The sequence below is a fragment of the Oryx dammah genome, unplaced genomic scaffold (assembly GCF_014754425.2).
Source record: "Oryx dammah isolate SB20612 unplaced genomic scaffold, SCBI_Odam_1.1 HiC_scaffold_5, whole genome shotgun sequence".
Classification (NCBI taxonomy): domain Eukaryota; kingdom Metazoa; phylum Chordata; class Mammalia; order Artiodactyla; family Bovidae; genus Oryx; species Oryx dammah.
This window is the reverse complement of record NW_024070189.1, coordinates 4,910,972-4,983,060: the sequence shown is the minus strand read 5'-3', so window position 1 is coordinate 4,983,060 and position 72,089 is coordinate 4,910,972.

The window sequence follows — 72,089 nt, the reverse complement described above, 5'->3', positions numbered from 1 at the left end:
TAACAGAAGCAGAAGATATTAAGAGGAGGTGGCAAAAATACACAGAAGAACTATGCAAAAAAGATCTTCAAGACCAAGATAATCACGATGGTGTGATCACTCACCTAGAGCCAAACTTCCTTCATAGAAGTGCTTTTACTATTCCCCATAAGATTTTTATCACTGTGTTTTCATTTTCACTTGTCTCCAAGTATTTTTTGACTTCCTTGATTTCTTGAGTAATCCATTAGTTGTTTAGCCCACATGCATTTGTGTTTTCTGAATTTTTTTTTTCCTTGTAGTTGATTTGTAGCCTCCTAGCAGAGTGCCTGTGAAAGATGTTTGATGTGCTTTCCAGTTACTTAGACTTGCTTTGCAGCCCAGCCTCTGCTCTATCCTGAAGACTGTTCCATGTATACCTAAAAAGAATATGTATTCTCTTGCTTTCAGATGGAATGCTCTCTATAGATCAGGTGAGGTCATTTGGTGTAATATGTATACAGTTATGTTTCCTTGCTGATTTTCTGTCTGGATGCTCGATCCACTGATGTCCCCCACTAATACTGTCAAGTTCTATCAATTCTCCTTTATGCCTTTGTCTTAGACATTGAGATGCTTCTGTGTTGTTACATATATTTACAGTTATAAGCACATCTTCCTGGATTAAGCCCTGGACCATTATGTAGTATCCTTTTTTGTCTCTTTTAACAGTATTTTTAAATCTGTTTCTTTTTTTTTTCCTCATATAAGTATTGCTACCCTGGATTTCTCTTGATTTCCATTTGTATAGAATACTTTTTTCCATATCTTCACTTTCAGTCTATTTATGTCTATAGATCTGAAGTTAGTCTCTTGTAGGCAGCATATGTATCAGTCTTATTTTTGTATCTACTCAGCCACTCTATGACCTTGGGTTGGATCATTTAGTCTCTTTTACATTTAAGGTAATTATTCATATGTATGTTCATATTACCATTTTGTTAATTGTTTTGGATTGGTTTTTTTAGATCTTTATCCTCTTTTTTTTCTCTTGTTCTTTTCTGTTGTGATTTGATGACTATTTCTAGTGTTACGTTTTGTTTCCTTTTTGTCTGCATCTCTGTTATATATTTTTGGTTGGTGGTTACCATGAGGTTGAAGGCAATGGCACCCCACTCCAGCACTCTTGCCTGGAAAATCCTGCGGATGGAGGAACCTGGTGGGCTGCAGTCCATGGGGTCGCTAAGAGTCGGCCACAACTGACCGACTTCACTTTCACTTTTCACTTTCATGCATTAGAGAAGGAAATGGCAACCCATTCCAGTGTTCTTGCCTGGAGAATCCCAGGAATGAGGGAGCCTGGTAGGCTGCCGTCTATGGGGTCGCACAGAATCGGACATGACTGAAGTGACTTAGCAGCAGCAGCAGCAGCATATACATATATATATATTTAATATACATATATATTATGATTTCTTTGTGCATCCCTAAACTACTTTAAAAAAAATTGACTGTCTGGGTCGTTATTGCTTCATGGACTTTTTCTCTAGTTGTGGAGAGTGGGGGCCACTCTCTAGCTTTGGTGTGCAGGCTTCTCGTTGCCGTGGCTTCTCATGTGGAGCATGGGCTCTAAGGTGTTCAGGTTTCAGTAACTGTGGCCCTTGGGCTCAATAGGTGCAGCTCCTGGGCTCTGGAGCACAGGCTCAACTGTGGCGCACAGGCTTAGCTGATCCATGGCTTGTGCGATCCTCCCAGATCAGGGATCCGTCCTGTGTCTCCTGGTTCAGTTCAGTTCAGTTCAGTTCAGTCACTCAGTCGTATCCAACTCTTTGCGACTCCATGAATTGCAGCACGCCAGGCCTCCCTGTCCATCACCAACCCCCAGAGTACACTCAGACTCATGTCCATCAAGTCAGTGATGCCATCCAGCCATCTCATCCTCGGTCATCCCCTTCTCCTCCTGCCCCCAGTCTTTCAAAGCATCAGGGTCTTTTCCAACGAGTCAACTTTTCTCATGAGGTGGCCAAAGTACTGGAGTTTCAGCTTTAGCATCATCCCTTCCAAAGAAATCCCAGGGCTGATCTCCTTTAGGATGGACTGGTTGGATCTCCTCACAGACCAAGGGACTCTCGAGAGTCTTCTCCAACACCACAGTTCAAAAGCATCAATTCTTCAGCACTCAGCTTTCTTCACAGTCAAACTCTCACATCCATACATGACCACTGAAAAAACCATAGCCTTGACTAGATGGACCTTTGTTGGCAAAGTAATGTCTCTGCTTTTCAATATGCTATCTAGGTTGGTCATAACTTTCCTTCCAAGGAGTAAGCATCTTTTAATTTCATGGCTGCAATCACCATCTGCAGTGATTTTGGAGCCCAGAAAAATAAAGTCTGACACTGTTTCCACATCTATTTGCCATGAAGTGATGGGACCAGATGCCATGATCTTCATTTTCTAAATGTTGAGCTTTAACCCAACTTTTTCACTCTCCTCTTTCACTTTCATCAAGAGGCTTTTTAGTTCCTCTTCACTTTCTGCCATAAGGGTGGTGTCATCTGCTTATCTGAGGTTATTGATATTTCTCCTGGCAATCTTGATTCCAGCTTGTGCTTCTTCCAGCCCAGCATTTCTCATGATGTACTCTGCATAGAAGTTAAATAAGCAGGGTGACAATATACAGCCTTAACGTACTCCTTTTCCTATTTGGAACCAGTCTGTTGTTCCACGTCCAGTTCTATCTGTTGCTTCCTGACCTGCATACAGATTTCTCAAGAGGCAGGTCAGGTGCTGTGGTATTCCCATCTCTCAGAATTTTCCACAGTTTATTGTGATCCACACAGTCAAAGGCTTTGGCATAGTCAATAAAGCAGAAATAGATGTATTGGTAGGCAGATCCTTTACCACAAGCCACCACGGAGGCTGCTCCCTTGACTTCTTATTGAGGATTCGGATGATTTATTACTTTTGTCTTTTCCCCTTCCTGTTAGCTTTGAATGTGAGCTATTTCCTACCTTTATGGTGAAAGTGAAAGTAAAGTTGCTCAGTCGTGTCCGACTCTTTGCGACTCCATGGACTGTAGCCTACCAGGCTCCTCCCTCCATGGGATTATTCAGGCAAGAGTACTGGAGTGGGTTGCCATTTCTTTCTCCATCTTTATGGTATGTTTGCCTTTACCAGTGAGCTTTTCATTTTATAATTTTCTTGTTACTAGTTGTGGCTTTTTCTTTTCTACCTACAAAAGTTCATTAGCATTTGTTGTAAAGTTGATTTGGTGGTGCTGAATTCTTTTACCTTTTTTTTCCATGTGAAACATTTGATTTCTCCATCAAATCTGAACAAGAACCTTGCTGTGTAAAATATTCTTCACTGTATGTTTTCTCTTTCATCATTTTAAGTATATCATGCTGCTCCTTTCTGGCCTGCAGAGTTTCTGCTAAAAAAAAAAAAAATCAGTTGATAGCCACTGGGAGTTCCTTTGTATGTTATTTGTTGCTTTTCATATTCTCTCTTTATCATAATTTTTACCATGATTACAGTGTGTCTTGGTGTGTTCCTCTCTGAGTTTGTTTTGTGCGGGGCTCTCTGTGCTTCCTAGAGTTTGGTGATTATTTCCTTCCTCAAGTTAAGAATGTTTGAAGCCATTATCTCTTCAGATATTTTCTCTGGCCCTTTATCTCCCTCTTATAGGGGTCTTTTGAGACCTCTATAATGTGAATATTAGTGATGCACTTGTTCTACCAGAAGTCTCTTGTTTCTTCTTTTCATTCTTTTTTTTTTTTTTTTGCTGTTCTGTATTCAATGGCAGTGATTTCCACTACTCTGCCTTCCACTTCACTGATCCAGTCTTCTGTATCATTTAGTCTAGTATTGATTCCTTCTAGTGTATTTTTCATATGTTTGGCAGATCCTTATATTTTCTAACTCTTATTAAAATAATAATTAAAAAAAACACACAACTTTGCATCTCAGTCATCTCGCTCTGTGTATCCATTCACCTCCTCAGTTCTTTGATCATCTTTTTAACCAGGACTGTGAACCCTATCTCCACTTCACTTAGTTCTTCTGGGATTTTAACTTTTTCTTTGTCTGGAACACATTCCTTTGCTACTTCATTTTATCTAAGTTGCTATTTGTATTTTTATGTATGTGATAGGTTAGCTACAATTCTAGGTTTCTCCTGCCCACCTTGTTGTGGTTCCTTCTTTATGTCTTTCATTGTTGAAGATCTTTTCTGGTTTCTTTGTCTTTTTCACCAGCTGTTGTTCTGCAGGTAGTTGTGACTTTGGTGGACTCGTGAGAGAAAGTCTGCTCAGGGTCTTTCTACTTCCCCATTTTGGCCACTCTCTAGCCTTATCTTATCAACATACAATTCATTTCATTGATTATCAGTACTATTGCATACAATTCAGTGAAACTATTCTCTGAATTGATGACTAGATCATTAGACATTAAAATGTTATTTTTTCCTTTTACATGCAATTTATTATTCTTAAATAATTTTTGCAGTTATACAAATTAAATTCTGCTACTTAAGCTTTTACGTAATTGCCTTTGATGAATACAAATTCATGTATTAGAACTGTCCCATAAAATTTAAGCATGTAATTTAATTATACTTATCACTGTTGTTGTATTTCCACTTCAAAATATATTTCCATAAAAATTCATACAGACACAGTGATCCACAGTTTCAATACTTAGAATATTTTTTAAAAATTGTTGAAAGCTCACATTAATTGAACACTTACTATGTGCAAGTTAGTTTATAGCAATTATTTAATTATCCTGCTCATAATAATATTTACACATTTTCAAAATAAATATGTTCTATAAATGTGTGTAGCTGGTAAAGGGTAAAAATGCAGTTGAATCCTAAATAGACATGCTTAAGAGCTTATGTGATTAGCCACTACCATATACAGCTTCCCACGAAATTATAAAAATATTCATTACATCATTAAGAACTTACAGTGTTTACTGATGACATATCCATTCATTTGTCTGTATGTACGTATGCATGCACCTCCATGGATACTTATATATGTATGTATGTGTGTACACATTTATCTCTATACACATGTCTGTATGTGCATAGCTATTCATACCTGAGTGCTGCTGCTGCTAAGTCACTTCAGTCGTGTCCGACTCTGTGCAACCCCATAGACGGCAGCCCACCAGGCTCCATCGTCCCTGGGATTCTCCAGGCAAGAACACTGGAGTGGGTTGCCATTTCCTTCTCCAATGCATGAAAGTGAAAAGTGAAAGTGAAGCTGCTCAGTCATGTCCAACCTTCAGCAACTCTATGGACTGCAGCCTTCGAGGCTCCTCTGTCCATAGGATTTTCCAGGCAAGAGTACTGGAGTGGGGTACCATTGTAAGTATATATAAATATAAAAATATATAAACATTTATGTATATAGTCTATAGGCCTTAGCATATATACAGCTAATAATCAGGGATAATTTTTAAAAGTCTCTTGTGAAAGTTAGTTCAAATAGCATATGTGTCAAATTTAATATCAGACAGCTGTTTCAAAGTTTTTAACTTAAAAAATGCAAAATGAAGTGTCTTTGACTCAGTGGTCTTGGTGTTACTTCACCTTCTCCAAAAAAGTTTTAAGAAGGAAAGAAAAAGCAAGACATATACACTAAAGCCTGATTGAACTTAAGTTTACACAAAGTTTTCAATTTGAGAATATAGATCAAATTTCATTTGCATAAGTAGGTTCATAGTAATCAGAGAACTAAATGCAAACAGTAGTAAGGTCTGTAGTTGGTTCTGTGATAAATAGGAGAGAAATGGTTTAATAGTAAAAGCCATAATTATCCACAGCTCTCAGTTTACAATTAGTTTTCTTTGACAGTTATAGTCATAAATGCCAGCTTTAATCATGTGTTCAGGTTGAATTAGGCTCTGCCAATGCTGGAAGAGATCTAATCCGCTTTCTTTCCTACTCATAATGAAATAATAATGCAAATTCACTACATTGATGGGACGACCCATGTGAATTTATTGTAGGCTTGGAGAAGTCTCTTGAAAGGGATAAATTCTTTCTGGGTACAGACTTGAGGTAATTCAAACCAGACAAGGAAAAAAATGGACCTGTCATCAGAGGCCAGGATATGGAATGGATTTAATTTGTATGAATAGGCTTTTTAATAAGTATAACAGGGCTAAGCTCCAGCTTTAGCTGGGGAATATTACTGCTGTCAGTTTCCAAATTTGGATGCACCAACTTTATTTGGGAAGATAAAGACCATTTCCAAAACATATAATGGCACATGTCACTGTAGCAAAAATCACTCTATGCAGCAGCCATGATGAACAGTTCTAATTGTGGGAGTTAAGTCAATAGGACAAAGCATTTTCATCAATTGACCAGTGTCAAATGCAGTTGACATTTCCAGCTTCTGTTTGAATGTACATTTGGGGCTACAAAAGACATGTAAATAAAATAGAATATAGTTTAGTGGCTTGCTTTTTATTTGAGTAAGAAGCATGTTAATTTAATACCACCTAAAAGGATAATCATTTTTGAAACAAACAGAAGAAGCATAAGTAAACCACAGTTTGAAAACAATACAAAAAACACAGACTTCCATCATATCAACACACAAGGAACCAAAGTTTGACCATTATAAATATTTTAGGCTGCTAAAAATTCATGTACAGGGCTAAGCTAATATATATATTTTTTCTATGACAAACTCAGTCTGTTTCTTCAACATTTTAAACTGTGTCAGTATCAGTGAAATAGAACAAGGGAAACATTAGACTTTTGGTTTAATATCATTGATTAGAAATATAATAAAATAATTAAGGATAGATGAGAGCACAATAGAGCAAAGCAAAACATTAAAAAAAATCTGAAAACAACAAACTTCAACATTTTAAGTCAAAGATACTCATTTTCTCAATTTATAGTTTGGATTCATTGAATAGGGCTTCCCAGGTGGTGCTGGTAGTAAAGAATTGCCTGTCAATGCAAGAGACACAAGAGACGTGGATTCGATCCCGGGGTCAAGAAGATCCCCTGGAGAAGGGACTCGCAACCCACTCCAGTGTTCTCGCTTGTAAAACCCCATGGACAGAGAAGCCTGACAGCCCACAGTCCATGGGGTTGCAAAGAAACGGACACAACTGAATGACTGAGCACACACTCACACACACACACACACACATCCACTGAATACATTATTTTGCCTTGCATTAACCTGAAGTGTGTGTGTGCTCAGTTGCTCAATCATGTCTGACTCTGCAGCCCTAGGACCTACAACCCGCCAGACTCCTCTGTCCATAGAATTTTCCCAGTAAGAAAACTAGATTGGATTGCCATTACCTCTTCCAGGGAATAGTCCAGACCTAGGTATTGAACCAGTGTTTCCTGTGTCTCCTGAATTGCAGACAAATTCTTTATTGCTGCACCACTGGGGAAGAGTATAGCTTATTAATTTTAGGAACCTAAGTATTAGACTTCAAGTCATTATTATTTCTCAGATTATTTTAATTTTTATGAATAAAATTCCAAGTGCATTTTTATCTGAAATTATTACAACATGACTCTTAAACTTATTTTACATGTGAATTGAGCAATCTTTATATAGTGAAAAGTATCATTCATTTTATAACAATGTAGGGTCCACTATTCATAAAACACTAAAAATAAGGTCACTTAATAGATTATCAGGAAATTCCCTGGTGGTTCAGTGATTGAGACTAGCCCTCCTGGTCCTGGAAGTCAGGTCGGATCCCTGGTTGGGGAACTAAGATTCTTCATACCAAATGGTGCAGTCAAAAAAAAAAAAAAAATACCCGGAGAGTAAGCTACAGATAAATTCAATTATTTCTTCAGAAACTCTTCTGAGGATTTTAGCTATATCAAAATAATTTATTTCTATTGTTTTCTGGTTAGCCCTGTTCATGTGGACTCCTTTGTTACTAGTTATCACTTAATGTTTTTTTTTTTTCATTCAACAAACCTCCAAATCATGTCTACACACATACTGTGCTAAAAGAATACATTTTACCTGGCAACAATTGCACTGTTCACATTACAGTTATAACTTTAGGACTATCAGTAATCATGGAACCCTAAGATAAAGAATGAATGCACATTATTCCAGGGGCTCTTAGAATAGCGACCTAGCCTATAAGGTATGCAGTATGTAGTGCCATGTGGGAGACTGTGGGAGAAAGAAGAAGGTGAATAAGACAGCTTTTGATTTAAAACTTTTGAGTTTGATAATAAATAGGTTAAGTACTACAGGGTGAAATTTATGGTAAATTGCATGTCTGATAGGTTAAATGTACTTGATAAAAAATCAGTAGCAATGTAAAAGTTTGATAAATTTTTCAGATAGTAAAAATTACTGAAATGTTGTTTAATGAATAATCAAATAATCAGAATAAAACAGTGAAATCAATATATATTTCCAGTGGAACTGGTGTGGATGAAAAGCTGAAATGTTTAATTTATATTGTAAAAGCAACAGCAACTGTGTTCTTCAATACATACTTCAGGAGCAGTTTGATAATCATTAGTTAATAAACAGATATCACATATTTTTAATGCTCCATGTAAATAGTTACATGAATATACCCCAATTATACTGAAATAAAGGCATATATTGTTACATTTACACAAATATTAATAAACTATCCAAAATCATTAAATTTTTATTCTGTGGATTACATGGGTATGCAGTTTAGTTTCTTAATTACTTTAAAATAAGCTCTTAATAAATATTATCTATTATTGTTCTTATTATTTTTTGTCTATTAGGGAAGTTGAATAAGGATAAGAGGCTTATGGAAGCTTCCTGATGGGAGACTCTGACTGTGGGAGAAACTGAGTCTTGTTCTGAAGGGTGAAGCCATGCTCAGTAAACCTTTAATCCTATTTTCTATTGATGGGTGGGACTGTGCAGGGAGAAATATCAATAATCTCAGATATACAGATGACACCACCCTTATAGCAGAAAGAGAAGAACTAAAGAGCCTCTTGATGAAAGTGAAAGAGGAGAGTGAAAAAGCTGGCTTAAAACTCAACATTCATAAAAGGAAGATCATGGCATCTGGTCCCATCACTTCATGGCAAATAGAAGGGGAAACAATGGAAATAAGGACAGACTATTTTCTTGGGCCCCAATATCTGCAGATGGTGACTGCAGCCATGAATTAAAAGATGCTTACTCCTTGGAAGAAAAGCTGTGACAAACCTAGACAGTGTATTAAAAGGCAGAGATATTACTTTGTCCACAAAGGTCCATCTAGTCAAAGCTATGATTTTCCAGTAGTCATGTATGGACGTGAGAGTTGAACTATAAAAAAAGCTGAGCACTGAAGAATTGATCCTTTTGAACTGTGGTGTTGGAGAAGACTCTTGAGAGTCCCTTGGACTGCAAGGAGATCTAGCCAGTCCATCCTAAAGGAAATCAGTCCTGAATATTCATTGGAAGGACTGATGCTGAAGCTGAAACTCCAATACTTTGGCAACCTGATGCGAAAAAGTGACTCATCGGAAAAGACCCTGATGCTGGGAAAGACTGAAGGTGGGAAGAGAAGGGGACGACAGAGGATGAGATGGTTGTACGGTATCACTGACTCACTGGACATGAGTTTGAGTAAATCCCGGGAGTTGGTTGTGGACAGGGAGGCCTGGCATGCTGCATTCCATGGGTCGCAAAGAGTCGGACATGACTGAGTGACTGAACTGAACTGATTAGGTAAGTAGGTTCACTTACAAAGTACCATATGTATTTGAAGGTTTGAGTTTAAAGAAGTAGTTACAGATTTTATTAAGTTTTACACAAATGGGATTTATAGAATTAATATATACCATATCAACAAAAATTTGCACTGTTCCAGGTTTTTTTCAAGAGAGATTTTCTGAGAATTACTTTGAAGAAAATGATCCATAATGTAGTCCTTGAAGTGTGAAAATGAAAACTCTTCTTGTTCCTGTATTTCATGGTACTTTCTTTACACTCATATTATTTTACTTTCACTGTACACCAAAATGCCCCAAAATACCAAAACTATGAGGGTTTCCCTGGTAACTCTGTTAGTAAAGAACCTGCTTGCGATGCAGAAGACCCCTTTCTGATTCCTGGGTGGGGAAGATCCGCTGGAGAAGGATGAGCTACCCACTCCAGTATTCTTGGGCTTCCCTGATGGCTCGGACGGTAAAGGATCCACCTGCTACGGGGAACACCTGGGTTCGGTCCCTGGATTGGGAAGACCCCCTCGCAGAGGGCATGCAACCCACCTCAGCATTCTTTCCTGGAGACTCCCCATGGACAGAGGAGCCTGGCGGGCTACAGTCAATGTGGTCACAGAGAGTCAGATTTGACTGAGCGACTAAGCAGAGCACAGCAGCACAGAAAGTATGAACTTTATTTTATGCTTAAGAAACTGACACACAAAGAGAGGTGGGGGTGCACACAAGAGTGTCTCATAAGCTAATAGAATTTTAGAGAAAATGTGATTACCTAAATTTATATACAAGAAAATGGAGGTCTGAAAATGTCAAATGACCTGTTCAAGTTTATATAAATGGGTAATTTCAATATTTGAATTAGAACCAATTTTTAAAACTAACCTGGAAGGCTATAATTCAGAGGCCACAGAAAGTCAGACAGGACAGAGCAGAGCACACAGCACGAAGTAAAATGCAAGCGATATGGAGATACCATCAAAACTCCAGCCCATGTGATACTTGAACCCCAGAGAGAGAGGAATAGAGAAAACGATAAAGAATCAGTGCTTGGATAATGACAGCAAATAATTTTAAAAATTAATGAAAATTTCTCTGTGAATTCCAGGCAGATACAAATCTTTTATTTAGTTGCATACAGGATAAATATAAAGAAAATCATATTCAATCATATGAGAGTGAAACTGTTGAAAATCAAAGATCAAGAGAAAATTTTGACAGTAGCTAGAGAAACAAAAGATGTATTGCCTTTAAAGGATCAGTAAAAATAATGGCTGACTTTTCAACAAAAACAGTCAAAGACAGTTGGCAGTTTAATGACATATTTACATGCTGGAAACATTTCCAATATTCAGTCCTACTCTCAGAAGAAATATCCTTCAAATGTAGAATACCAGCTATCAGACTTAACCCCCTACCTAAACAACAGTATATCTGGAAAAACTACATGAAGCAACTCTTTCAGATCCTGAACAACATAGGACAAGGCTATTATCTGTAAAAGAAAGGAAGTCCATTAAGTGAGCATTACATTCACCAAGATGTCTGCCTGGGGAAACTTTCTGAACCATGACAAAAGGAAGGGAATTCACCAAGAGAAAAGAGGAAGTAAGTAATTGCAATAAGGGACTCCTGAGGGAGCTGAGGAGAAGCAAAAGGCAACCTACTCCAGTATTCTTGCCTGGAGAAACCCAGGGACTGAGGAGCCGGGTGGGCTGCCGTCTATGGGGTGGCGCAGAGTCGGACACGACTGAAGCGATTTAGCAGCAGCAGCAGAGGGAGCTGAAATTTAAAAAGCAGGGTATGAGACATACAGGAAATACAAAGAGAAAGAGCCCCAGAAATCTGCATAGGAACCCGTTGATTCCTGGCTGAAGATTAATATGCACGTACAAGGACGATATTCTATGAGACCTTTCTGAGAACAGCTACTGAGGGACTGTATTCTGAATAGGAATTCTGGAGGTTTCAAACTTCTGGATACATTGCAGTTTATCCAGCCAGTATAGCGAGAATTCACTGATCACTCTGGACATTTAACTGAAGTGACAGAAAGTCCTTTCCTCAGAATTAAGACTACGCTCTTACTAGAGATAAGACTACTTTAGAACTGCTCCAGTAAATTCTAAAAACAAAATTCAACAGACATGAAAAATGTGGCTAGTATCAGAAAAAATTATAATTCTTTAAAAGAAATGAGCAGAATCCAGAGTCTGAACAATGTTAACATCCACAGGGGCCAGGTTATAATAAAAAAAAAAAAAAAAAATCTATACCTACATTAAAAAAAAGTAGGACGCTTTTATAGATGTGATCTATAGCTAAAAGGAAAAAAAATAAGTAGAGAAATGTAGCAATGTCAATGAAATTAGCAAACAGGAAAGTTAAAAGAGCTTTTATATATAAGGCCAAAGCTTCAAAGAAAAATATAGGCATCAAGAGGTCAAAGGGGGAAAATCACAACAGAAAAGTTAAAAAAATTAAAAAAAGAACTGGATGATTCTGCTTCCAACTATAATTGGGTACATGTTACTAGACTAACTCTCCTGACATTAAAAAAAAAAGAGAGAGTGTTTTTAGACACTGGACAATAGGCAGTATAAGACTGTAATCCTGATGGAAGAAAAAGAAACAACATGAATTTTATAATTACTTTTATAATTACTCCCAGATTGCTGAGGGCTGGGAAGCACTTTCTTCATTCTAGTGTAGTGATGGGGAGATAGATTCCCTCTATATAGGCACATCTCATTTTATTGCACTTAGGTTTATTGTGTTTGGAAGATATTGCCTTTCTTACAAGTTTAAGTTTTGTGGCTTGGTGCCATTTTTCCAAAAACCTTTGCTCACTTCATGTCTCTGTGTCACATTTAAGTAATTCCCATGCTATGTCAAGCGTTTTCATTTTATTTGTCATGATGGTATGTGATCAGTGATCTTTGATATTGCTACTACAATTTATTGAAGACTCAGATGACAGCATTTTTGAGCAATAAAGGATTTTTTAATAAAGGTGTGTACATTTTTTTAGACATAATACTATTTTACACTTTATAGACCACAATATAGTATAAATATAACTTTTATAAGCATTAGGAAAACAGAAATTTTGTGTGACTCTCTTTATCCCTCTATTCACTTTATTGTAGTGATCTGTAACTGACCTTGCAGTATTAACAAGATATGCCTGTATTGAGAAGATAAAGATCATAAATATTCATAGATATAGAGGCAGCTGGAATATATAGGGAGAAATACCATAAAATATATTTTTTAGGCAAAAAAAAAAAAAGTTCCAGAAATCTGCATGGCCTCCTCCTCAGTATTTAGTTATACAACCATATGAAATGAAATTCAGACTAGACAGTAAACAACTAAATTATATCTGTAAGATAAACAACAGCCAAAACTCACACAGTAAAGACATTTGAATTCAGACAAGGAAGGGTAAGAAGATGTTACTGAACACTTAGGGCTTTAAAGAGTCACCAGAAATGGTATATACACATTTTCAATAGTGATAAACTATTCCTAAAGACTACTAGACCACTATAGACATAGTCAAACAGTGAACTCGACAAGTTATCAAAGGATCAAGCTAATTCAGAAATAACTTCCTACCCCCCCAAAAAAAAAATAAAAAATAAAAACTGCTTTTAAAGAAAGGCATCAAATTACAGATACTCAAAAACATAATAGTTACAATGTCTAGCATTCAATCAAAACATACTAGTCATATAAAAGTCCAGGAAAATGTGATCCATAATCTGAGAATTATCAGTTAGGAGAAACAGGTTCAGAAATCTCAACTTATATGTTCAAGAATTTAATGAAAAGCATACGTATAATGAAAACAAAAATACTCTAAGGACAAAAAATGAAAGCTCCACTGAATAAGAATAATAGATTTTATTCAGAAGAATATATTAGTAAACTTGATGATAGAATCTTCCTCATATACAGAATAAATGTTATAGATTCAATGAAATAGTGTCAATGGTCCTTATACTGCTTTTCTTTGTGTTCTAATGCAGGATTCTGAAAGAATCCATAAATAATGGCTTGTAATTAACATGAAGTATCCTGTTAGTCACTCAGTCATGTCCAGCTCTTTGCAACCCCATGGACTGTAGTCCGCCAGCCTCCGCTGTCCATGGAATTCTCCAGGCAAGGATATTGGAGTGGGTTGCCATGCCCTCCTCCAGGGGAGCTTCCTGATCCAGGGGTTGAACCCATGTCTCCCGCATTGCAGTCAGATTGTTTACCAACTGAGCCACCAGGGAGGCCCATCATTAACATATCTTATGGCAACAATATATTATAATATTGAATAATTTACATATGTATGTATGTATAACTAAATATACTGAGTGACTGAACTGAAGTGAACTGACAGTTAAATATGTATGATGATTCTTTGTTTTATTGTGCAAATATATTTTAGAGGTGGTAAAAATGGCAATATAATTAAGTAAAATTAGTGAATGATGTGTTGAAATTAAAATATTTTGTCTTTTATGATGATAATATATAAAATTCAATTTCAAAATCCTAATTTATTTCTGAATATAAGAATTGCTTCAAGAATTTTAATAGATAACTTCACTGCAACTTCTTTGTTTTTAACAAATTAATATTAATAAAATATAAGAACTATAATGATTAAAGAAGATGTTTAATTTGGCATTACTTTCAATAGAACAAAAACTATGTAGAAGGGTTGTTTTACACCACCATATTTAATGATTTGGCTGAAATCAAGCATGCATAATTTATGAAATGATTTTATAGTGATTTGTAAGCTGTTCAATTCAATTCAGTTCAGTTCAGTTGCTCAGTCGTGTCCGACTCATTGTGACCCCATGAATCACAGCACACCAGGCCTCGCTGTCCATCACCAACTCCCGGAGTTCACTCAGACTCACGTCCATCGAGTCGTGATGCCATCCAGCCATCTCATCCTCTGTCGTCCCCTTCTCCTCCTGCCCCCAATCCCTCCCAGCATCAGAGTCTTTTCCAATGAGTCAACTCTTCATATGAGGTGGCCAAAGTACTGCAGTTTCCGCTTTAGCATCAGTCCTTCCAAAGAAATCCCAGGGTTGATCTCCTTCAGAATGGACTGGTTGGATCTCCTTGCAGTCCATGGGACTCTCAAGAGTCTTCTCCAACACCACAGTTCAAAAGCATCAATTCTTCAGCGCTCAGCTTTCTTCACAGTCCAACTCTCACATCCATACATAACTACTGGAAAAACCATAACCTTGACTAGACGGACCTTAGTTGGCAAAGTAATGTCTCTGCTTTTGAATATGCTATCTAGGTTGCTCATAACTTTTCTTCCAAGGAGTAAGCTGTGTATTTCTTTATTATTCAGTCAAACACAGTAGTATTGTTAGGAGACATTTCTCCATGAATGTCTCATATTTCTATGCATCTTGCCAGCAAAGACATTGTCATTATTTTATTTCAGACTATATTTTAAAGAATGTTTGTGTAGCAAATAAACTTGGAAGATAGAAATAGTGTAATCTTCCTGAAAAAGGGCAGGATTTTGCTGTTCAGAATAATAAAGATAATGTCTCTCTCAGATGCAGAGTTTGAACAGATTTCCCTGCAGAATCCTTAAAAGATTGAGATTTCCTATGATCAGGGTTTTAGTCCTATACTGCAAGACATTGTATGCCCAGGCATCATGTGGCTCTTGTCACCAAATGGAAATTGGTGCTCGGTAAACTTGTGTAAAGGATGTCACTCAGACTACTGTTAATATTGCTGTGAGGAAATGAACCCCCTTGTCTCCAGCCCGAGTCTCATGTCTTCTCCCACCGTCCATGAGAGTAAGGCAAAGAGTAAAATCTCCCACATTTAACAGGTCTTAATAGGGAACACCCAGAAAACTATCTGGTATAAATATAGAGATTTGTCATCTTTGGTAGAAATTTCATTTAAAACTATAATTTTTTCTGTTTTTTCATTATGAAGATGAATTTGTCAAAGGAAGTCTATAAAGTCTATTATGAATAGTATTTTATTATACTAATTGATTTGATTTTTAAAAAATGTTAATCAGATGGTGTGTCTTTGCTCAGCCCCCATGTTTTAGGGGTGGACTTACTCATATAAGACTGTTCCTAGCCTATATTCTTAACCTAAACATGGAATTACTCAGAATATGGAATTTTCAGAAGTTCTGATTTAATTTTACTTTTTATATTCTATATGCCTACTAGTGACACCATTTTGGTGAACTTGGAAAGCTGCACTTCTGTCATTAAACAACATCGCTTATTCTCTGCTGCTTAACCTGACCATGTGGATTTCCTACTATATCTTTAAAATATGTAAACCAAAATTGCCTTGCCCATATAGCTTTTGTACTTAAGAACTTAAAATTGCCTTTATCAATAAACTGTAAAACATTTTACCAATGATAATTGCTGGTTTTATTAACGTCTTTTTTTTTTAATCTTAGACATAAAAGAGAATCTGGACAGTTTCCCTTTTTAATCTAATAAAAGAATGTTCATATAGATGTACTAATTTATTAGATCCTCATTCATCATTATTCCTTTTATGTATTCATTGGTTAATCATTGAGTACATATGATGTGACAGATTCTTTATTAGGGTGGAAACATAATTTTTTTTAAAGTTTAAAGGGAAAAGTAAGTAATAATAATGAAAATTGAGTAGCATTTCATTGTATATTGCCTAGGAAAATGAACCTCCATAAACTTTTGTTGGAGGAACTATGGACAACATATAAAGCTATTAAAGACATTTTAAAGTTGAATGCAAAATTTCCAACTAACTATACATAAAAAAACCACCAACTTTGTTTTTCTTGAATCAATGCTTTAAGGGACAAAAAAACTGTTTAAAACATTTTTATTTTGTATTGAATTATAGTTGATTATCATGTGTTAGTTTCAGGCATACAACAAAGTCTGTACAAAAAAGTTTCAGATATACAGCAAAGTTTTTATTGGGGATGATCTTGATCACTGCCTCCAGGACAATGTCATGAACGTCCTTCCATAATTCTTCAGGCACCCTATCAGATCTAATCCCTTGCATTTATTTCTCACTTCCACTCTATAATAATCATAAGGGATTTGATTTTGGTCGTAACTGAATAGTCTAGTGGTTTCCCCTACTTTCTTCAATTTAAGTCTGAATGTGGCAATAAGGAGTTCATGATCTGAGCCACAATCAGCTTCCCGTCTTGTTTGTGCTGACTGTATACAACTTCTCATCTTTGACTGCAAAGAATATAATCAATCTGATTTCAGTATTGACCATCTGTGATGTCCATGTGTAAAGTTGTCTCTTGTGTTGTTGGAAGAGAGTGTTTTCTATGACCAGTGCATTCATTCTCTTGCCAAAACTCTGTTAATCTTTGCCCTGCTTCATCTTGTACTCCAAGGCTAAATTTGCCTGATACTCCAGGTATCTCTTGACTTCCTACTGTTGCATTCCAGTCCCCTATCATGAAAAGGACATCTTTTTTTGTGTTAGTTCTAGAAGGTCTTATAGGTGATCATAGAACCGTTCAACTTCAGCTTCTTCAGCATTAGTGGTTGGGGCATAGGCTTGGATTACTTTGATATTTAATGGTTTGCCTTGGAAACAAGCAGAGATCATTCTGTCATTTTTGAGATTGCACCCAAGTATTGCATTTTGGACTCTTTTGTTGACTGTGAGAGCTATTCCCTGTCTTTTAAGGGATCCCTGCCCACAGTAGTAAATATAATGGTCATCTAAGTTAAATTCACCCATTCCAGTCCATTTCAGCTCACTGATTCCTAAAATGTCACTGTTCACTCTTGCCATCTCCTGTTTGACCACTTCCAATTTGCCTTGATTCATGGACCTAATGTTCCAGGTTCCTATGCAATATTGTTCTTTACAGTATCAGACTTTATTTCCATCACCAGTCACATCCAAAACTGGCCATTGTTTTTGCTTTGGCTCCATCTCTTCATTCTTTTTGGAGTGATTTCTCCATTCTTCTCCAGTAGCATATTGAGCACCCACTGACTTGGGAGTTCATCTTTCAGTGTCCTGTCTTTTTGCTTTTTCATAGTGTTCATGGGGTTCTCAAAGCAAGAATACTGAAGTGGTATGTCATTCCCTTCTCCAGTGAACCACGTTTGGTCAGAACTCTCCACCATGACCCATCCATCTTGGATGGCCCTAGAAGGCATGGCTCATAGTTTCATTGAGTTAGACAAGGCTGTGGTCCCTGTGATTACACATGGTTAGTTTTCTGTAATTGTGGTTTTCATTCTGCCTGCCCTCTGATGAATAAGGATGAGAGGCTTATGGAAGCTTCCTGGTGTGAGAGACTCATGGAAAGTGGGTCTTGTTCTGATGGGTGGGGCCATGCTCAGTAAATATTTAACTCAATTTTCTGTTGATGGGTGGGGCTGTGTTCAAGTAAGCAAGATGCAGAGTAGAAGGATGTGTGCTCATCTTCTCCTGGGGGAACTCCAAAATTGCAACTCACTGCTAAACAACCATCCAGGAGAATGTTGGATCCCACCAGAAAAAGATACCCCACATCCAAGGCCAAGGAGAAACCACAACAAGATGGTAGGAGGGGTGAAATTGCATTAGAATCAAGCTCCATACCCTCCAGAGATACAGGGAGGGCTCAAACAAAACCCTGTGTGCACCAGGACCCAGAGGCCCCACAGAGACTGAACCAGACCTGCCTTGGAATAAATATCTCCTGCAGAGGTATAGGTCAGCAGTGACCTGCTGTGGGGACAGATGCTCTGGTTGCAGCAGACCTGGGTCACACAGTGTTTCCCACCACAGAACCGCCAAGCAGATGACCCACAGACTGCAGAACAATTATACTAAAGAAATTCTCACAGTGTTAAGAAAGTTCTAGGACCCACAACAGATATCCCAACCTGGGGGTCTGGTAAAGGGACTAAGAACCTCCAGGGAATTAGACTTTGGAGGCCAGTGGGATTTGATTACAGAACTTCCACGGAACTGGGGAAAGAGACTCTTAGAGGGCACAAACAAAACTTTGTGCACACCAGGAGCCCGGAGAAAGGAGCAGTGTCCCAGGAAGAGACTGAGCCTTGAGTGTCTACCAGCCTTTGGTGGAGACAGGGGTGGATGGTTGGCCTCAGGCCAAACAACAGGGAGAGAACACAGCCCCACTCATCAAACAAATTCATGTCATATTACATGACAATTTAGATTGCATTGAAAGAAATCAAGATAAACCAAACTAAAACTGTCTAGAACCAGAATAGAATGACCTAAAGTGGGAGTATTTCTGACAGAACATATTAGTATCTATCAGTTTGAAAAAAAGGGTGCTGAAGAAGTACATGGGCTACAGTAGCCCTTTTAGATCTTACTTTACCGCTGCTTAGGCACAAGAATTGTAAAACTGAAGGAGAATGTGGTTGGTAGGGCTTCCCTAGTGGCTCAGCAGTAAGGAATCTGCCTGTAATGCAGGAGATGTGAGTTCAATCCCTGGGTTGGGAAGATCCCCTGAAGCCGGAAATGGCAACCCATTCCAGTATGCTTGCCTGGAAATCCCATGCACAGAGCAGAATGGCAGGCTACTGTCCATGGGGTCTCAAAGAGTCAGACACAGCTTAGCGACTAAAACACCACCACCATGGTAGGCTAAATTGTAGCATAATTTCACTTTTTTCTACAATCTAATCCTCCAGGGGGAAGTGAAGATTCCTCAGGGTGTCATTTCAGTTCAGTTCAGTTGCTCAGTCATATCCGATTGTTTGCGACCCCATGGCCTGCAGCACGCCAGGCTTCCCTGTCCATCACCAACTTCTGGAGCTTGCTCAGACTCATGTCCATTGAGTCGGTGGTGCCAGGGTGTCAGAAGAAATGTAAGCTTACATGGTGTCAAAAGATGTAAACTTACATGTAAAGTTACAAAATAAACCCAACAAATAGGACAGCTTCATTCAAAATAAAATACACATAGTTAGTGTTTATAACCAAATTCTGGCAAAAACAATTATGGAAACAAATGATTCAGAGCTATACAGAGACAATGAAACTATCTTTTCCCATATATCCAACTTCCTTCATTCCGGTCAGAAAACTGATGAAAGTGATAATGAGGGCAAAAAGAAAAAACACAAGTGAATTACTTTCCTCATTTGACTTGGGAGAACTTAATACTGATTTTTGTACTTTTGTGTTTGTTAAATAAGAAAAATGAATTTAAAAATTATTTCAAGCTATAAATGTTGCTACTAATAGAAATTATAGTTCATGTGCTCAAATATGGTAGCTGCTAGCCACATGTGGCTACTGAGCATTAGAATATGGAAAATGAGTGTTTTATATTACTTGAGTTCATTTAAATTTAAATAGCTACATATGGCTATTAGTTACCATGCAGAACAGTGTCTGTATAAGAACCCTTCCTCATAGAGCTTGCTTTCTAGTGGCAAAAATAGAAAAATAGACAAGAAATGCGTAAGCAATCACATGAAATAATAAGATAATTTCAGATTATGATGAATGTTATTAGTAAAATAAATAATATTTTAGAACACAACGTGGGTTTGTGTGTTGGCAGATACTCTAGACAGACTGACAAAGAATACAGCCGGAATTTACGGTTAAGCTAAAAGACCGCTAAGAATAGTAGATACGTAATTTTCCAATCTCTCCTAGCCTACCCTGAGATGATAGTTCAGGCTCAGATTTCTCTGCCTCCTCTGGCATGGCTCACATTTTGCTGATCCTCTCCTGCTTGTCCTGTGTTCATTATTTACAAGCGACATCTGCAACTGAGTGGGTGGCTTTCATGTACCGAGATCCTTATTATCCAAAATATTCTCATTCTCTTATCATCGTCAGTTTTTCTGATTTGTTCCTAAAACAGAATTTTGAATATGGTCTTTTAAGAAATTTTTCAGTTTCTAAAGTCTGCTGTCACCTGAGGTTTTTAGATTTTCCAGGTTGGCACAAAGTTGGCTTTCCCTTTGCTCTCTTTTTAATGATGGTTTTCTATGATAAGAAAGGGAAGGAGGAAGGGAGGGAGAAATGAAGAAAAACTTTTATGTTTAGAAGTTTCATCTTAATGTACTTGTCAAGAACAGTTTCTTTTTTGCAGAAAGTAGCTTTGGAAACAATTAAACATCCCACTTACCTTCTTAATGTTATGACTTATTTGTGTACAGTTATTAGATAGTCAATATCTTGTATGAAGTGAAGTGAAGTGAAGTTCACCCAGTCATGTTAGACTCTTTTTCACCCCATGGACTTACACAGCCCATGAAATTCTCCAGGCCAGAATACTGGAGTGTTCTTCAGATCTCATTCTCCAGGGCATCTTCCCAACCCAGGAATCAAACCCAGGTCTTTTGCATTGCAGGCAGATTCTTTACCCACTGAGCCACAAGGGAAGCCTGAAAACACTGAAGTGGGTAACCTATCCCTTCTCCAGAGGATTTTCCTGACCCAGGAATCAAACCAGGGTCTCCTGCATTGCAGGTGGATTCTTTGCCAACTGAGCTATCAGGGAAGCACCTAATATCTTGTATACTACTTGGTATTAATCATAGAAGTGTACCCAGTAAAGCATTGGATCTCAGGAAAAGCTAAGTTTCACTCAACTCTAATAGGTGTAAAAGTTTGTTCAAAGGAGTTTGTTAGGCTTAAACTTAAGAGGGATATAAACAAGCATATCGTGTTGTGATAAAAACAAGAGCACAAAAATAAGGTAAAAATTAGGAACTAAAAGTGCATTGTTTAGTATAACTTGTAGATATAATAAAATTATAATATTATTTGTAGCATAATTACAGTTTTATAGCTAATGTGATTATAAAACAGCTGTCTACAAGTTCAACATAAACTCTTTATAATCTTATAAGAGAAAGCTTCTAAAACAAATTAATGTGAAAATGGCTAATTAATTCTGTTCAATTCAGTTAAGTTCAGTCACTCAGTCATGTCCGACTGTTTGCGACCCCATGAGTTGCAGCACGCCAGACCTCCCTGTCCATCACCAACTCCCAGAGCTCATTCAAACTCACATCTATCGAATCGGTGATGCCATCCAGCCATCTCATCCTCTGTCATCCCCTTCTCCTTCTGCCCCCAATCCCTCCCAGCATCAGAGTCTCTTCCAGTGAGTCAGCTCTTCACATGAGGTGGCCAAAGTACTGGAGTTTCAGCTTTAGCATCATTCCTTCCAAAGAACACCTAGGTCTGATCTCCTTTAGAATGGACTGGGTGGATCTCCTTGCAGTCCAAGGGACTTTCAAGAGTCTTCTCCAATACCATAGTTCAAAAGCATCAATTCTTCGGCGCTCAGCTTTCTTCACAGTCCAACTCTCATATCCATACATGACCGCAGGAAAAACCATAGCCTTGACTAGACCGATATTTGTTGGCAAAGTAATGTCTCTGCTTTTGAATATGCTATCTAGGTTGGCCATAACTTTCCTTCCAAGGAGTAAGCGTCTTTTAATTTCATGGCTGCAAGTCACCATCTGCAGTGATTTTGGAGCCCAAATAATAAAGTCTGACGCTGTTTCCACTGTTTCCCCATCTATTTCCCATGAAGTGATGGGACCAGATGCCATGATCTTAGTTTTCTGAATGTTGAGCTTTAAGCCAGCTTTTTCACTCTCCTCTTTCACTTTCATCAAGAGGCTTTATAGCTCCTCTTCACTTTCTGCCATAAGTGTGGTGTCATCTGCATATCTGAGGTTATTGATATTTCTCCCGGCAATCTTGATTCCAGCTTGTGCTTCTTCCAGCCCAGCGTTTCTCCTGATGTACTCTGCATATAAGTTAAATAAGCAGGGTGACAATATACAGCCTTGACGTGCTCCTTTTCCTATTTGAAACCAGTCTGTTGTTCCATGTCCAGTTCTACCTGTTGCTTCCTGACCTGCATTTAGGTTTCTCAAGAGGCAGGTCAGGTGGTCCGATATTCCCATCTCTTTCAGAATTTTCCACAGTTTATGTTAGGGGCTAAAAATTTATTATTCTTCTCTATATACAAATTATACATTGAACCCAAGAGAAATATTCAATTTTATTATGAAATACATGGCATAATGAAAATTTTGTTATTGATTTTACAGTTTACCTATCTGTTAACCAGGGTAATGTTGACAATTTGGAAATTTTCTCATAAAATATAAATCTATAAATATTTTAAAAGGATACAAAAATGAGCAATTTTACATGTTGAAGCTAAAATAGAATTTATTGATTTTGCATTGGTAAAATTACACTGGTGACAATTCTATTACATCACTATGTTCTAGAAAAGGACAAAATTGAATTATAGCACATAACTGATAGGTATCATTTTTAATAGAATCAAAATTATAACAAAGATTTAAATCAATTGACTTGTTTTGTAAACTCTTTTTTGGTAGATCAGGGATTAACTCTGCAAGTGGTTTTAAAACAGTTAATGAGCACAGCTTCATTCTTTCAAAGTCTAGAGACAGAGGATATAACACACACAGAAAGATTGTCCTTAATATTAATTGCTTTATTTGTTTTAACATTTTATTGAATTTTCAAACAATAATTATATAATAACATATCAAACCATATTGCCATTTAGCTGCAATACACAATTATAAATAATATGCCTACTTGTCAAATAACATATCTAAGGACTTGGATTAGTTGTTACTATCATAAAGTCCTTTTTTAAGTGTGAAAGAGAAGGCACAACTTAGCAACTCAATACCAGCAACAACCATAAATCTAAGTGTACATTACCTGGGTCATGTTAATTATTATATAAATTAAATCTCTTTTTTAATTAAAACACTGGTTATCAATCTTCAAGCTAGATTACTTGATAAATATAAATTTCTAAATGTTTGATTTTAGATACAAAGAAATTGTATAAAACAATATCTACTACTTTAACTCAAGAGAGGACCTGTTATTTTATCTTGCAAAAATATATGTAAGGCAGCACCACAGTGGGCTTCCTTGGTTGCTCAGACAGTACAAGAATCCACCTGCGATGCAGGAGACCTGGGTTCAATCCCTGGGTCGGGAAGATCCCCTGGAGAAGGGAATGCCACCCCACTCCAGTATTCTTGCCTGGAGAATTCAATGGACAGAGGAGCCTGGAAGGCTATAGTCTATGGGGTCTCAAAGAGTTGGGCATGGCTGAGTGTCTAACATACACACACACACACAGCACCACAGTAAAGTGGAAGAATGGGAAGAATGGTTTCAGTTTTGTTTTGCTTTGGTTTTTTTGACATAGGAAATATTGTATTAAAAGCATTGAGAATTCAGTTGATGCTTGTTAAAATATTTGTTAACCTGTAATTAAAATATTTAACTTATTCCAAAAAGAGCAAAGTGTGTTGCAATATTATTCTATTAAGATTTAATTATTACTGAACTAGAGAGTTCATTTGGAAATATCCAGATTTGTTTCTGTACTATCATAAAGCTGCTTATAATAATATTGATTATTTTTCCCAATGGAAAAAAATAATTTATTTATTTGAATATTTGTTTCACAGGAGGCATTTGTACACCTAAAAATAAGCAGGCAAAAGAATCTTTTTTGATCAGCTATAAACCTTCCCAGAGAACAAGTAGATCTAAAGAGAAAACATTTTCTATTAAAAGCTGAACAGGATCAAATTTCTTTACTCAATGCTTATCTTGTCAGCAAATATTTAACTCCTATAAAATCTATGCCTATACCTCTAAAGCCCTAATTAGAAATGCCAGCGTAATTCACCTAGAAGATATTCCACACACTGATGCTATAGCAACATTTCATAATTTCACTAAATGTTCATCATTTTGAGTGTAAAGTTCTTCTGAATACTCTTTCCTAATAAAGGAAACTAGAAAGGAACTTGGATTTAACAATACAAATCTTACATTGATAAGAACATATCTATTAGCTATAAATAAAATGAAATAGTTATGTTTTACCACCAAATAATGAAACATCACCATGAAAACCTGCAAAACATAATAAGGATAATAAAAAGAAGTGCTCATAAAAAGAACCTTCATCAGCATTATAGTAAATGGCACCAAAGCAACTCTAAGCTTAATATCATAGTGATGAAAATAAGGAAAAAAACTATTACAGTGAAGACTTTCTATCAGGCATATCATATAGAAACAAAAATAACAGTGTGGAAAGTTGAACTGGAGGAAGCAGCTTCTGCCAGGACTTCTTAAATGTAGAAAGGAGACAAGGGTTCATGCAGCCCCAGCCTTCTACAACCCACCCTCACTTAGTTAAGTTGTACTGAGTCCAAATGAAAACAGGAGGATAATGCTTAGGACTCCACCTGGGTCTCAGACAAATTTTCATTCATCTACTCACTTATGCATTCATTCAGCACAATTTTATAATGCAGTCAGTATATGCTAGATGCTGTCCTAGATATTGTTGGTATAAGGATGAATAAATGTCTGGGCTCTCAAAGGATTAAATCTAGTAGACGTACATAAATAGTTGAAAAAAATGATGAAACAGGGTTATTGATGCTTAGATAGAAGTTGTAGAGTCAGTTCTGCCTTAAACATGAGTAACTTTTTGGAGAATTCCCCACCAGTTAGGCAAAGCAATATTGCCTGCATCCATAGGGTCCTTGTTACACATCTCAACAGAATCTGGAGGATGATACTAATATTTAAATTAGCAGAATATATATATATAATTAAATGACAAATTGTCTGAGATGAACAGTATCTCCTAAGGAATTGTATAGGTGAGGAGAAAATAAAGACTGGAGTCCTAAGATACTAAAGATACTTTTAGTACTAAAATCAAAGGCAAGAAGATTTAAAAATAGAGATGGGATCTATAGTTAAATATATAGATACATTGGATGTACACTGTAGCTTGATGGTTGTTGTTGTTTAGTTGTTAAGTTATGTCTGGCTCTTTTGAGACCCCATGGGATTTCCCAGGCAAGAATACTGGAGTGGGTTGCTATTTCCTTCTTCAGGAGAACTTCCTGACCCAGGGATCCAACTCAAGTCTCCTGAATTGCAGGCAGATTCTTTACCACTGAACTACCTGGGAAGTCAATTTGATGGTAGGTTTGACAAAAACCAATATGTTCTGTGGCATTTCTGATCCATGCAAAAGCTTTCTAATGATGTTCCTTCATATCTTCTTTTTAAATGGTTCTAAAATCAAAATTCAACATATTCATGCTTGTTTTTCTTATTGTTGATTCTTTTTACTCAGTTCTTTCATCTTGGTCAAATTGATTTAGATATTTTTACTTGTTTATTGTGGTTTATTGTTTACTCTGCAAGTTCAAGTTAATAAACCTCATGTATTTGAGTTTTTCATAATGACTACTTTAAATACTTTTTATTAACAAAGGACCAAGACTTTTCTCTGGTTTAGAGGGAATCTTATTTACAGATATTGTTTTATATATATAGTTATATATATATATAGTTATATGTATATATTGTTATATATATATAACAAATATTGTTATATATGTATAAAGGCTGAAGGAAAATTTCTAAGTGTGAAATGCAGGGAAATTATTACCTAGGTGAGTGAATATGATATTGTATATTCAACTATAAAAATATCACCATAAGAAAACCTTCCAAAGACAGCAACTGACTTAGAGGCCGTGCAGCCAAGAACTCTAAGGATAGACTGGTGACCTGAAGCCTCTGCAGGACGGGACCCTGAGTCATACAGGTCTATGGTGATGGTGGTGGTGATAGCTGAGTCGCCGTAGTCATGTCCAGCTTTTTGTGGCCCTATGGACTGTAGCCTCTCAGTCTCCTCTGTCCTTGGAATTCTCCAGGCAAGAATACTGGAGTGAGTTGTCATGCCCTTCTCCAGAGGATCTTCCCGACCCAGGGATCCAACCTCGGTCTCTTACGTCTCCTGCACTGGCTGGTGATTTCTTGCCACTAGCACTGCCTGGGAACCCAGACAGGTCTATATCCCTGAGTATACATAAAAAGTAAGAAGACATTAATCACTGCTGCTTCAAGGGTCTCATTTCAAGAGATGTGATGCTGTGTGAGAGGGATAAACAACATGGAACCACAGATACGTTTACTTTTACAGGTGCTATGACCAAGTTACAGGAGATATGTTTATGGGGAAGGACTGATGCTGAAGCTGAAACTGCAGTACTTTGGCCACCTCATGCGAAGAGCTGACTCATTGGAAAAGACTCTGATGCTGGGAGGGATTGGGGGCAGGAGGAGAAGGGGACGACAGAGGATGAGATGGCTGGATGGCATCACCGACTCGATGGATGTGAGCCTCAGTGAACTCTGGGAGATGGACAGGGAGGCCTGGCGTGCTGCGATTCATGGGGTCGCAAAGAGTTGGACACGACTGAGAGACTGAACTGAACTGAAGGTTCCAGAACTGTCACCTTACAATTGTATCCTTTTCTTTTCCTGAATGATAAACCTCCTTCTGAAACTCTTCCAGAACCCATACCCAAAATACCAGGCCGTGACTTGAAGGGTGCTAGGAGTGCAACCAGGATTGCTCATGAGCAGTGCAATTTTTACAGGGTTCTAGGTTCTACTTGTGGGTTTCAGTTGTGGCTGTGGCTCATGACTTTATAATGCAAGCAGTTTGAATTTCCCTCATCTTATCCATTTCTCCATAATACCTTGCTGACCTTGTACAGATCTCCTTAATTCAGTAATTTAGCACACTGTAGTTCTATGTATAAGTGATTTTCTATGACTACTTAAGACTTTGTCATGAACTCAGAGGCTTAAAAGAACACCCATTTATTGAGTCACAGATTTTTGCATTGGAAGTTAAGGCATGATATGACTATGTTCTCTGCTCAGGATCTTGGAAGGCTGAAATCAGCGTGTTAGCAGGGGTAGGAGCTCTGAAGAAGAATCTGCTTCCACACTCACTCAAGTTTTTGGCTTACAGGTTTAGTACTGAATCCCTGATTTCTTGCTGGCTGTCACTGGTGCCTACTCTCTCTCAAGCTTTGAATTTCTCTCTCCAGGAAGAGCCTATCTCTTTTAAAGGCCCATGTGATTAGGTTAGAGTCATCTCAGATAATCTCCCTGTCTTCATATAATCGATATGGGCCCATAATTACCTGTTTACTTTTGCCCTATAACCTACCATAATCATGGAATTTATATCTCCAGATACAGGTTTTGCCCATGTTCAAGGGGTGAGGACATCATAAGGTCAGGGGTCATTTAGGGTCAATTTGGAATTCAATCTAACATATGTCATAAAGATTTTTATCTTTTTTGAAAATTATTTCTGCCCCAAACTAAATTGCACATTTTATCAATATGTAATTATGTTCTATTGCTTCATTTGTGACTGAAAAACTTACTTTAAATTAGCATCATCCTTATTTTGTTTGTTGGGTGGGTTTTGCTTTTTTTTTTTTTTTAGTATAATGTCCCTTTTTGATTGCATATATCTGGTGTTCAAGGACTAATTTTGTTATTTTTATTTTTCAACTTTATGTCATTTGGTTTGAGATTTATTTCTTCTAAGTAACATACAGATTATCTTTGTTTTTCCTATCTTAGAATTTTGTAATTTCTTTAATATTTTCCTGTAGACTTTTATTTTGGATTGTCTTTGTTCATTTCTTTGTTTTTTTTTTTTTAATTTCCTTGTTATTAACACATATTTTGAATCTGTATTTTATCTAAACATAAAGGAAATATAAGCTTTTTTGATTGCAGCTATAACTTTAGACAGTTTTCTCACATTCTTCACTTACCATGCTTCCTGCCCAGATGTATACATACACACACACAAACATACTCATTTAATGATACTCTCAGTATTTCTGAAATTACTAGGCTTTTAACTCATGGTTTTTACTTTTCATTTTTGAATTTTTTGCATTAAATTGTTTCTCAGTTTGCTGTAATTTTGAAATTCCATATTGTACTTTCTAGACTTTGTCTTCCTGAAATAATCTTGTTATTCCCCTCTTTCAGAGTGTATTTTAAATTGACTATTAAATTTGAGATGAGCTGAAAATTTTTATCTCTTTCAGTTGCATTTCAATTGCCAATATAGTTTTGTATTTTTGTTTCTTAATAGTAAATAGTTTTTGTATCTTGTTAAGAATGTATTTTCTTAGAAGATAAACTGGACCTGAAATAGTGAATTTTGAAGTTCACATTTCTACTGTATCTTTTGTGGTATGTTTCCATGGCCCCATCCTCTAAGCAGACAAGGTCTCTGTAAACACTCTCTTGTTAGAGACTGACCACTGAATATGCCTCAACTCTCCTCACCATTCGAAGGAGACCAAATCCACTGCTAACCCAAATTAGTTCCCAGGGGAAATCCCACTCCATAGCCCGAGATCTGGCCCCATCCCCGCCAGGAGCCAGGGTAGCTCTGCTGTCCTTGCGAGGCACCCGTCCCACAGTTATCTCCCCAGTGTGGAGTCTTCGACTGAAGAAGCTCAACCACAACGAGTCATCCTCCCCAGCCTGCACTGCCGCTGTGTCTGCCCCTCCTCTGGTCCAAGAAAGTTCTGTGTTACTGAGAATGGCTTATAATGGAATGTTTTGCCTCCAGTGTCTGTAAACTTTATTTTTTTGGAAGTTTCAAACAATCTAAGCCATTAATTGAGAGAGATCAGTTTTCTGGGCAACCCTAAATACAGCACTCACAGTCAAGTTTTGTTATGGAAAGGAACTGGGTCTTTAAAGCAAGAGGCAGACACAGGGGAGGGATGGAGAGAATAGAGTAGCAAGGTTCCTCTCTTTATGAGGCAAAGCCCAGAAATCATAAAGTGAGAGCTAGTTTGCTTGGATTTATTTGTTTATTGATGTTTGCTTGTTTGATATAAAATAGTGCCATTGAACACCCCCCACCCTGTCAGGAGCCTAATAAAGACTACTGCTGCAAAAAAAAAAAATAGTGCCATTGAATTCATAATTATGATTAACTTATCCCATAGTTTGACAGTAGTTCAACTAAAGTATTTATGTTCAAGTTATTTGTTTTCTTTCTCTTTCTTGTGTGGATTTTATTTTAGCAATAAATGGAATGGAGGAAAGACTGTTATTCAGGACTGATTTTAAGCCAGAGTAAACTAAATCAGATCTTAGAAATCAAAAAGTTTAATTCCATAATGAGTATTTTTGTTTTTATAACACTCATAGTAAAACAATGAATGCTCATTGGGAATGGAAAATGACTTTTTTCTTTTCTATTGTAGACTAAAACACTGGGTATGCGTCTATGCCTGCTAAGTCACTGCAGTCGTGTCCGCCTCTCTGTGACCCTACGGACCATAGCCCGCCAGGCTCCTCTGTCCATGGGATTCTCCAGGCAAGAATCCTGGAGTGGGTTGCTGTGCCCTCCAAGGGATCTTCCTGACCCAGGGATCCAGCAGTGTCTCTTTACAGCATTGGCAGGCGGGTTCTTTACTGCTAGCGCCCCCTGGGGATTCCCAAAACACTGTGAACATTACCATAATAAATTATGACATGCAAACATTCTTTCAAGTCAGTCAATCAATAAGTATTTTTGAGTGTCTACCAAGGGAGACTGGAAAAACATGGATATCAGAACCTTTGAAGAGTCAAAGCTAGCATACACTAGAATATAACTCTATGCACAAATTACCCACTCGGGAAGTTTGGACCAAAAGCTCTAAAGAACTTCAAAAAAGGACAAAACCAGTGTGGGGAATTCTTATTGAATGAGGAAGGCAGGGAATGAAGAACAAATCTAATTTGGATTAATTAAAGTATTAGAAACTTAATTCTGCTCCACCACCCAAGAAAATACATTGACTCTTTGCAACCCTGTGAATTGTAGTCTGCCAAGCTCCACTGTAAGCTCCGTGCTTACTCCTTGGAAGGAAAGTTATGACCAACCTAGACAGCATATTAAAAAGCAGAGATATTACTTTGCCAGCAAAGGTCCGTCTAGTCAAGGCTATGGTTTTTCCAGTGGCCATGTATGGATGTGAGAGTTGGACTATAAAGAAAGCTGAGTGCCAAACAGTTGATGCTTTTGAACTGTGGTGCTGGAGAAGGCTCTTGAGAGTCCCTTGGACTGCAAGGAGACCCAACCAGTCCATCCTAAAGGAGATCAGTCCTGGGTGTTCATTGGAAGGACTGATGTTGAAGCTGAAACTCCAATACTTTGGCCACCTGATGTGAAGAGCTGATTCATTTGAAAAGACCCTGATGCTGGGAAAGATTGAGGGCAAGAGGAGAAGGGGACGACAGAGAATGAGATGGTTGGATAGCATCACCCACTCAATGGACATGGGTTTGGGTGGACTCCGGGAGTTGGTGATGGACAGGGAGGTCTGCAATTCATGGGGTCACAAAGAGTCGGATGCGACTGAGTGACTGAGCTGAACTGAAGCTCCACTATCCATGGAATTTTCCAGGAAAGAATTCTGGAGTGGGTTGCCATTTCCTCTTCCAGAGGATGTTCCTGACCCAGAGATCAAGCCCGTGTTCCCTGTGTATCCTGCATTGCAGGCAGGTTCTCTACCCACGGAGCCATCGGGGAAGCCCTATACTAGCAGAAATTGTTGTTACATGATTTCTTTAACTGCCCTAATGGCTCGCCTCCTTAAACAATCATGGACTAATATAGTTTTTTCTTTCTATTTTTTAAAAGTAAATATTTGGAAAATGTAGAACATTTGTTGTTTTTTTCCCTAAGTCGTGTCTGACTCTTTGCGACCACATGAACTGCAGCATGTCAGGTTTCCCTGTCCTTCACTCACTCCCAGAGTTTGCTCAAGCTCATGTCCATTGAGGGTCGGTGATGCCATCCAACCATCTCATCCTCTGTCGTCCCCTTCTCCTCCTCCCTCAATCTTTCCCTGCTTCAGGGTCTTCTTGAATGAGTCAGCTCTTTGCATCGGGTGACCAAAGTTTTGGAGCTTCAGCTCCAGCATCAGTCTTTCCAATGAATATTCCAATGAATTTCCTTTAGGATGGACTGGTTGGATCTCCTTGCAGTCCAAGAGACTCTCAAGAGTCTTCTGCAACACCACATTTTGAAAGCATCAGTTCTTTACTGCTCAATCTTTATGTTCCAACTCTTACATCTGAACATGACTAAAGGAAAAACTATAGCTTTGACAATAAGGATTTTGTCAGCAAAATGATGTCTTTGCTCTTTAATACACTGTCTAGGGTTGTCATATCTTTCCTTCCAAGGTGCAAGCGTCTTTAAATTTCATGGCCACAGTCCTGTCTGCAGTAATTTTGTTGCCCAAGAAAATAAAATCTGTCACTGATCTTCATTTTTTGAATGTTGAGCTTTAAGCCAGCTTTTTCACTCTCTTTCACCTTCATCAAGAGGTTCTTTAGTTCCTCTTAGCTTTCTGCCATTAGAGTGGTATCATTTGCATATGGCCCTAAATTCTCACATCTGAAGAGAACTATTGTGTTTAATTTGGTGTCCTTAATTTGTATAACTGTCTCTTGAGATTTTGTTTCATTTAAAATTTAAATGAAGATGTTAAAAATCACGTATCATTTGGTAGTATCCTTTGGATTTCAATTTCTTAATCCACAGTTCCTTTAATTGATATCAGTTTTTATTTGGGGTATCCATCCCTCTTGCAAAAATATCCATCTTGAAAACAAAGCAACTTCAGAAAAATGGTACAGAACACACATTTAACAAATTAAAAGAAACACTAAAAAGTACAAAAGAATTATTTTTATCTTTAAACCCTAACCTTTGAGCACTAACCACAAGACTTCTTATTTCAATATATATAAAGAAACTCTGATATTATTACAATAGTTTTATTTATATAAACCTTATCAAAAATTTTTCTTCTTAGTAAATGCTATTATCCCTTCTGTCACTTAGAGTTTCATTTCCTTAATACAGCCTCTGAAGACTCTTTAGTTAATGTGTATTTGAAGTATCATTCTAGTCACAATGAACCGTGCTGAAAAGTACCATCAAGCCTTTAGCATTGAAAGAAATCAATCTAGTGATGGTAAATGGTCTGTAGTCTCACAGGGATAGATTCATCTGTTAAAACTTTAAAGCCAAACAAATCAAATATCCTTTCCTTTTGTAGAGTGCTTTGTGTGGAATTAATGTATTTTAACCCACACGACACTAGCATTTTCTATTCCTGAAAGAGATACAGAAAACTCATAGCCTAAAGGCGCCGTGAAGTTAACCATTTCAGTTCAATTCAGTTTTTTTTTCTTTTACTAATCTTGATGGTCAGATGCTGAGACACTGGTCAGCGGCCTAACAGTGGTCCACTTTGCTGTGTTATGCTGTACTGCCACAACTCCATGTGTTCAAATCCTGGTAATAGGCTCGATAGGCTCTTAAACACAAAATTGGAAACTGCCTGAAATGATTTCAAAGTAGCTCATGTCTAAGCCTTCCATATGACATCCACAGTAAAATAAAAGCATACAAATATATGGAGACTCTTCTGTGGCTCAGCTGGTAAAAAATCTGCCTGCACTGCAGGAGACCAGCCGAAATGCAGAACACCAGGGTTTAATCCCTGGGTTGGAAAGATCCCCTGGACAAGGAAATGGCAACTGACTCCAGTATTTTTGCCTGGGAAATCCCATGGACAGAGGATCCTGGTGTGATACAGTCCATGAGGTCACACAGAGTCAGACACGACTTAGTGACTAAATCAACCAATACAAATATATATAAACATTATGTTTTTGAGACCAAAACGACACAAAGGTAATTTTATTTAAATAACTTTTCAAAATTGTGGTCACAAGAGTGTTACAACTTTCTCAGTTTGCAGCAAGGTCTAAAATTATGTGGCTTTGCCTGCTGCTCATTATGGATAAAAAAACACATCCATTTTTCATGGAAATGTCAAAACAAATTTACTAAAGTAAATAAATAGATTTAGAAATTTTACTACATACAGTCAATACTTGTAGTTTTAATATGATAACTGAAAATTATTACAAAATGTTTTCATTTTTAAAACTATGTATTTAACCAAGAAATTTACAATTGTAATACAAGATAAACCATTTTGAAGCACTATTTCATAAAGGCAATAGAAGCCCAACAACAATGAAAAGATTTCCATGTACCCAGAAAATAAGCAAAACCCAAAACAGGTGGTAAAGAGCTTACATTATGCTGAAAATTATCTTAGCCCAAAAAACTGTGTTGTTGCTCAGTCGTGTCCGACTCTGTGACCCCATGGACTGTAGCCTACCAGGCTCCTCTGTCCATAGCATTTTCCAGGCAAGAGTACTGGAGTGAGTAGCCTTTCCTTTCTCCAGGGGACCTTCCCAACCCAGAGATTAAACCCAGGTCTCCCACATTGCTAGCAGATGCTTTACCCTCTAAGCCACCAGAGAAGAAAGAACTTTTTACTGAGCTACTAACCAGGATTATTTTGCTAAGGAGAGTTAGGTTATCCCTACTCCTTGATAGAAAAGATTTGTTTATTTAGCTTGTTCCATCACACACTTCTTTAAAAAAAGAAAAATGAACTAGATATTCTTTTGCACCTACCAATATGGCATGTCTTATTTTTAAGAATTCCCTGAAAGATAAGTAAAATTCAGGTTGGCGTAGTTGATAAATTTCCTATGAAATGATATAGTATTGCATATAGTCCTTGAGGAGAATCCCTGGAATTTGTCAGCATTAATAAGCTTTTCATCAAACCAAAGGAATTCAATAAAGCCATTACACAAACATGAGAGTCTATATATATTCTTCTCTTCCCCTTCCAAGCTAGATAAGCTTGAAGAGAGTTTCCCATACAGTATACCAACACACATACACAAACACACACACACATATATTCTCTTTCATAATACATTAGATACTGTTTTAGGCTTTTTGGTTTCATTATGTTCCAATTATTCTATAATGATTTTAAAGAATGATAGCGCCCCTTTAAGAAACAGTAACTAAGAAACTAGACTTCTCAAACTCCACAAATAGCTGGAGAATAATTAACTTTGATATTAATCTTGGATCTGTACTCTTCTCACATTGGTTGCTTAAAACCTAGGAATATAATTTATACATCTCTAGCAGGAAAACCTCTGAATTATCATGCTTACACTTATTTTTATTTTGCTGTATATAATACAAGGCTGAGTTAACCACTGACAGCTACTCTGATTTGATCTTTGCTAATGTTAACATGGAAGGAGTTTATGAATAGGTGAGGATGGTTGAATTCCGTGAGTATATAAGCTATGAATCTTAGAGACCCAGTCAGTCAACTAGGGAACACTTTGGTGATCGAGTCTAGTTTTTTCCATTGTTCTTCTAATGTATTATTGTAAACACCTCTTCCGGTTTTGATAGGGCATGTAGACAGGTAGATAGATAAATGAGAAATGAAATAAAATAAGTTAGGTCATAAACTAGTAATAAAGAAAAATCTCTGCCTATCAATAATTAAGATGCATGGTGGTATCTATGTAGGATAAATAACCTGTCTCATGTAAATCATAAAATAAGTCAGAGTGAGGGAGTGGTTGTCCAGAACTAAAATATTATGAGACTACAGTTATCTTATATTAGATTCCTCTGCATTTTAATATAAATCAAATGCATTTATCGTGTAGGGCATTTTTTGAAGTTTGGGTAATAAAAGTGATGATTCAAAACATTAAACAGCATCTCTAGCTGTGCCTGTGGCTTATGCAGAATGGTAAATGCCAGCATGCCAACCAATTACAACCCAAACTCGGAACAGCGCTTAAGATTGTGTGTAATGAATAACAGATTTTAGCATGAGTTTAAGCATGATTCTAGAATCTTTTTGAAACCTTTCTTTAAAACATGTAAATTGCCCTTAGAGTCTCCTTTTAGACAGCTACAACCATCTTGACCTGGATCATGTAGTACATGGTTGACCAAACTAAGACAAGCTGATCGTTAAGATCACACAGCAATGACAACAGGAGAGTTTGAACCTTCCTTTCTATGCATTGATCATTAAAATATTCATATTCAAAAAAGAAGTACATCTCTCTCCCAAATTAAGTTTGGTTTTCCTTAATTGTTTTTATTTTAGATTGGTTCGATCCCTGGGTTGGGAAGATCCCTGGAGAAGGAAATGGCAACCCATTCCAGTATTCTTGCCTGGAGAATCCCATGGACAGAGCAGCCTGATAGGCTACAGTCCATGGGGTCACAAAGAGTCGGACATGACTGAGTGACTTCACTTCACTTCAAAGATTGTTTAATGCTCAGCAGTACAAGGAAACAATAAAGATCTAGAATCTCTTTGTCAATATTATCCCTACTGACATGAAAGTAAGTAAGAGCAAAACTTACTTTGAAATAATAAATCTTTGGACCTCCCCGATAGCTCAGATGGTAAAGAATCTGCCTTCAGTGCAGGAGACCTGGATTCGATCCTGGGTTGGGAAGATCCTCTGGAGAATGGAATAGCAACCCACTCCAGTATTCTTGCCTGGAGAATCCCATGGATGGAGGAGCCTGGTGAGCTCAATGGAGTCACAAAGAGTCGGACACGACAGAGTTATTAACACTTTTACTTTCACGATGAATGCTTGAGTAAGAGTCAATTAATTTGTTAACCCATTAACTTGGCAAGTGCCTGTTGAACGCCCATAACTTCCAGAAACTATTTTGGGTGTTGAAAATACGGCTATAAACACATCAGATAAAGTTCTAATGGAGCAGACTTTTTAGTGCCCGAAAAGGAAAATAAGCAAATTAACACACACACAAAATTTGCTGTCTAAAATACGGTATAGGATGTGAGGAAAAAGTGAGTAGATGGAGGATGAACACAGAGGGCTATTTTATAAAGCGTGGTAAGAAAAGTCCCTTTAGACATGCTGATGTTTGAGCCGAGACCATTTGAAGTGAGAAAAGCAAACCGAGGAAGTCTGGAATGAGAGAAATCAGTGGGAGAACCACAGCACAAATTCCTTGATTGAGGAGCAACGTTGGAGTGTTATCTTTAATTTATATACTTAAATATTAACATGTGAACATAAATCTCTCTTTTTGTAACCTTCTGAGCTGGAGATGTATTAAACATGCAATACCATTTTCACAAAATTAGTGTATTATCATTCAAAAGGGAAAAAATAGCATGAATATGATAGCCACCGGAATTGTAGAGGAAATAATTCACTAAGCAAAACAGTAATGTTTAATTTTATACAAAGATCAAGTGAAACACTGTACTATATAGAAGTATTAATTTCCAATTAAATTACTTAAAGTGTAAGTGCATAAAAGAAGAGAGTAAAAAGAAATAACTTTCATATTTATTAGGAATGTTTGTTAGGATGCTTAAATTTTTCATGTGTTTATATCACCTAATCCTCATTCTAGAACCCGAGACTAAAAATGGATAAAACAGTAAATGCTTTCTGACAGGCATTGTTTTTCATGATTAAAAAAAAAATTAGCAACCTTTGTGACCAATGTAAGTTAAATGGGTTAGTAAATTATGGCACAGTCATGTTTGAAGTTATTCTGCAACTATTAAGCATGGAATTTTCTAACCCTCTAATTAGCCTTAATTAACAACATATAGTCATAGTTTTTAGTAACAAAAATGAGAGTAATATATGATTTCTGCCTTTTAATTAAAAAGTCTGACTAATCCAAAATGCACATAATACTCAAAATGTTTATAATCAAAATATGGAAAGAGCTTTTACAGATTAAAGAAAACAATCAATGTAAAGAGATAAATGAACAAAAGTATAAAGAAATAACTTCAAAAAAAACTATAATTGGAAACAACAGTAGTAATACTGTAAATGTGTAAAAATTAAACATGTTTATAGAAAATGTAGCAGGCATAAGGTAAAATATTAATATTATGTGACTCCACAAAAGCCTTGTCCCTGATTTTTAATATTTTAATTTAATTTTGAAACAAATTATTTTTTTATTACCATCTCCAATTTTAGCAAAATAGTCCAAGATAGTATCTTCTGCCTTGATTACTATGCAAGCCACTACCATCTGCCTATTTCCACACTTGGCCGTCATAGTCAGTTCTCGACATGGCAGTAAAAGTGCTTGTGTTTCAAAGGATAAATCAAATCATACCCCTCCCTTCGTTTTTATACTCTAACTGTGCCCCATACTCTCCATCACTGTAGTCAATATAACATGGTTCCTTTCCTATCTCTCTAATTTTGTTGGTGTTCATCTCTCCACGATTCATTATGCATAAGTTACATTGGCTTTCTCTTCCATCCTGTGCCTCAAAGCCTTTAAAGTATTTCCCTCTGACTGCATTATTTCTCCTGAATATCCATGTTTGCTTCCTTCACAAACGCAAGAAATTGTCTATGTATCTTAAGTTCATGTCACTGAATACCCAATCCAAAGAATAAAAACCTAACATAAAGTGTAGAATTCAAAATGTTTTGACAAATGAAAGAGATTAATGAATTTTGTTAACTGTATAAGTGAGAAATAGGAATCTATTGTTTGAATATGTGGCTTTATCTTCATTAAAACATTTGTTTGCATTTTATTTGGGAGGTATTTGTAGTCTTTACATATTTTCATCAGGCTTTGTCATTTTCATATGGATTTTTATTAATTCTTCCATAAAATTTTTAATAGACTGGTAAAGAGATATTCACTTCCTTAAACTTCTTTTCACTTGTGGAATATCCTTTGAAAAGGAAAAATATATTAAGATTCATTGAAAACAGAAGAACATCATGAGATTGAAGATGGGAAGATTATAATTTTTATTTTTGAGAGGGAAAAATACTTGTTTTGAAAATCTGAGAGTTTCATATCACCTCATGCAAGAAATCAGAATTGATGGTTAAAGAGTGATTTGTAAGCAACCAGAGAAGAAAGCAGTGATCATTACCATAGATTGACTAAGAAAAACCCTAACTGAACTAAATTCATTGTCTTTTTTTGATAGACTTACTTGTTAGACTGGAAAATCAGAAAAATGCAGCAGACCAAAAATTCCAGATTTTGGTAAGATAAATAAAGGTTTCTTGTGGCATTCTTATAAACAAGATACATCAATTGAAGAATTACACAATTAGGTGAACTGCTAATAATTTGAACAGCTATACCCAGAGGTTTCTAATTAATTGATCACCCTCATCTAGAGAAATATTTTCTTACATCCTGAGCTCAAAACAATACCTTATCCGATGACTGCAATGAGAATATTCAATGTATATTGATCAAATGTCTGAAAATATGAAGTGGAGGTAGAATCTACAAAAAAAAAAGTCACATATGTGTCAAAAAAAGCTAATATAATCTTAACTGTATATGAATAGAGTAGTATCTACAGTGAACTTTTTGGCAGTTCTGATATCCGCTGATCAGATCTTATGAAGAACTGAGTTCGATTCTGAGCAGTAAAATTTAAGAAGTTATGAAAAACAAATAAGTACAAATTATAATAAAAAATAACAATGATAATAAGTTTTCTGTGTAAATAGTTTTACCTTCTCTAGAATGTTATATAAATTAATCATACAGGATGTAATCTCTTGAGTCTGTTTTTGTTTGTTTTGTTTTTTTATGAAGGTCACTTAAATGACTGAAAAAAAAGTAGTGCCTTTCTAAAGCCTGACTTCTTGGAGTTACACTGAGATACCACAGTCAGGACAAACATGGCAGAATGATGAATGACAAGTTGCTTCAATTAGTCATCAGTGAAGGCATGGGTGGGAGAAGCAATACTTTGATATGTAAAACCATACTTAAACATATGTGAAACACTCCCTAAGGAGTCTCAACAATACCTAGACTTTCCAGGAGGAGGAAATCCTCCAGTTGTGCAGGTAGAAGATAATTGATCACTGGAGTTTCCATATGAGCGCTAATGTGACTTCCTTTATATCTCTTAGCTGATGACCCTTCAGAACCTGACGCTACAAAAGCATGCCAAAATTCGTTAACATAAATAAACAGAAAACTCACAAACTAAATCTTTATCAACTGCAATGTTGAAAATAATACTGAAAATCTGAGAAAGATATAAATATGCATTTGTTCCAAAACTCAAAATGAAGTTCAAAGAAAGAAAGCAGGAACTATATGTGGCTATGGACCAGATAGAAATAGATTGGTGGAAGGAAGTTGTTAAGTAAATGGTTCTATTCTAAGAAGTTGCCGTCAGACTTCTTTTTTAATCATGGTCATTGGTCAGGTTCCTTCTAGTAGATTTTAAGACACTAGATAAATTTAAAGATCAGCTGAGATCATACAGTTTCACAGTGATGTAAATAGAAATAGTCTACTCAGTAAAAAAAAAAAAAAAGTTTACTCAAACTTCTAAAATGTTCAGAAGGTTTTCTTTTTTTTCAAATATGCTCAATAGCAATAGTTATTTTACTCTCTTAAAGAGACACTATTCATAATTGAGGGGGTTTTGTTCTTTGTTTTCTGTTTTTTGACAGTGACAAGGTTGGTTAACCTGGCTTGCCCCTACTCGCTTTCAGTCAGTCGTACGTTTTTACATGTAGTATATCCTCAGTATGGGGCTTCCCAAGTGCTGCAGTGCAGAATCTGCCTGCCAATGCAGAAGACATAAGAGACCCAGGTTCAATCCCTGAGTTGGGAAGATCCCCTGGAGAAGGAAATGGCAACCCACTCCAGTATTCCTGCCTGGAGAATCCCATGGACAGAGAAGGCTGACAGGCTACAGCAGTCCATGGGGTCGCAAAGAATCAGACACAACTGAGCACTTGAACACACACATACATGTACTCAATACCTATTTCCTGGATGAATATAAAAGCAATTGTTTTTAGTATGTTTATGAAAAGATACTGAATCTGTGAAATTGCTAAGGTTTCCCACCAAAGGTCTTGGCCTTACTCTAGAAAATAATTTTTTATGGAAATAATAAGATAATTTGCCCCAAAATATAGATTTAGTCAGAAGCATATTGTCTTTTTTTTTTTTTTTTAGTGGAACACTGTGATTCTACACACCTCTTCTGAGGGCAAGAAAGGAGGAGATAGACTCAAGAGAAGAAGCAGGTTGTGTGTCTTCTGCCTAGGCCTTTCAGGGAGTAAAAGAGATCATTCTTTCCCTCAGTACCTGTTCTCCATGTGTTCCTTCCTTTCAGTTCAGTTCAGTCCAGTCACTCAGTCGTGTCCGACTCTTTGCGACCCCATGAATTGCAGCACGCCAGGCCTCTCCGTCTGTCACCAACTCCTGGAGTTCACTCAAACTCACGTCCGTTGAGTCGGTGATGCCATCCAACCATCTCATCCTCTGTCATCCCCTTCTCCTCCTGGCCCTTCAGTTTTTATTATAATACACATAGCTTCACTTGCTACCGAACATGCTTAGACCCAAGCTCACTTAACTTTTCTCATTATTGCTCCGACTCTTTCCAGAGCTCTTGAAAAACTTCAAAATACAGTGTCTTATTGTGTCAAGGAAACTTCCATCTATACAAAGAGCTGTTACCAGTACAACCACAGGGAGTTATTGTTGACGGAAAATGGCTCTTACTTGCTCCTGTGTTTGGATGTGACACCTCTTCTTCTGTCTTGTCACAAGATTTGAAATCAGTGATACATTGATTTCAGTGGCTTTGTTGTTGTTGAGTTACTGAGTCACATTCAACTCTTTGTGACTCCATAAACTAGAGCACTCCAGACTCCCCTATGCTTCACCATCTCCCAGAGTTTGCTCAAATTCGAGTCCAGTGAGTCGATGAAGCCATCCAACCATCTCATCCTCTGTTGTCCCCTTCTCTTCCTGCCCTCAATCTTTTTCAGCATCAGGGTATTTTGCAATGAGTCAGTTATTTGCATCAAGTGGCCAAAGTATTGGAGCTTCAGCTTCAGCATCAGTCATTCCAATGAATATTCAGGGTTGATTTCCTTTAGGATTGACTATTGATCTCCTGGATGTCCAAGGGACTCTTCAAGAGTCTTCTGCAGCACCAGTTTGAAAGCATCAATTCTTTGGTGCTGAGCCTTCTTTATGGTCCAACTCTCACATCTGTACATGCTTACTAGAAAAACCATAGCTTTGACTATATGAACTTTTGTCAGCAAAGTGATGTCTCCATTTTTTAATGCACTGTCTAGGTTTGTCATAATTTTTCTTCCAAGGAGCAAATGTCTTTTAATTTAGTGGCTGCCAGTCAACATCCACAGAGATTTTGAGCCCATGAAAATAAAATCTGTCACTGTTTCTACTTTTTCCCCATCTATTTGCCATAAAGTGATGGGACCTGATGCCATGGTCTTAGCTTTTTGAATGTTGAGGGTTTTTTTTTTGTTGTTGTCCAGATTTTATTTTATTTTACTTTACAATACTGTATTGGTTTTGCCATACATCAACATAAATCTGCCACAGGTATACACGTGTTCCCAATCCTGAACCCTCCTCCCAACTCCCTCCCCATACCATCTCTCTGGGTCATCCCAGTGCACCAGCCCCAGGCATCCTGTATCCTGCATCGAACCTAGACTGGCGATTCATTTCTTATATGATATTATCCATGTTTCAATGCCATTCTCCCAAATCATCCCACCCTTTTCCTCTCCCACAGAGTCCAAAAGACTGTTCTATACATCTGTGTCTCTTTTGCTGTCTCGCATACAGGGTTATTGTTACCATCTTTCTAAATTCTATATATATGTGTTAGTATACTGTATTGGTGTTTTTCTTTCTGGCTTACTTCACTTTCTAACACCATACACAAAAATAAACTCAAAATAGATTAAAGATCTAAATGTAAGACCAGAAACTATAAAACTCCTAGAGGAGAACATAGGCAAAACACTCTCCGACATAAATTACAGCAGGATCCTCTATGACCCACCTCCCAGAATACTGGAAATAAAAGCAAAAATAAACAAATGGGATGTAAATAAAATTAAAAGCTTCTGCACAACAAAGGAAACTATAAGCAAGGTGAAAAGACAGCCTTTAGAATGGGAGAAAATAATAGCAAATGAAGCAACTGACAAACAACTAATCTCAAAAATATACAAGCAACTCCTGAATGTTGAGTTTTAAGCCAGCTTTTTCACTCTCCTCTTTCACCCTCATCAAGAGGCTCTTTAGTTTCTCTTCACTTTCTGCCATTAGAGTGGCATCATCTGTATATCGGAGGTTGTTGGTATTTCTCCCAGCAATCCTTTTTCCATATTGTGAGCCATCCAGCCTGGCATTCCACGTGATGTACTCTGCATGCAAGTTAAATCATCAAGGCAACAATATACAGACTTGTCCTACTTCTTTCCCAGTATTGAACCATCTGTTGTTCCATGTCTGGTTTTAGCTGTTGCTTCTTGTCCTGTATACAGGTGTCTCAGGAGACCAGTAAGGTGATCTGGTATTCCCATCTCTTTAAGAATTTTCCACAGTTTTTTTGTGATCCATACAAAGGCTTTAGTGTAGTCAATGAAACAGAAGTAGATTCTTTTTAATTTTATTGCTTTTTTTGTGATCTAATGGATGGTGGCAATTTGATCTCTGGTTCCTCTGCTTTTTCTAAATCCAGCTGTACATCTGGAAGTTCTTGGTTGAAGCCCAGCTTGAAGGATTTTGAGCATTACCTTGCTAGCATGTGAGTTGAACACAATTATACAGTAGTTTGAACAGTGTTTGGCATTGCCTTTCTTTGGGATTGGAATGAAAACTGACCTTTTCCAGTCCTGTGGCCACTGCTGAGTTTTCCAAGTTTCTTGGCATACTGAATGCAGCACTTTCACAGCATCATCTTTTAGCATCTGAAATAGCTCAACTGGAATTTTATCACCTCCAGTAGCTTTCTTCATAGTAATGCTTCCTAAGGCCCACTTGACTTCACACTTTAGGATGTCTGGCTTTAGGTGAGTGACATCATTGTCATCATCCAGGTCACTGAGACCTTTTTTGTATAGTTCTTCTGTGCATTCTTGCCACCTCTTCTTTATCTCTTCTTTTTTTTGGTGGGGGTCATTGCCATTTCTTTTTTATTGTGTCCCTCTTGGCATGAAATGTTCCTTTGGTATCTCCAATTTTCTTGAAGAGATCTCTAGTCTTTCCCACTTTGTTGTTTTCCTCTATTTCTTTGCATTGTTCACTTAAGACAGATTTCTTATCTCTCCTTGCTCTTCTCTGAAACTCTGCATTCAGCGGATATATCTTTCCCTTTCTCCTTTGCTTTTGGTTTCTCTTCTTAACTATTTGTAAAGCCTCCTCAGGCAGCCACTTTGCCTTCTTGAATTTCTTTTTCCTGGGGATGATATGGTCACTGCCTCCTACACAATGTTAGGAACTTCTGTCCATAGTTCTTCAGGCACTCTGTCTACCAGATCTAATCCCTTAAATGTATTTGTCACCTCCAATGTATAATCGTAAGAGATTTGACTTAGGTCATACCTGAATGGTCTTATGCTTTTTCCTTCTGTTTTCAATTTAAGCCTGAAATTTTCAATAAGGAGTTCATGATATGAGCCACAGTCAGTACCAAGTCTTGTTTTGCTGACTATGCAGAGCTTCTTCATCTTCAACTGCAAAGAATATAATCCATTTGATTTCAGTATTGGCGATTTGGTGATGGTTTACACGTGCCAAGTAATTTATATCCCGGTCTCTGCAAAACTGTATATTAACTGACACAAGCTATGCTGTTGTTCAATGAAAAAGATTGTTTTTAACAAACTTGGGCAAACTCCAGTGGGTAGAAATGGCTTTCTCTCCTATCCCCAAAACAAAGAGGTATACCATAATAAAAATGGCACACTTCCCAGTATCTTCCCCTCTCTCAAGTTTCATGAATCAAGTTCTCTATGAAACAGTTCTCTTCTCCCTTGTAATACCACACCTCATAATCATGCCTTATTTCTCCTTCAGCAGAATAAAGTATTTATTTATTAGAGCTAGTCTCTGTAAATATCAGTCCTTCAAATGTGAATACCTAATGAATCTAAACTTTCAACACCCCAAATTGGCTTATTAATGAAAAAATAGGATTCAAGGAAGAAAAGTTTGAAGGCTGGTACCTTGTACTCTTTCAGATAGGAACACTTGGCAAAGCAAAGCAAATCAGTAGTAGAATGTTTGTGGTGGAGTAGTAGTTTAGTTAGGTATTTCTCTTGGTCATCTTTAGAGCTGAGTATGTGTCTTGAGATTCTGTCAAGCTACAGAATTTTCAGTATCAGAGAATGAATGAGTCAGCAGCTTGAAATTATTTAAACTGTAAATGATAAACCCACTAAAACTATGGCTATACTATATGGATGCATCCTTTCTTTGACTTTGTTTCCAAAATGAAGTTATTTTAAAAAAATGATTGTCATACAGAATTATCAAATTGTCACATCAATTTTATAATAATAATATACTTGATAAGGTTAAGTGTCAAATATTTATTCAAGTTTCATAAGAAGCTTTAACTTTTCATAATCACATGGGATATTTGAGAGTTTAAGAAAATAAACCAACATTTAAAATTTGATTTTTACAACTTTCAACCTTATATAAGTACTATATCAATTCCATTGTTACTATCTAAGGTATATTGTAATTGAATACAACCACTTTTTTAAAAAAAAGAAATGAAAATGTCTCGTGGAATTTTTTATACCAAGTCAAGTGAAATAAATGAAACATACTAGGCATTATCACAACTATTCTTATTGGAGGCAAACTGTTTTTTTCACATAAGATATTTAAAGAGAGGTTTATTTGAGATAAGCTTCAGTATATTGGAAAAAAAAAGAAATAACATGGAAATACTTGTAGCAGAGTATATAAATATTACCTGAAGCAATTTTACTGCTAATTCTATTTTTTTTTTTTTGAGGAAAAAAATAGTCATTTAAAATGATTATCTCATCTAGAGTTTGTCAAGACAACTATTCTTCAAATCACCCCTAAGTATTTATATTGTCCCAGCCTTCCATAAATATTCTAGACAATAAATCAAGTAATCAAAAGTTTTGTAGAATAACCAATACCTTCAATTTGGAAGAGTCATTCAGTTTACCCAGAAATCCTTCCATAATCTTTCTAATGACCTAGCATGTCAAATGAGCTTTGAATGCCTTGATAGAAGAGAAAAGCTGTATCCCGGGACAGTTCGTTGTGTTTAGACCAGGCATGACATTGACAATTCAGATCTCACTAGAGCATTCAGATCTCGCAATTTATTCACAGAGGGAGTAAAATCTGTGTCCCCCTAACTCATCAGATACTAGTTCTTCCTCATGGGGTCCACTTTTTAAAAGCTTAATTTCTCTTCCACATGACCCAGTGTTTTTGGAAAAGCTGTTATTTCTCACCTGGCTCTTCTAGTCACTAGGTTAAATATCAATTGCTCTTTAAGTGTACTTCATATGTTATGATTCAAGTGCCTTTGGCCATCATGGAGATACTCCTCTGTGCAGATTTCATTCAACCTATAATGTATTCAAATTATAATATCCAGAAATGAAAGCAAAATTGCAGATAGGAATAGGGTAGGCCAGTTGTTATCATACTAGAGATTTATGAAAATGCAATCTAAGAGTGCTCATTGTTCATTTATGTATATCAGACTCATATTTATATAAAATATTTTCATTAATTTTTTAACACTCCATATCCACTTTATCAACAAATCCTATCATCTTTTCCTTCAAACAAATCCAGAATTCACAGCAATTTCCACTATGGTTTAACAATGAGGAATTGAACTTCTTTAGTGCAAGTCACCATCACTTGTCATGTAGACCATTTGCAACCATCTCTTAATTGGTCTGTTGCAAATCTTATTCCCTATAATCTACTCTGCACATGTTGGTATAGTGTTAAAGCATGCCTTATGAAAAGCCAGATCACTTCCCTACTCTACTCAAAACTTTCCAATGGCTTTTTTTCCATTGTCAGTATGAAATTAGATTGTCCATTTCCATTACAATAATAAGCTCTAGGAAGATGGGGATTTTCCTCTGTAATTATTGTATCACCAGCGCATTTAACAGTGGTAGGCACTTAATTCTTAATAAATAACAATTAATTGTGACTAAGATAATGAAATTATTTTCATAATTGCTGCTATACCTAAGCCATAGCTCTTTCAACCATTGTGCCAGATTTAATTGATGGACATTGCTGAGTTTCATCTTGCATATAGAATTGTACCTTAAAAAAACTAAGACAATCAGTTTATAAAGAAATTTATATAATATGCCTTTTGGATAACATTCAAAACCCAATATATTTTCCTGTATTGTAATAAAACTCAATTAGAAAATACAATGGAAGTCTTCTCATTCATAATACTAATGGAAAATATAATTAGCTTAGCAAGAAACTTTACAAGAAATATAAAAACTTATATCACAGAACTACAAAATTGTACTTATGCACAAAAATGACTTTCATAAGTGGAAAAATATGATATGTTCTCTTATAAATACTGTAAAGCTGTCAATTTCTTAACAGCCAATTCATTAAATCAAATGAAACAAATTATTATACACCAATACGATGTTCAAGATAATGTGAAGAAATCTATTAACTCTGCTTTGGGAAATTGTCCTTCAGAATATTAATTTAAGGCAAGTTTTAAAAAGCAGAAATTTTAAAGAATTAAGCCAATTAAGAAAAGTCTAGGCCTACTAGACGGCAGTGGACATTTATTGTTTAACCAACTGAAACATAATTAAAATTTTAAATCATCATTTTAGAGTTAACCATCATTTTAGACACTCATTTTCTTTGTTCATAATTTTTCAACCAATAAATAAATATCCTTCTAATTTTCACAAAATCAGTGTAAATCATAACCACGTTTCTCAAATTGTTTTATTTTAATAATTTAGCCATGATACAAACTGTGCAAATCATTGGCAAAATGTTGATTCTGACAATCTTTGATAAGGCTCCATTATGAATTTTCCTTAAAACTGAAACTTATTTAGCTTTTTTCTGAATATTTCTGAGAATAAATTTAAAACATGGCTTTCTGTTTGGATATTTCTATTACATTTTCTATACTGCTTTAGTGTATATTTTATGTAGTGAGAGTATATATATATATTTGTGTATGTGTATATATATTTGTGTATATATATATATATATAAATAATTCAATTTTTATAGCATCTATTTGCTACTTCCCCAAATTCCTATAAATATTTTATAGAAAGTTGTCTCAAACTTATGACAATGTTGAAACATTATTTCCTTATTACATTTTCAAACTAAAAAAACATGTTATATATGATACTGATGCATTTAGTCAAAAATTGTTTATTTTTGCCTGTTCACATGTATCCTAGTTATCACTGATTCATTTTTATTATTGCACTAAAGCATTCTTTTTACAGTATCTTCTAAACGCTTCTCATACACTGGCTTGAAACTCCCGAGTCTCTTTGGCTTCTGGTTTTTTATTGGATTTATTGCCTATCTTCTGGAACCTCTCAATCTCCGTGTCTCTCTACAAAGCCTGCCCTTGTTTCAGTCATCCTGTATAAGTAGATTTAGAGTGCCCTGAGCTATAATTGCAAACTTTATTTGACGAAGCTTTGTTTGGCTCTCGTATTCCTCTTTCATAACTTCCTGATATGTGCTTTGTTTCAAGTTTATGTTATTGTCATACCAACTTAACATATTTCACCAGGATTAACATTTCTTTAGGAATTTCATGTAAAATTAGCTAAAGAATTTTAGCAACAATATTTCTATTTACAGATGTCTTCGGAGGAATGCGGGAGACCTGGGTTTGATCCCTGGGTCAGGAAGATCCTCTGGAGAAGGAAATGACAACCCACTCCAGTATTCTGGCCTGGAGAATCCCATGGACGGAGGAGCCTGGTGGGCCATAGCCCATGAGTCGCAAACAGTGGGACACGACTGAGCGACTTCACTTTCGTTTTTCACTTTCAGAGGAATGAATCAGTTTACCATTCCTACCACGTCTCTCATAACACATCACAATATCCTACAGGTGGTGAGCTTACATTCACACACACAGTGAATATGCACCTTTGATTCTTCAGTAAAGCCCCAAATTTAATTAAGTCACTATAGGATCCAATAATACAAGGGAGAAATGAATCTAGTAGAAAGAAAGATTAGTAAAAGTGTAATAAACAAATGTGATATTGTGGCTAAACAAATTAGCAAAATATTTTTATCCTTTTCATTCTTCTTTTTCTGCTTTATTTTTAATCAGAATTATAACTTATATTGCTTCTGTGAGACTTCTTGTTACATTTGTGTTTATATTTATGTGTGCATGTGTGAAAATTTTACATTTTGCACAGAGAGATAAAAAATGTCCTTTATTTAGGTATCAGAAATATATATTTATGTATAATAATAAGCATTCTTTTTTATTGAAACTAAAGTTGATTTAAAAATTATATTAGTTTCAGGTGCACAACATAGTAACTCAGCATTTTTATAGATTATTTAAAGTTATTACAAAATAATGGCAATGTTTCCCTGAGCTATCCAATATACCCCTGTAGCTTATTTATTTTAAAATAGTAGCTTGCATCTATTAACACCCTACCCATATCCTGCTCTTTACCCCTCCCCTTTTCCCACTGGTAACTATTGCTTTGTTCTTTATATCTGTGAATACAATCCTGCTTTGTTACATTTATTCATTTGCTATTCAATTTTTTAAGATTCCACATATTACATAAAGTATTTGTTTCTATCTATCTGACTTATTTCACTAAGTTTACCCCTTCACTTACCCCTTACCCCCTTCACTAATACCCCTTAGGTCCATTTAGGTTGTTGGAAATAGATTTCATTTTTATATGGCTGAATGACACACACATAAAGCTTCTGTGTAGCTATCTGTTGATGCACAGAGGTTTCTTCCATATCTTGGCTACTGTACATAATGGTGCTATGAACATTGGAATGCATGTAGATTTTCAAACAATGGTTTTGCTTTATTTGGATACACACCTAGGAGTGGAATTGCTAGATCATGGGAGTCTATTTTTAGGTTTTTGAGGAATCTCCATATTCTTTTCTGTAAATTCGCTGCACCAGTTTACATTCCCAAAAACAGTGTACTGGAATTCCGTTTTCTCCACATCCTCCACATTTGTTATTTGTAGACTTCTAATGGTCAGCAAAGGTCTGCCAAAGCCTTTGACTGTGTGTATCACAATAAACTGTGGAAAATTCTTAAAGAGATGGGAATTCCAGACCACCTGGCCTGCCTCTTGAGAAATCTGTATGCAGGTCAGGAAGCAACAGTTAGAACTGGACATGGAACAACAGACTGGTCCCAAATAGGAAAAGGAGTATGTCAAGGCAGTATATTGTCACCCTGCTTATTTAACTTCTATGCATGCAGAGTACATCATGAGAAACACTGGGCTGGAAGAAGCACAAGCTGGAATCAAGATTGCTGGGAGAAATATCAATAACTGCAGATATGCAGATAATACCACGCTTATGACAGAAAGTGAAGAACTAAAGAGCCTCTTGATGAAAATGAAAGAAGAGAGTGAAAAAGTTGTCTTAAAACTCAACATTCAGAAAACTAAGATCACGGCATCTGGTCCCATCACTTCATGGCAAATAGATGGGGAAACAGTGGAAACAGTGTCAGACTTGATTTCTCTGATCTCCCAAATCACTGCAGATGGTGACTGCATATAAAAAATAGCCATGTTGAGCATCATTTCATGTGCCTTTTGGACATCTGTTTGTCTTCTTTGGAAAAATGATTATTCAGGTCTTATGCCCATTTTTTAGTCTGGTTATGTTTTCTATATGGTGTGAGAAAATATTCTAATTCTATTCCTTTTCAAGTAGAGGTTCAGTTTTCTGGAAACGACGTGTTAAAGAGACTGTCTTTTCCCTTCTCTGTTGAGTATGCACTTGTCTCCGTTATCATGGATTAATCGAGCATTAAGTGCATAGGTTTAATCTGATTCCCTGCTCCATTCATCTACGTGTCTGTTAGTGCCAGGACCATGTTGTTTTGAAAACTGTACTTTTGTAGTACAAGCTGAAGCCACAGAGTGAGATGCCTTCAGGGCTTGCTTTCTCAGGAGTCTTTGGATTTTGTGGTACTTCCATATAAACTTTATGTTTATTTGTTCTACTTCTGTGAAAAATGTCATGTGTATTTTGACAGGGATTACATTGAATATGTAGGTTGTTTTGCATAGTGTGGGTATTTTAATAATATCAATCTTCCAATTCATAAAAAAGGGATATTTTTCATTTTTTTTTTTGTATCATCACAATTTCCTTATGGAGACTGCAGCCATTAAATTAAAAGACACTTGCTCCTTGGAAGAAAAATTATGACCAACGTGGACAGCATATTACAAGGCAAAGACGTTACTTTGCCAACAAAGTTCCATCTAGTCAAGGCTGTGGTTTTCCAGTAGTCACGTATAAATGTGAGAGTTGGACTATAAAGAAAGCAGAGTGCTGAAGAATTGGTGCTTTTGAACTGTGCTGTTGGAGAAGATTCTTGAGAGTCCATTGGACTACAAGGAGATCCAACCAGTCCATCCTAAAGGAAATCAGTCCTGAATATTCATTGGAAGGACTGATGCTGAAGCTGAAACTCCAATACTCTGGCCACCTGAGGCGAAGAGCTGACTCATTTGTGAAGACTCTGACCCTGGGAAAGATTGAAAGCAGGAGGAGAAGGGGACGACAGAGGATGAGATGGTTGGATGGTATCATCGACTCAATGGACATGAGTTTAAGTAAACTCCAGGGGTTGTTGGGACAGGGAGGCCTGGCGTGCTGTGATTCCTGGGGTCGCAAAGATTCGGACACGACTGAGTGACTGAACTGAACAATCTCCTTTGTTTGATTTCTGTGGCTAGGACTTCCAATACTATGATATATATAGTAGTGGCAAATGTGGGCATCCTTGCCATTTGACAGAATAAAGCTTTCAGGTTTACCATTGTACATGTAGCTCATTGTATAAGTTCAGTTCAGTTCAGTCACTCAGTCGTGTCCGACTCTTTGCAACCCCATGAATTGCAGCACGCCAGGCCTCCCTGTCCATCACCAACTCCCGGAGTTCACTCAGAATCATGTCCATCGAGTCAGTAATGCCATCTAGCCATCCCATCCTCTGCCGTCCCCTTCTCCTCCTGCCCCCAGTCCTTCCAAGAAGCAGAGTCTTTTCCAATGAGTCAACTCTTCACATGAGGTGGCCAAACTACTGGAGTTTCAGCTTTAGCATCATTTCTTCCAAAGAAATCCCAGGGCTGATCTCCAGAATGGACCAGTTGGATCTCCTTGCAGTCCAAGGGACTCTCAAGAATCTTCTCCAACACCACAGTTCAAAAGCATCAATTCTTCAGTGCTCAGCTTTCTTCACAGTCCAACTCTCACATCCATACATGACTACTGGAAAAACCACAGCCTTGACTAGATGGACCTTGTTGGCAAAGTAATGTCTCTGCTTTTCAATATGCTACCTGCTTCTGCTGCTGCTAAGTCGCTTTAGTCGTGTCCGACTCTGTGCGACCCCATAGATGGCAGCCCACATAGCTCCCCCATCCCAGGGATTCTCCAGGCAAGAATACTGGAGTGGGTTGCCATGTCCTTCTCCAATGCAGGAAAGTGAAAGTGAAAGTGAAGTCGCTCAGTCATGTCCAACTCTTAGCGACCCCATGGACTGCAGCCTACCAGGCTCCTCCATCCATGGAATTTTCCAGGCAAGAGTACTGGAGTGGGGACATCATGTTGCTGCTGCTGCTGCTAAGTCGCTTCAGTCGTGTCCGACTCTGTGCAACCCCATAGACGGCAGCCCACCAGGCTCCTCCATCCCTGGGATTCTCCAGGCAAGAACACTGGAGTGGGTTGCCATTGCCTTCCCCAGTGCATGAAAGTGAAAAGTGAAAGTGAAGTTGCTCAGTCGTTTCCGACTCCTAGCAACCCCATGGACTACAGCCTACCAGGCTCCTCTGTCCATGGGATTTTCCAGGCAAGAGTACTGGAGTGGGGTGCCATTGCCTTCTCCGAATATGCTATCTAGGTTGATCATAACTTTTCTTCCAAGGAGTAAGTGTCTTTTAATTTCATGGCTGCAGTCACCATCTGCACTGATTTTGGAGCCCAAGAAGATAAAGTCTGACACTGTTTCCACTGTTTACCAATCTATTTCCCTTGAAGTGATGGGACCGGATGCCATGATCTTCGTTTTCCGAATGTTGAGCTTTAAGCCAACTTTTTCAGTCTCCACTTTCACTTTCTTCAAGAGTCTTTTTAGTTCCTCTTTAATTTCTGCCATAATGGTGGTGTCATCTGCATATCTGAGGTTATTGATATGTCTCCTGGCAATCTTGATTCCAGCTTGTGCTTCTTCCAGTCCAGCATTTCTCATGATGTACTCTGCATATCAATTAAATAAGCAGAGTGACAATATACAGTCTTGACGTACTCCTTTTCCTATTTGGAACCAGTCTGTTGTTTCATGTCCAGTTCTATCTGTTGCTTCCTGACCTGCATACAGGTTTCTCAAGAGGCAGCTCAGGTGTTCTGGTATTCCCATCTCTTTCAGAATTTTCTACAGTTTATTGTGATCTGCACAGTCAAAGGCTTTGACATAGACAATAAAGCAGAAACAGATGTATTTCTGGAACTCTCTTGCTTTTTCAATGATCCAACAGATGTTGGCAATTTGATCTCTGGTTCCTCTGCCTTCTCTAAAACCAGCTTGAACATCAGGAAGTTCATGGTTCATGTATTGCTGAAGCCTGGCTTGGAGAATTTTGAGCATTACTTTACTAGCATGTGAGATGAATGCAATTGTGCAGTAGTTTGAGCATTCTTTGGCATTCCCTTTCTTTGAGATTGGAATGAAAACTGACCTTTTCCAGGCCTGTGGCCACTGCTGAGTTTTCCAAACTTGCTGGCATATTGAGTGCAGCACTTTCACAGCATCATCTTTCAGGATTTGAAAGAGCTCAACTGGAATTCTATCACCTCCACTAGCTTTGTTCATAGTGATGCTTTCTAAGGCCCACTTGGCTTCACATTCCAGGGTGTCTGCCTCTAGGTGAGTGATCACACCATCGTGATTATCTTGGTCGTGAAGCTCTTTTGTACAGTTCTTCCATGTATTCTTGCCACCTCTTCTTAAAATCTTCTGCTTCTGTTAGGTCCATACCATTTCTGTCCTATATTGAGCCCATCTTTGCATGAAATGTTCCCTTGGTATCTCTAATTTTCTTGAAGATATCTCTAGTCTTTCCCATTCTGTTGTTTTCCTCTATATCTTTGCATTGATCACTGAGGAAGGCTTTCTTATCTCTCCTTGCTCTTCTTTGGAACTCTGCATTCAGATGCTTATATCTTTCCTTTTCTCCTTTGCTTTTCGCTTCTCTTCTTTTCACAGCTATTTTTAAGGCCTCCCCAGACAGCCATTTTGCTTTTTTGCATTTCTTTTCCATGGGGATGGTCTTGAATCCTGTCTTCTGTACAATGTCATGACCCTCATTGTGTATGTATATGTAGGTTTGTAATAAATAATCTTTACTGTGTTGAGACAAGTTCCTCTAGGTCTTCACAGGTAGTGCTAGTGGTAAAGAGCCCACTTGCAGATGCAGGAGATGTAAGAGACATGGGTTCTATCCATGGATGGAAGATCCTCTGAAGGAGGACCAGCAACCCACTCAAGCTTTGTTGCCTGGAGAATCCTGTGGACAGGAGAGCCTGGTGGTCTATAGTCTACATGGTCACATAGTCGAACATGACTGAAGTTACTAGTGTGCATGCCTGTTCCCTCTGTAAACACTTTGATGAGAATTTTTATTATAATTGGATGTTGAATTTTGCCAGATATTTTTTTTCTGTGTCTATTGAGATAATCATGTGATTTTTATCTTTTATTTTGTTAATGTGGTATATAATATTGATTGGTTTGAGAATACTGAACCATCCTTGCCTCCTTGAAATAAATCCCACTTGATGATTGTGTATGATTATTTATATATATTGTTAAATTTGTTTATATTGCTAATTGGTCCTGAGGATTTTTGCATCTATATTCATCAGAGGTATTGACTTGCAATTTTTAGCTAGTATCTTTGTCTGGTTTGGTATCAGGGTAATGGTGGCCTTATAGAATGAATTTGAGAGTGTTACTTCCTCTTTAACTTTTGGAATAATTTGAGGATAGCTACTAACTCTTCAATATATGTGTAGTAGAATTCCCCTGTGAAATTCTCTGGGCCAGGACTTTATATGCTTGGGTTTTTTAAACTACAAATGGAAATTCACTAGTAGTGATCTATCTGTTCAAATTGTTTATTTCTTCCTGATTCAGTTTTGGCAGGTTGTATATTTTTAGAAACTTGTCCTTCTTCTAGGCTGTCCAATTGTTTGTGTATAACTAATTGCAGTAATTTCTTTTGACTATTTTTAGCTCTATGATATCAGTTGTTATTTCTCCTCTTTTATTTCTTATTTTGTTTTGTGGGTAGTTGTCCTCTTTGTTTTTAATGATGACCCTGGCTAAAGGTTTATCAATTTTGATTATCTTTTCAAAAAGCCAGCTATTGCCTTCATTGATTTTTTTTTCTATTTTATTTATTTTGTCTCTGATCTTTATAATTTCCTTCAATCTTTGTTGCTGTTGTTGTTTTAATAGAATGTCCTGCAGGTATGTTACTAAGTCCAGCTGGTCTAATGTGTCCTTTAACACCATTGTTTCCATATTGACTTTCTTTAGGGATGATCTGTCCATTTTTGTAAGCAGAGTGCTGAAATCCTACTATTTATATTGTGTTATCGTCAGTTTCTCCCTTTTTGTGCATTAATATTTCAGTTCAGTTCAGTTCAGTTTAGTCGCTCAGTCGTGTCCGACTCTTTGCAACCCCATGACTTGCAGCACACCAGGGCCTCCCTGTCCATCACCATCTCCCGGAGTTCACTCAGATTCACGTCTGTTGAGTCTGTGATGCCATCTAGCCATCTCATCCTCTGTCGTCCCCTTCTCCTCCTGCCCTAAATCCCTCCCAGCATCAGAGTCTTTTCTAATGAGTCAACTCTTCACATGAGGTGGCCAAAGTATTGGAGTTTCAGCTTTAGCATCATTCCTTCCAGAGAACACCCAGGACTGATCTCCTTTAGAATGGACTGGCTGTATCTCCTTGCAGTCCAAGGGACTCTCAGGAGTCTTCTCCAATACCACATTTCAAAAGCATCAATTCTTCGGTGCTCAGCTTTCTTCACAGTCCAACTCTCACATCCATACATGACTACTGGAAAAACAATAGCCTTGACTAGACGGACCTTTGTTAGCAAAGTAATGTCTCTGCTTTTCAATATGCTATCTAGGTTGGTCATAATTTTTCTTCCAAGGAGTAAGCGTCTTTTAATTTCATGGCTGAAATCACCATCTGCAGTGATTTTTGGAGACCAAAAAAATAAAGTCTTATACTGTTTCCACTGTTTCCCCATCTATTTCCCATGAAGTGATGGGACCAGATGCCATGATCTTCGTTTTCTGAATGTTGAGCTTTAAGCCAACTTTTTCACTCTCCTCTTTCACTTTCATCAAGAAGCTTTTTAGGTCCCCTTCACTTTCTGCCATAAGGGTGGTGTTATCTGCATATCTGAAGTTATTGATATTTCTCGTGGCAATCTTGATTTCAGCTTGTGCTTCTTTCAGCCCAGCATTTCTCATGATGTACTCTGCATATAAGTTAAATAAGCAGGGTGACATTTACTTTATATATTTAGGTGCTTCTATATTTAGTGCGTATATGTTAACAGCAGTGATATCCTCTTCTTGTATTGATTTGTCATCATTATATAATGCCTTTGTTTTAAAGTCTATTTTGTCTGATATGACTATTGCTACCCTCAGTTTCCTTTCATTTCCACATGCATGAAATATATATTTTCATCTTCTCATTTTCGGTCTGTGTGTGGCTTTTGCTCTGAAGTGAGTCTCTTGCAAGCAGCATATATATGGATCTTGGTTTTTTATCCAGTTGGTAATCCTGCCTTCTGATTGGAGTGTTTAGTTCATTGACATTTAAAATGATTATTCATAGATATGTAAGTATTGCCATCTTGCTACTTGTCTCACAGGGTGCTTTGTGGTGTGTCTCTCTGTTCTTTTTCTTTTAGCTTATTATCTCATGGTTTGATTATATAGCAATGTGTTTGTGTTTCTTTATTTCAGGATTTTGTGTGTTTATTTTAAGATTTTGATTTGTGAATACCATGGAGTATCTGTTGATGACCTATGCATTTGCCTTTAGTAGTGGGATTTTTCTATTCCTATAGATAATTACTTTTTCTATCCTTTTCTCTTTTTTTCTTTTTTTATTTAGAGAAGACCCTTTAGAATTTCTTTTAGCGTAGGTTTCATATTGGTGACTTTTTTTTGTTTGTTTTTAGTTTTTGTTTCTCTGAGAAGTTCTTAATCACTCCTATTCTAAGTGATAATCTTTCTGCATATCCTAGATTGCATGTTTCTTCATTTTGAGAGAATTAATTCTTAAGTAGGTTGATAAAGAGTCCTGGGCCCTTAAGGAGGAAGGGGTCTGGGATTCTCAAGGAGAAGAAAGGAAAAAACTTTTGTTTTTTTCCTACATTCCTTGCTCTTAGTCACATAAAACATTTTTTACTTAAGTCCAAATCTAATGACTCAAGGGTGTGGTTTTCCTTAACTTCTGTACTAAAGGACTGGCATGGATGAATTTAACTCAGATAACCATTATATCTACTACTGTGGGCAAGAATCCCTTAGAAAAAATGAAGTAGCCATCATAGACAACAGAAGAATTTGAAATGCAGTACTCAGATGCAATCACAAAAATTAAAGAATGATCTCTGTTCATTTCTAAGGCAAATCACTCAATATCACAGTAATCCAAGTCTCTGCACTGACCAGTAATACTGAAGAAGATGAAGTTGAATGGTTCTATGAAGACCTACAAGACCTTCTAGAACTAACACCTCAAAAAGATGTCCTTTTCATTACAGGGGACTGGAATGCAAAGTAGGAAGTCAAGAAACACCTGGAGTAACAGGTAAATTTGGCCTTGGAGTACAGAATGAAGCAGGGCAAAGGCTGATAGAGTTTTTCCAAGAGAAAGCACTGGTCATAGCAAACACCTTCTTCCAACAACACAAGAGAAGACTCCACACATGGACATCACCAGATGGCCAACACTGAAATCAGATTGATTATATTCTTTGCAGCCAAAGGTGGAGAAGCTCTATACAGTCAGCAAAAACAAGACCGGGAGCTGACTGTGGCTCAGATCATGAACTCCTTATTGCCAAATTCAGACTTAAATTGAAGAAAGTGAGGAAAACCACTAGACCATTCAATGGTCTAAATCTATGACCTAAATCAAATCCCTTATGATTATAGAGTGAAAGTGAGAAATAGATTTAAGGGACTAGATCTGATAGACAGAGTGCCTGATGAACTATGGACAGAGGTTCATGCCATTGTACAGAAGACAGTGATCAAGACCATCCCCAGGGAAAAGAAATGCAAAAAAAGCAAAATGGCTGTCTGAGGAGGCCTTACAATAGCTGTGAAAGGAAGAAAACCTAAAGGCTAAGGAGAAAAGGAAAGATATACTCATTTGAATGCAGAGTTCCAAAGAATAGCATGGAGAGATAAGAAAGCCTTCCTTGGTAATCCATGAAAAGAAATAGAAGAAAACAATAGAATGGGACTAGAGATCTCTTCTGGAGAAGGCAATGGCACCCCACTCCAGTACTCTTACCTGGAAAATCCCATGGATGGAGGAGCCTGGTAGGCTGCAGTCCATGGTGTCGCTGAGGGTCGGACACGACTGAGCGACTTCACTTTCACTTTCCACTTTCCTGCATTGGAGAAGGAAATGGCAACCCACTCCACTGTTCTTGCCTGGACAATCCCAGGGACAGGGGAGCCTGGTGGGCTGCCGTCTATGGGGTCGCACAGAGTCGGACACGACTGAAGTGACTTAGCAGCAGCACCAGCAGAAATCTCTTCAAGAAAATTAGAGATACCAAGGGAACATTTCATGCAAAGATGGGCTCGATAAAGGACAGAAATGGTATGGACCTAACAGAAGCAGAAGATATTGAGAAGAGGTGGCAAAAATACACAGAAGAACTGTGCAAAATATATCTTCATGACCCAAATAATCACAATGGTGTGTTCACTCACCTAGAGGCAGACATCCTGGAATGTGAAGTCAAGTGGGCCTTAGGAAGCACAAACAAAGCTAGTGGAGGTGATGGAATTCCAGTGGAGCTATTTCAAATCCTAAATGATGATCTGTGAAAGTGCTGCACTCAATGTGTCAGCAAATTTGAAAAACTCAGCAGTGGCCACAGGACTGGAAAAGTTCAGTTCTCATCCCAATCCCAAAGAAAGGCAATGCCAAAGAATTCTCATAATTGCACTCATCTCACATGCTAGCAAAGTAATGCTGAAAATTCTCCAAGCCAGGCCTCAATGATACATGAACCAAGAACTACCAGATGTTCAAGCTGGTTTTAGAAAAGGCAGAGGAACCAGAGATCAAATTGCAAACATCTGTTGGATCATTGAAAAAGCAAGAGAATTCAAAAAAAACATTGACTTCTGCTTTATTGACTGTGTGGATCACAACAAACTGTGGAAAATTCTGAAAGAGATGGGAATACCAGACCACTTGACCTGCCTCTTGAGAAATCTGTTTGAAGGTCAGGAAGCAACTGTTAGAACTGGACATGAAACAACAGACTGGTACCAAATAGGAAAAGGAGTACCTTAAGGCTGTATATCGTCACCCTGCTTATTTAACTTATGTGCAGAGTACATCATGTGAAATCCCAGGCTGGATGAAGCACAAGCTGGAGTCAAGATTGCCAGGAGAAATATCAATAACCACCGATATGCAGATGACACCACCCTTATGGCAGAAATTGAAGAAGAACTAAAGAGCCTCTTGATCAGAGTGAAAGAGGAGAGTGAAAAAGTTGGCTTAAACTCAACATTCAGAAAACAAAGATCATGGCATCTGGTCCCATCATTTCATGACAAAAAGATGAAGAAACAGTGGAAACAGTGACAGTCTTTGTATTTTGGGGCTCCAAAATCACTGCAGATGGTGATTGCAGCCATGAAACTAAAAGATGTTTGCTCCTTGGAAGGAAAGTTATGACCAACCTAGATATCATATTAAAAAGCAGAGACATTACTTTGCCAACAAAGTTTCATCTAGTCAAGGCTATGGCTTTTCCAGTAGTCATGTATGGGTGTGAGAGTGGGATTGCAAAGAAAGCTGAGTGCCGTGGAATTGATGCTTTTGAACTGTGGTATTGAAGAAGACTCGTTGGACTGCAAGGAGGTCCAACCAGTCCATCCTAAAGAAGATCAGTCCTGAATGTTCACTGAAAGGACTGATGCTGAAACTGAAACTCCAATAGTCTGCCTACCTGATGTGAAGAGCTGACTCATTGGAAAAAAACCTGATGCTGGGAGGGATTGAGGGCAGGAGGAGAAGGGGATGACAGAGGATGAGATGGTTGGATGGCATCATGGACTCTATGTACATGAGTTTGATCAAGCTCTGGGAGATGGTGAAGGACAGGGAACGTGGTGTGCTCAGTCCATGGGGTCATAGATTTTTGAACATGACTGGGCAACTGAACTGAACTGAAAGTGTTGCAATATCTGGTTATTTTACTTAATGAAAAATCCTTTTTAATAAATACTAGATTTCATTTATCTTGAATTAACGTGAATTATTACATAACACCAGTGTAACATTTTCTGGTTTTTCTCTACATTTGAAAAATCTCCTCAGAAATGATAAAATTATACCGAGATAGATTTCTTCTTTTCTTCACATTCTCAGGAAATGTAAAAGTTTGAAAGTAAATAGAACAGAAAATGGTGAACATTGTATCTTTAAGGGTATATGTGTGTCCTCTGAATCTAAATTTGTAAAAGATACATTTATGTTTGTATAACTCTTAATTCACATTCTGTGTTTAAAATCCAAATGATAGAGTTTTGTCTAGTGTGACAATAGGATAACTAGCAATTTCCTATTTTCCTTAATTCAGTCACACTAATGGATCCCACTCTTGTGATGCTAAGATTTTGGTTTATATAGTAATATACGTGTCTGTTCCTACTCCTTTAAATATATCAATTTGTTAACTTGTTGAAAATATTTTATACAAATTTCTTTCTTAGTAAGACTCAGATGCCGATTAAGCTCTATGACATTCTGCAGGCAACTCTTCTTAGAACTATATATGATGGCAGAAGGTTTCCTCAAGCTTTGACTGTGAGAACAGGATATTTTTGATAGTTTAATAGCATATGTGAAAATATGACATTTTAGCACGACAAATCCATCAGAATAATGAACAAACCTCTTTGTCGTAATCTTCTGCAACCAAATATATTTCCATGTTTATTAAGGGTCTCTGTCATATTTGAAAATATTAGCAATTGAAGTGGTCACTCCTATCAAAGATAGACTAATTCAAGAAGCTTCGTGAACTGAGGACATGAGAGTGTTATTAGAGAACTAAGTTTAATTAGAATAAGAGTAAGACTGTGCTTGAGGTGAGAGGAAAAAGAGAAGTAAAGCATTCTTTTTCTTATTTCCTCTAAAATTTGTTAGATTATCTGACAGTTCTGAGTTTAAAGGGAACAGAATAATTCTTTGTAGAGCTTTGAACGTGCTTTCATGAGATAAACAGCATGGTTGTCACTCACATATTATGTCATGGGCAGAGTACTCCGAATAATCAGGAAGGAAGCAAGCCTTTAAACTTTTCAAAATGTCTGCACTAGAGTATATCCACTGCTCTTCTCCAGTACCCTTCTGACCACACTTGTCTCCTGTGTGTTGTGCTGTGCTTAGTCGCTCAGTCATGGACTCTCTGCGACCCCATGGACTGTAGCCCACCAGGCTCCTTGGTCCATGGGATTCTCCAGGCAAGAACACTGGAGTGGGTTGCCATGCCCTCCTCCAGAGTCTTTCCCCTTTATATTCTATTAAACCTGTATACTGAGTTGAATAATTGTCCTCTAAAAATATGCCCACATCAAATCCCTGGAACCTGTGGATTTTTACCTTATTTGGGAAATGAATCTTCACAAAAGTAATTAAATTAAGGTCCTTGAGGTGAAAAGATCTTCCTGGGAATGGCCTACATCCAATGACACATGTGTTTGTGAGAGACACACAGAAAAAGTTTTCTACTAGTAAGGAGAGAAGTTTATATGGAGGTAGGTGAGAGGGGACTGATGTGGCCGTAAGTGAAGGAAGCCAAGGGCAGCTGAGAGTTACTAAAAGCTGGAACAGGGACGAGGAGGTGACTCCCCAGAGCTTCTAGATTCAGACTTCAGCCTCCAGAAACATAAAAGAATAAATTTATGTGGTTTTAAGGTATTCAGTTTGTGGTGATTTGTTATGGAAGCCCTAGAAAACCAGTACAATCATTCAGTATTTCCCTGCAAGCGACTTTGTCATCTCTTTCCTTTTCAAGCAAAACTGCCAAGGGTTATTACATACCACAATTAGAATGCTCATCCTTCATCTCAAAGATAATGAAGTTGCTCTAACAGAAGCTTCCGGTCTTATTAACCCAATCATTTTAGAACCACATATTTCATGTTCCTGAAAGTACTATATGATTTTCGAGTGGCATTTATTTTATTTAACAATTAAATATTCTCCTCTTGAATGTGACAAAAAAGAGAAGCAAGCATGACTTAATGTAAGATTCATATCTGGCATTGGCATTACTGATGAGAATGGCTATTATCAAACTACTTCCTCTATATCCAAATTTACACAGTTTTTTCTTAATTCAGATACAAATACAGTAACTTCTAAGAGTTAGCATTATCTCCTGAGGAATGTAAGAATAGGGTTATTTTGATTTACTCATCATCACAATGACACTTTCATACCCAATTCACAAATGTGTGTATAATATATATTATACAATAGTGTGTATATACAATCCCATAACTGCTATTTCCTAAATATCTCCCTCTTTCTTCCTCTGTCACCTATCTAAGTATATATGTGTATTTTTAAGTTCCAAGTGCATGTTACAAATATGGTATAATTTCTATCATATTTAAGAATATCTGAAAATTGAAAAGGGAGGTAATGCAAATTTCATATGGATGGCTTTTCTTTCCTTAGGCACCACCAATGTTTGTGCTACTTATGCTTGGGAGAAAAAGTTGCAATAGCACAGATCACCCGGCCACCCCAGTTATATCCTGGCAATAACTACATCCACCTCACCTTCCTTCCTCACCTTCCAGTTTCCTCACTTTGAACTGCCCCTCATTCCCCTCCAGAGCTTGGACAGCCTTAGTCTTTGTTTTGTCATGAAGGGTGTCCTGGCAGTCTCCTTGGTATTACTTGTTTCATGGATATAGTCTCATATCGTGGAATCCTTAAAGGAGACATAAAACAGGCCTCTATGTTGCTTTTTTATGGGATTTAGCCCTACTGCAGTGGGATGCCATTGATAGTCTCTCAAACTAAAGAGGTAAGGAGTTTATCCAGGTTATTTGTCACGAGAACCCTGTGAAACCAGATCATTTTATTTGTGATTAGCAAAATAGACAAACTTTTAACAGATTTCTTGCCATCTCTACATAAAACAGTAAAATATACAGTTGCTCATACAGGCATAAGATGATGCGGAAGTCGTATAAAATGGTTACCTGGAGGTAGCCTGATGAGTTCAAACTGTGACTGTACGAGCAGTGCAATCCTAGAAAAATTAGTACGTTTGAACACTATCAGTTAAGAAGAGCATATTTCTCTCACAAGATTCCTGTAAAGATTACACAAAATGATGAGCATCAAGAACTGAGTATAGTGTCCGATGTCTAGTAAGTGTTTCATAAATCAGTTTTATGATCATACAAACAGATGCTGTTGTTTAGCTGCTAAGTCATGTCCGACTCTTTGAGACCTCATGGATTGTAGCCCACCAAGCTCATCCTGGGACTTCCCAGGCAAGAATACTGAAGTGGGTTGCCATCTCTTTCTCCAGGGGAGCTTTCCAACCCAGGGATCAAACTCATGTCCCCTGCTTGGCAGCGGGATTCTTTACCACAGAGCCATCTAGGAAGCCTTATTTCTGACTAAACTATATGAGATGTAATAGAAGGATATGAGCCTTATAAAAGCAGAGTAAAATATAAGACTGTGTGGCTATATGTATGTATGTCTTTCTAAGTTCTTCAGTTATTTTTGTATGCATAAGCAAGCAATTCAAATTCCTCCTTTATTTTTGTCTAAACTATTAATTTAGGACTTGAAGCCTTTTTTTTTTTTCCAACATTGCACCACTGTCTTGGAATTATCTTGAATTCCAAATGAAAGAGGCGTGAATAGAAGGATTACTGTATACTCTCCATTATGAAGGTTAACAATGGAAAGTATACCACATGTCAACTCGTTTTAATTGTATGAAGAATTTTGTTCAAACGTATTCATAGTATCTAGTCTTAAGCCTTTCAGTTACGCTCACTTTCTCTTCATTATGTTTTTATGGTATTCTCTAATTTTATTCTTCTAGACCATTTACGGTTTTCTCACAATAAATATATGGCCTCGCTCTCCACGGCTGCAATAGGAAAATATACACATGTTAATAATGAAATGCCAGTGGCTAATCTTAAGTCTTCCTTAGTTTGCAACAAGCTCTGGATACCTGCTGGGAGGTGCCAGCGGAAACGTGCTGAGATAGCAGCTCTGTTCATCGTCCTTTGAGATACACACTAATTCTACTGTGTTGTGCGGTTAAGGAAAGAAAAGACAGGTTCATGACTTGGAAAATTTAAGTAAGGCTTTCTTTCCTCCCCTACTTAAAAAGAAGTAACACCACCTATAAAAATGACTTGCTTGAAAACTACCAGTCTACAGTTTGAATTTTAGTAACATGCATTCTTGTAGCTAGGAAGGAGAGAAAACTCCCTTAGTGCCTTAGCTTATATAAACCATTTGAGCATTTCTACAAATTTTGCCGGCATGTATAAGTAAAAATAAGAAAATAATTTGGACTGGTGAGCAAGTTACAGTCACAGCACTATGAAAATATAACTAAATACCAAATCAGTGGCATGGCTGAGCAACTTGCTTGGGAAGTGACAAAATAAATAGGCTATGGTAAGAAACAAGCTAACGGAGCTAACAGGGAGCCATCCTACTCCACGTAAGAGAAAGTTATATGAACACTGGTGCTGAACACACGCTGCTGCTGCTGCTAAGTCGCTTCAGTTGTGTCCGACTCTGTGCGACCCCATAGACAGCAGCCCTCCAGGCTCCCCCGTCCCTGGGATTCTCCAGGCAAGAACACTGGAGTGGGTTGCCATGTCCTTCTCCAATGCAGGAAAGTGAAAAGTGAAAATGAAGTCGCTCAGTCGTGTCCGACTCTTAGCGACCCCATGGACTACAGCCTACCAGGCTCCGCCGTCCCTGGGATTCTCCAGGCGAGAACGCTGGAGTGGGGTGCCATTGCCTCCTCTGGCTGAACACATATCTTTACCTAAATTGTGATCATTGTAAAGGAAATTGGAAAGACTACCTAGGTGCTCATATTATGGATATCTAACACACGAATACCAAACAAGTTACCTCTGAAAGGTGCCAAACTCGCCAAAGTCCTTTCCGGTCACCAGATATTCAGGATGATCTGATGCATTTCTGAACTGTTCATCCAAACTTGCCAAGGTAGAAAGAGCTAAGAAAAACACTGAGGTAAGCAGAGCATCTTAGAGAAACAGGACCGCTCCAACAGTTTTACTTTACATCTGTTAGATACGCCACTGACCTCTCATCAAAAAGCTAAGAGCTAGCACACACGATCTAATTGGCTCAGTAACTGACCATTGGTTAGGACTTGTTTTTCCTCCCTTCAGTATTGTTCTTTAATCTTGAACCTGTACAGTTGGCTCTATAACGAGGAAAGATAATGTTATTAAAAATAAGAACAAATAATATTTCTGATTTATATAGTTTATGGGTGAGGCTTTCACATTTGATACAATTCAGAAAAGTCCATTTTCATAGGTTTCTGTGGGGAACTATAAATACTTTGAAGATACACACTGGATAGTTTGACTATTATAGAACAAAATAGTATATTTTACAAAACTTATGTTGGTATCAAACAAATTTGTGTACAGAGATGTAAAGTACACACATATGATTAAATCATAATGTTGCTTATAGTGGCTCTTATTTAAGGACTTTGGAAAGGACAGATGATACAGGTGGAAAGAATAGGTTCCGAAAATAAATATTATCACTTGCAGATTTTAGCTTTGTCCATTGTCACTTTTTAAAGCTTTCTCTCAGCTCATTACTTGCCTCTGCTTTTCCGTGCCTTCATCTCTCCATTCCCTTTTTTTCCTTTGTTATTTGGTCTTCATGTCTACTCAGCTATTTGAACCTGGAACACCTTAATTAAATTTTGAGCTGGGAGCCACTATTGAAGCATCAAGTTTCTTCGTTGCTCTCTAAATTATTAAAAGATGACTTGTCCAGAGCCCACGGTTCAGAAGGTTGAATCTGAAGAGAGCAGCAAACGCTGTGCTCTTCATGTCGCTTCCTATCACTGAAATGTGTGCAGGAGATGCTTTGTTAGTAGCATTCTCTTCTCTTTATCATTGGTGAAGTTGAGCAGCATTAGCCAAGCGGGTCATATTAGCTCTTTTTAAACAAACGCATCAGTCTTCTGTTTTCATGGTCTCAGTTCATTATTGGGGTGATGGATTCTTTGTGGGGTTAGGATTCAAATTAGTTCTAAAATCTGGGGGAATGACGTCTTGTTCCTGCAATTATTTTTAGAGAATAAACAAAGAAGTATTTAAAGCTAGATATCATAGTTGAAAATAAAAATACTTATGCTTCTAAATGTAATCTAAAAGAACATTTTATTAGTTACAACAACTCTGAACATCAAATTGTCCTCATTGTCCTTCTTACTTTTTTTTAAAAAATTGTGTTGTTTTCATAATGTTTTCCTAATAATAAGATAGATACATACCTATTTGAAAAAATGCTATTAATAGGACTTTAGAAAAGATCTAAAAAAAAGAAAATTAAAATTACACTTTTTTTTTTTAGTTTAGAGATTACCATTGTTCTAGTTTTGCATGCTTTCTTCAGTGTTGTCCTTTTTGTGATAGATGTCGTGCTGCATCTATTATTTACCATTTTTCATTTTTAGTTTTCCTTTGAAGTAAAATGTTTTTACTGATATTAAAACCTCAGAATACTCAGTTTATATTACATAATATTCCACAAGCATCTACACATAGTTCTGTTCAGTTCAGTTCAGTCGCTCAGTCGTGTCCGACTCTTTGTGACCCCATGAATCGCAGCACGCCAGGCCTCCCTGTCCATCACCATCTCCCGGAGTTCACTCAGACTCATGTCCATCAAGTCCGTGATGCCATCCAGCCATCTCATCCTCTGTTGTCCCCTTCTCCTCCTGCCCCCAATCCCTCCCGGCATCAGAGTCTTTTCCAATGAGTCAACTCTTCACATGAGGTGGCCAAAGTACTGGAGTTTCAGCTTCAGCAGCATTCCTTCCAAGGAAATCCCAGGGCTGATCTCCTTCAGATTGGAGGGGTTGGATCTCCTTGCAGTCCAAGGGACTCTCAAGAGTCTTCTCCAACACCACATAGTTAGCTTACTTTGGCAATCCACTCCAGTATTCTTGACTGGAGAATCCCATGGACGGAGAAGCCTAGTAGGTTACAGTCCATGGGGTCGCAAAGAGTCGGACACGACTGAGCGACTTCACGTTCACCTATTCTGCATTTTCATGCATTCTGTTAGCATCGATTTTAGCTACTGTAAAAAGGATGAGAGAGGAGATCAAGATGGCGGAGTGGGAGGACACAGAACTCATTCCCCACTGTGAGCACTTCAAAAACATATCTCCATGTGGAACATTCCTCAGTTAAAACTAACAAAGTGAAAGTGAAGTTGCTCAGTCGTGTCCGACTCTTTGCGACCCAATGGACTGTAGCCCACCAGGTTCCTCTGTCCATGGAATTTTCCAGGCAAGAATACTGGAGTGGGTTGCCATTTCCTTCTCCAAGGGCCTGTCAAAAAGACTGGGACAAGCAAGGCAATACCACATAGAATCTAGTAGGAAGGGAAGAGAAGCAATCAGATCAGGACCTTTGCCACTGCATAAGGACAAAGACTGTGCCTCAGATCATGAACTCCTTATTGCCAAATTCAGACTCAAATTGAAGAAAGCAGGGAGAACCGCTAGACCATTCAGGTATGACCTAAATCAAATCCCTTATGATTATACAGTGGAATTGGGAAATAAATTTAAGGGCCTAGATCTGATAGATAGAGTGCCTGATGAACTATGGAATGAGGTTTGTGACATTGTACAGGAGACAGGGATCAAAACCATCCATCCCCATGGAAAAAAAATGCAAAAAATTTTCCAGTTTGTTGTGATCCACCGAGTCAAAGGCTTTGGCATAGTCAATAAAGCAGATGTAGATGTTTTTCTGGAACTGTTGCTTTTTTGATGATCCAACAGATGTTGGCAACCTGATCTCTGGTCCCTCTGCCTTTTCTAAGTCCAGCTTGAACATCTGGAAGTTCCTGGTTCACGTACTGTTGAAGCATGGCTTGGAGAATTTTTTTAATATATATTTATTTTAATTGGAGGTTAATTCAGTTCAATTCAGTCGCTCAGTCATGTCCGACTCTTTGTGACCCCATGAATCGCAGCATGCCAGGCCTCCCTGTCCATCACCATCTCCCGGAGTTCACTCAGACTCATGTCCATCGAGTCCGTGATGCCATCCAGCCATCTCATCCTCTGTCGTCCCCTTCTCCTCCTGCCCCCAATCCCTCCGAGCATCAGTCTTTTCCAATGAGTCAACTCTTCTCAAGAGGTGGCCAAAGTACTGCAGTTTCAGCTTCAGCATCATTCCTTCCAAAGAAATCCCAGGGCTGATCTCCTTCAGAATGGGCTGGTTGGATCTCCTTGCAAGTCCAAGGGACTCTCAAGAGTCTTCTCCAACACCACAGTTCAAAAGCATCAATTCTTCGACGCTCAGCTTTCTTCACAGTCCAAGTCTCACATCCATACATGACCACTGGAAAACCATAGCCATTACTTTACAATATTGTATTGGTTTTGCCATACATCAACATGAATCTTCCACAGGTACACACGTGTTCCCCAAGCTGAACCCCCCTCCCTCCTCCCTCCCTGTACCATCCCTCTGGGTCATCCTAGTGCACCAGCCCCAAGCATCCAGTATCATGCATTGAACCTGGACTGGCTATTCATTTCATATATGATATTATACATGTTTCAATGCCATTCTCCCAAATCATCCCACCCTCTCCCTCTCCCACAGAGTCCAAAAGTCCGTTCTATACATCTGTGTCTCTTTTGCTGTCTCGTGTACGGGATTATTGTTACCATCTTTCTAAATTCCATATATACGTGTTAGTATACGGTCTTGGTGTTTTTCTTTCTGGCTTACTTCACTCTGTATAATAGGCTCCAGTTTCATCCACCTGGAGAATTTTGAGCATTACTCTGCTAGTGTGTGAGATGAGTACAATTGTGTGGTAGTTTGAGCATTCTTTGGCATTGCCCTTCTTTGCAATTGGATTGAAATCTGACCTTTTCCAGTCCTGTGACCACTGGATTAAATATAAGTATGAATTTGGCAATAAGGACTTCATGATCTGAGCCACAGTCAGCACCCAGCCTCGTTTTTGCTGACTGTATGGAGCTTCTCCATCTGTGGCTATAAAGAATATAATCAATCTGATTTCGGTATTGACCATCTGGTGATGTCCATGTGTAGAGTCTTCTCTTGTATTGTTGGAATAGGGTGTTTCCTATGATCAGTATATTCTCTTGGCAAAACTCTATTAGCCTTCGCCCTGCTTCATTCTGCACTCCAAGACCACACTTGCCTGTTCCTCCAGGTATCTCTTAACATCCTATTTTTGAATTCCATGATGAAAAGGAGGTTTGTTTTGTTTGGTTTGGGTTTTTTTTTTTTTTTTTTTGGTGTTAATTCTAGAAGGTCTTGTAGGTCTTCATAGAACTGTTCCATTTAAGCTTTCATTAGTGGTTGGGGCATAGGCTTGAATTACTGTGATATCAAATTGCATTGTTCAGTATAACTCTTTTGCTATTTGTGGGTCGTCTGCTTGGCGGCTCTGTTGTGGGGCTAATGGCAACCTCCTCCAAGAGGACTTAGGCAGCAGGCCATTGCTCCCAGGTCTGCTGCAGCCAGAGCCCATGTCCCTGCGGCAGGCCACTGCTGACTCATGCCTCCAACGGAGACATTCACACCCTCAAAGGCAGGCCTGGCTCAGGCTCTTTGGGAGCTACTGTGTCCTGCTGTGCATGTTTTGCTTGTGCTCTCCAAGTGTCTCTGGAGGGGATGAGATTTGTTTCTAAACGTGATTTCACCTCTCATGCCGTCTTACTGGGCTTCTCCTTTGCCCTTGGATGCAAGGTATCTTTTTTTATGAGATCCAACATTCTCTTGTCGATGTTTATTCACCTTCTAGCTGCAATTTTGGATTTATCACAGATGAGTACATATCCTTTTACTCCTCCATCTTAATGAGTACCTTAAATATATATAGTGGGGTAAATGAAATAATCACCAGGATGCTTACAAGTTAGTCATTAAAGACCAATTCCTAGCACAACATTAACAGAAAAGTGTATCATGAGAGACTGAAATCAATGAATATATTCTAAACCATCTTCCTAAAATTTGAGTCAATGGAGTCTGCACTTAAGGGTTGGCTTTTAACTAGTATACTACAAGCCTTCATCTAATAGACTATATTTTACTTCTTCACTCAATTAAAATAAAAGTAGGTCCTGACCAGAATATTTCATCTGAAAACAGTTAGATCACCACTAAATGCTTATGTACTTTGATTTTTATTTTGTAGAAGACACTGGTGCTGATATCTTGGACTTTCTCATTCTCTCTCTCTCTCATTCCTCAGCACTGTCTGCCCTGATATCTGAGGGAAATTGGTTCTAGGACCCATTATAGATACCAAAATATGAATATGCTCAAGTGCTTTAAGCAGCCCTCTGTACCTGCAAGGTCTGCAACCTGGAATCCAACCGAGCATGAATCACAAAGTTAATATATGTTCCATGGTGGGCTGAAAGTACAGATGTAGAACCAAAGTACAGATGTAGAACCTGGGGACTGAGAGGGCCAAAAATGGGACTGGACTCTCTTCTTCAGATTTTGGTATGCTTGGTGCATCCTGAAACTGCTCTCCTGTGGATTTCAATAGATGGTAGATAGATAGGTATCAATAGATAGCTATAGCTATAAATATGCTCCCAGATTTACGATGGTTCAACTTATGATTTTTTGGCTTACAGTGGTACAAAAATGGTATAAATTCAGTGGAAACCATACTACAGATTTTGAATGTTTATCTTTGCCTGGAGTAGCAGTGAGGAGAAGGCAATGGCACCCGACTCCACTACTCTTGCCTGGAGAATCCCATGGACGGAGGAGCCTGGTGGGCTGCAGTCCATGCGATCGCTGAGTCGGACACGACTGAGCGACTTCACTTTCACTTTTCACTTTCATGCATTGGAGAAGGAAATGGCACCCCACTCCAGTGTTCTTGCCTGGAGAATCCCAGGGATGGGGGAGCCTGGTGGGCTGCCGTCTATGGGGTCGCACAGAGTCGGATACGACTGCAGCGACTTAGCAGCAGCAGCAGCAGCAGTGAGGTACAGTTGCCAGTCAGCCCCCAGATGATGAGGGCGAACGACTGACCCATTTACAACCTTTCTGTTTTTCACTTTCAGTAGCCTATTCAGTGAACTACAAGAACTATTAAACAATTAATATAAAATAAGCCTTGTGCAGACGGTTTTGCCCAACTGTAGACTGATGTAAGTCTTCTGAGTGCGATTAAAGTGGTCTAGGCTAAACCATCATGTTTACTAGATTAAGTGTATTAAGTGCAGTTTTAGTTTAACATTTTCAACTTAAAGGTCATTAACCTCATATATAGAGGGAGGTTTATATAAAAATATTTATTAAATATATAACACTTTTATCCATTTCAAATCCTTTTTTTTTTGAAATATATATATTATTGAAGTATAGTTGAGTTACAGTGTTTCAGGTACACATCAAGGTGATTCAGTTATACAAATATGCATATATATTTTTAAAATTATTTTCTATCCTAGGTTATTACAAGATATGGACTATATAGTTCCCTATGCTATACAGTAAACCTTTGTTGCTTGTTGAATATCTATTTTTTAATTAGAAATCTAGCATTCTATTCATACTAACTCAAACAAGTGGAATCAAAATGTCATAATTTTTTAGTTAGGCAAAAATTCAGAAGTTTTCTAAGATATGTGTATATTATGCATATATATATGTATGTATACAGAAGTTTTCCTACTACATTTGATAAAGACTTGAGAAAGAACATAAAATAA